The 72,089-nt window shown below is 33.8% G+C and overlaps 2 protein-coding genes and 1 long non-coding RNA gene across 3 annotated transcripts; all 3 read right to left on the minus strand.

Moving 5' to 3' along the window:
• Window positions 1-24,209: 24,209 nt before the first annotated feature.
• Window positions 24,210-25,508, minus strand: LOC107904151 (sugar transport protein 14-like). Its single transcript, XM_041094703.1, has 2 exons — window positions 25,150-25,508; window positions 24,210-24,753 (listed from the first exon to the last, which is right to left on the minus strand). The coding sequence occupies exons 1-2, from the start codon at window positions 25,292-25,294 to the stop codon at window positions 24,446-24,448; spliced, it is 453 nt and encodes a 150-aa protein (XP_040950637.1). The 5' UTR covers window positions 25,295-25,508; the 3' UTR covers window positions 24,210-24,445.
• Window positions 25,509-25,972: 464 nt separating this feature from the next.
• LOC107904152 (uncharacterized) lies at window positions 25,973-27,663 on the minus strand. The gene is made up of 4 exons (XR_001686141.2): window positions 27,636-27,663; window positions 27,456-27,497; window positions 27,311-27,355; window positions 25,973-26,041 (listed from the first exon to the last, which is right to left on the minus strand). It is a non-coding gene; the product is annotated as an uncharacterized lncRNA (long non-coding RNA).
• Window positions 27,664-58,151: 30,488 nt separating this feature from the next.
• On the minus strand, window positions 58,152-59,963 carry LOC107904153 (cytochrome P450 CYP736A12). Its single transcript, XM_016830424.2, has 2 exons — window positions 59,208-59,963; window positions 58,152-59,105 (listed from the first exon to the last, which is right to left on the minus strand). The coding sequence occupies exons 1-2, from the start codon at window positions 59,904-59,906 to the stop codon at window positions 58,296-58,298; spliced, it is 1,509 nt and encodes a 502-aa protein (XP_016685913.1). The 5' UTR covers window positions 59,907-59,963; the 3' UTR covers window positions 58,152-58,295.
• Between the last annotated feature and the right edge of the window lie 12,126 nt (window positions 59,964-72,089).

A 72,089-nucleotide genomic window follows, 5' to 3' on the forward strand; every position in this document is an offset into this window, starting at 1 on the left:
CGATCCTTCCAATCAATTGCTACCAGAACACCAATGGCCTTCCCAACATCCAGGGCCGTTTGTCGATCCATGAGTTCTATAGGAATATTGTAAATTCTTACCCAAAAAGGGGCCAACCGAAATTCGTAAGAATCCATTTTCTTTCCTTTCTCAAAAGGCAGCATCGCGAATAAACACCTATCGAAGATCCATGGTGATAGATTTAAGATTCTGCTTCTATCCTCCAGACATCCAAACTTAACAATTATCACCCCCTCTTTCAGGGCGACAAACTCAACTTCCTCTTTTGTAAACCATAGCGACTTAAAGACCCTATACATAACCTCCTTATTTGGTGACTCTTTTGCCATGATTTTACCAACAGCCCACGATTCACAACTTTGCATTCTATCAACGTCCGTAGTGCTAACCACTTGGACAGATTCTTCTTCCGAAAAATGCAATCTTCCCAGTAACTCATTAATTTCTTCCATCGGCTGAAGGAAGACAAAGCCAAAACTTCAAACTATCAGCTGACCAATCCTGCAGATCAAAACACTCGAAAAAAGACACAAAGAAAACCACCAGGAAACCCAACCATAAAACAACCAGGAGAAAAGAAACACAGTGAAAAACGAACACACACCTAAAAAACCAAGATAAAGAAATAACAGAAAGACAAGAAAAGAAAAGAAAACACCGCACAGCTGAAATTCAAGATAAAGCGAAAAACTATAAAAGAAAACACAAAAGCAAAGCTATTAATGGTAAACAAAAAACACCACAGCAATAACGGACGGGATAAAACAAGTTTGAAATAAAGAAAATAAACCATCAAGAAACCTAAAGAGAAACATAGACCCCGCGACGGGCATCAGCCAAAAACCCAGCCTCCCAACAGGAAAAAAGAAAATAAGCACGTCCAAAAACTTGCATGCAAAACGCAAATTTCAAAAAAAAAAACCACTTTTCGTGCAGAGAAGCCACCCACACTACGTAAAAAACCCAGGAAAATCCCCCGTGGGACCTACCAGAAAATACCACAAAACTCCAGAATGCAAACGCACAAGAAAACCAAAGAAATAAAAGAAATAAAAAAAACACAAATAACCAAACTTTAAAAGAAAAGGTAATCAAGAAAAACCACAAAATCTAGAAAAGTAACAATCAGATCAAACAGAGATGTCATCTTCAGGGTAAATCAGCATCAGGATCCTGTCTTATCAATACCTAGGCACCGTACGCCCCCGCCAGAGACAAGAAACAAGAAGACAAAAACACCAATCAACGCAACACTCTTGGATTCCTCCAAACTGCCATAATATTCAAGAGAATAAGGCAGACGCACCCTTGACTGTGTAGTTGCTATAGTTGTATTGCATTCTTTGGAAAACAACAAAAACCTCAAATCTAACACCTTAACCGCACGATGTTCCGAGGTTTGCTGTTTTGCTCGACTATATACAGTTGCATACACGAGATTACACTTTAATTAATTGATCACAAATACCATCTACTATATCGAAATGCATAAGATCTAAAACTTCCCCTGGCATACTATCAAAAACCTACAGATCATACTTATTGTTGAGTAACATTTTGGCTAGGCAATCAGCAACTCGATTCTTCTCTCTAGAAATATGTTTTATTCTCCAATTCTCAACTTTCAACAAAATCTGATAAATTCGTCTAATCAAAGTAGAGTTTGAATCTACCAAAGAACTATCTTAGATGCCTTTAATCACCTGCAAACTATCAGAGTGAATCATTATCTTGTTGTAGCCCCGTTGTTGGAGAAGGACCAAACTATCCAAGCTACCCCATAATTCCGTATCAAAGGCTGAGCATTTACACGCATGTCTATTACACCCAAAAATCCACTCCCCCACCCCATTACGCATAATTCCCCTCGCACCCCCAAATCTTGAGTCTTGTATAACCGCTCTATCAAAATTTAAATGGACCCGATTTCCTAACTACGACTATTTTCTGGGTAGCTACTTCGAATATCCTCATAAACTGATATGTATTCCTTCCCTCTACAAGACTTTAACAATCTCAAAAGAACTCCAGGTTGAACCTTGGAAAATGAGTGAATTCTTATTTTTCCAAATGCGCCAAGCAATCAAGACAAAAAGACAACGCTAGCTAACCCCATTATATTTAATTCCAAAGTATTTTTGCAAATTAGAAACAAGACATTCATGAAGGTTGGTCAAAAAATATGTACCATGGTGATTTACTAAAATAACTTGTGTCCAAACTTCCTTCGCAGTTGAATAGTCCCTGAGCACAAGTAAGATATCTTCGTGGTATCACCACAAAGTGTGCAAGAGCTGTCATGACCAACGCCTCTTCTCACACGTTCAACATTAGTAAGCAAATGTTGCTTAAGCACTAACCACGGGGAAAACCTTACCATCTAGGGCCCCTGAAACTTCCACACCAATTTTCACTTCGTGTTTTTAGAACACCAAGATCCTTCTCGTAACATCCAATATGCACTTTTCATAGAAAAAACCCTCGTTGGGTTACGCGTCTAAATAATCATATCTAACCCAGCAAAAGGATGGGGAGGGGGAATGTTCACAATACTATTAATGACATCATCTGATAGCCAAACTTGAAAATTGTCTAAATTCCACGTACCTTCATCTGTTACCATGTTGCTGAGTAACAACCCAAAGAAATATTGGACTGCGAGGGAATACGGTTGATTAAAGGGCTTGTTTCCAAAATCTAAGGATCTTTCCAATAATGGATATTGTTTCCTTCTCCTATTAACCAAACCAAAGAAAAATGCATCTACTCCTCTCAATGTTTTCCAAGAGTCTTTCATTTATAGTATTCTTAGATTGAAGGACACAGATACATAAGATATTATCTTTTGAAACAAAGTTAAACCCAAGTTTTAGTAAGAAAGAGGTATTTTAGTCTCTCAATGGCCTAAGCCCAAGACCCCCACAACATCGTGGTTGACACAGAGAATCCAATCCAATGAGTGACATCTTCTTTGTACCATTAGAAGACCCCAAAATGAATTACCTGACCATACGTTCGATCTCATTACTGATTTCTTTGAGAATTATCATGAACTACATAAAATACGTAAGAATAGATAACAATAATTTTTATGCCAATGTATCTTTGTTAGAAAACGAGAGTTGTTTAGCCTCTCAACTTTGTAATTTATTTCAAACCTCTTTCACCACAAACCTCAGGGTACTGTTAGTGACTCTTTCATGGAACAAGGGAACCCCTAAATAATATACAGATCCTCCACTTTTTGAAAACCAAGCATATCATTAATTACCCTTGCTAGATTTTCCCCAACTGTACTTGAAAAGAAAATATTTGTCTTCCTAGCATTAATTTTATGATAAGAGAAAGCACAAATATTTTTTAAGATGTCCTTAATTAATCTAGTTTGTTGGACATCTGCTTTACTGAAGATAACTAAATCATCTGTAAAGAATAAGCGAGATATGAGATAAGGCCAGACCAGAGCGAGATAACCGAATAGGAGACCATATGCTTAAAGAGACAACATTATGAATACCATGTCCCAGCCATTCTATACATAACAAAAAGAGGTACGAAAACAGTGGACAACCCTGTCGAATTCTCCTAGCTGGCCTGAATTTCTGCATAAGAACTCCGTTCCATAGAACCTGCATAGTAGAGTTGCAGACTGCAAACATAATTACATTCTTGAGGAAATTTAGAATACCTGTAGCTTGGAGTGAGACTTGAATAAACTCTCATCGCATCCTATCATATGCCTTCTCCAAATCAATCTTGACTACCATCCATTGCTTGTTATTTCTCTTTCCTTTCATAGAGTAAATAACCTCCTGAGCTATAATGGTATTATCCACAATGCTTCTATCTGATTTAAACCCTTCTTTTTCTTGAGAAATTAATTTGGGGAAAATAAGTTTAAATCAATTGGCTATAACTTTCATAATTAGCTTGTATAGAACCGGACACAAACTAATTAGGCAAAATTGAATAGAGTTCTCAAGATTAAAAACATTCGGAATAAAAACTAACAGTGTATTATTTAACTCAAAATCAATATTCCATCCATCAAAAACATTCTTAACCCACTTATAAATATCACTCTGAGCAACTTCTCATTGGTTTTGAAAAATAGAGCATGGAATTTGTCACAACCTAGGACTTTCAAATGAGCCATCTTAAATAATGCCTTCTTAATTTGCTCATCAGATATCAGTCTACCCAGAAACTCAATATCATGATCATCAAGATTAGAAAAAGAACTTAGGGGTAAACCCCTCAATGGTTTTGGAACATCACCATATAATTTCTAGAAGAAATTTACTACTTCTATCCATAGAACATCTAGGTCATAAATCCACTCTCCATCAACATTCTACAAGGTTGTAATTCTATTAACCTTATTTCTTTGAAGCATACATTTATGAAAAAACTTGGTATTGCGATCACTGAATTCAAACCAATCACATCGATCACCGAATTCAAACCAATCACATATTTCTTTCTGTTTTCAAAGTAACTCCTCGTGATGAATGTTGGTTTCCAACTCCTCCCTTAACCTCAATTCCTTCTGAAATAAATTGTTCGACGTTGAACGTTCCATTATCTTTTAAACTTCTGACAAATTTTTTATTAAATGTCTTTGTAAGTCCTAATATGCCTATACATAGACTTATTACATTCCTTTACACTAGAGGTAAAGTGGGATAATTAATCTGACATACTCCCATTAAAATTCCACTTACTTTGAACAAATGATGGGAAACTTGGGTGCTCAGTCCACCCTACTAAACAATGAAATAGTTGTAACACCCATATCCCGTCTCTATTGTCGGATTAAGGTCATAGAGTGTTACCGATCAAAACAAAACATTTCACTTTAATTCAGAACAATTAAATAATTAATTTATAATAAAATAACAAATAATATCTATTCATGGTATGAATATAATTATGGGCCTTGAATCGAGCTTATGGGACCCTAAAAATGGTTTAAGAACAATTCAAGATTAAATCGAAACAAAATAAAAAATTTTAAGAAATTTGGAAAATTTGAAAAGTAGGGGTCGCACAGCTATGTGACATAGCTCAGACCATGTAAGCATTCGAAATAAGGACACACGGTCGTGTCCTAGCCCATGTGTCTAACTGTGTAAGTCACTAACTTGACACACACAACCGTGTTACAGGCCGTGTGCTAGCCCGTGTAACCCACTAACTTGAGGCACACGGTTTGACATGCACTTAAAATAATAAAGTACACACGGTTGTGTAGGGTGACCATATGTGACACACGGCCATGGGGCAGCCCGTGTCCCAGGCAGTGTACTTATCATTTAACCCCTAATTCAAGTCAATTCAATACCAAATCTTGCCCAACAAGGTACACCAATATCACATACATTTCTACGATCAAAACACTGTTAATACATTCTTCAATGTAACGCTCCAAAATTTTAAGGTTCGATTGTTAAATTCCGTCGTAATTAAATTTTTGTATCTATGGTTCTTTGTCCTGCTTATGTGTTTGAGGTCAAGAGTTTCACTTGCATCTTTTAGAATTTTTTGTTTTAATTTAAGGTAACTGCAATCTTGGAATGACACATTTAACTTTAATTTAAGGTAAATCTGTGTCAAAAATAAGCCTACTGGTTCATTAGTTAAGTGTTTGTATGTCGTTAGGTTTCGTGTTCGAGGCTCGGAGAGGATGATAGGGAATATTTTTGGCAAGTGCTAGAAATTTGGCTAGAAGTTAATATTCAATTAACATTAATTCATTTCCCTTTCCCTTTTTTTATTTTTCCTCTTTTTCTTTTTACTCCATTGAAGTTTTCTTTTTTGATTAAGTTGGATGAGTGTGTATCGAAATAGTTACGAATCCTAAGTTATTCAGATTACAGTTAGAAGGTTTCTGTGTAAGTTCTGTCAGAAAACCTTATATCTCTGTGAAGTTTTGTTAGTTTTCGTTGCATTGTTAAATTGAGAATTCTCTAAATATTTTGCGTAAATCCTCTGATAATTAGTCATTAATATGTTCCTTAGGCGTGAAAAAGGAGGGAAGTGGTCTTTCGCATGTTGTTACGAATTAGTGCTGTCGAATTGTCAATAAGCGTTATTGTCCAAAGTTTAACTTTGAGGTTTCAACACTTTTGCTTGAGCGTTCATGTATGCGTCGATTCATTGTTATATTTGTTTGATTGGTTATTGAATGGTTAAATTAGGTTCTAGGATTTCTCCGTGTTTTCTACTTCAAAATCTCTTCATATGCGTGCCGAAAACTTTATTTTTTTGTAAATTTTGATTGCCAAAAAACATGGTTGTTGTTGCCACATGGCTATGTGGGTGGTCGTGTAACTCACTGTTTATCAATTTGGAGCCACATGGGCAGAAGAAACGGGCATGTGTCTAGGCTGTGTGTGGGAATGTTAGTGCAGGGTTTACACGGACAAAGGACACGGGCGTGTATCTAGGCCGTGTAACTCACTATTTGTGACTTAAAACCATACAGACAAGGCACACGGACATATGTCCAGGCCGTGTAACTCTCTATTTACAACATAGAACCGCACGGATAGAGGACATGAGTGCATGCCCAAGCCGTGTGTGTCACACGGGTAAAGACATGGGCATATGTCTAGGCTGTGTGAGTCACACGGGAAAGGACATGGGCCTGTGCTCAGGCCGTGTGGCATGGAAAAAGGGCCCGAAACCCATTTTTGATGCCCTAAATGTTGTCTAAGACTGATATTGGTTTCCCCATTATATGAATAATTTGAATTTGATTGAACGACCGTTCCTTAGTACGAATAACATAACTGTATGTGTAATGCGATAGTTATTTTGATACTGAACTATACTATCTAATCGTGAGATAACTTAGAGTGACTGAGCATATTTGTTTTTGCATTTTCATGGGTTAGATATTGTGAAAAAGGAAGTAATCTGTTCTGAACTGGTGGCTAAGCCACAATATTTATAAATGTGAATCTCTAAATCTGGCGCTTTGTTGCATTTCGATCTAGCAACTAAGCTGCGTCTCTGTAAACGTGTCAGACAGACACTCTGTGCTGTGTAAGGTTGGATGGGCATTCAACGCCCTTAACAGTGTGTTAGGATGGCCGAAGATGGTGTGTAGTGGATAGGGGTAAGGATATTTGCATCTGCATCTACATCTGATTTGTTCTGTATTGATACTAAAATTACTTTAGCAAATGTACTAATCTGTCTTGGATCTAAACTGAACTTGCTTTTGTTATTAAACCGAATCTTGGAAATTGGAAACTATTTTCTAAATGTGTTCAAATTAAACCAACTTCTTTTACACGCTGAGTTCACAACTCACTCTCTTATTAATTGCATTTCAGGTGGCTCTCAGACTTGAATAGGTCAGCATTGTGGGAGCTTGGTCAAGCTTTTATCTTTCTTTTAAGTATTACTACTAGGAATTTTTGTATTCTATGATGTTATGGTATTGTGAAGATTGCCTGATTAGTAATTGTTTTGATGGATATTATGTGGTGAATGGTTTATTTGAACTACGTTATAATTGTGGTATTTTTAGTATTGATGATGTAACTCTTTGAACTTGGTTTGGACGTCTAAGCGGGGTTTAGGGTGTTATATTTAGTAGTATTAGAGCCAGGTTTGTCAACATTTAGACTGTTTTTGGGATCATAATGTGTGATAAAAAGGTGATAATTTAGTATCTGAATTAATCTAGAAACTAAAACTTTAGCAAATGACCGAGCCTCTAACGCTAACCCTATAAGTATTTATGTTCTATTATAAAGATCGTGTTACCTAAACTGTTATCTGGTTAAATGCTTTGATATGAACTAGTGAAATCATCCTGTTAGTGTTTGAATTGTTCTGTGCACTTTGACATTGTAGCTAGATTACCAAATGAGTTCGTGCAGGGTAGTCGTGGACATGGTACTCGTAGGCGTCGAGGACGCTAAGGAGGAGCTCGAGCAGAGTCATCCTCTATGGGTAGTATGCCCAATCTTGAGACCAGGGAGACAGTTGGTACTCCCATTGCTGAGAAGGAGTCCCAGACTCCTATGACTGGGGAGGATGCATTGTCCCAGGCCAAGACTCAAGCACTGGAGAGGGTCGTAGAGACCTATTAAAGGTTGGGAGGCTGAGGGTCAGTTACTGAACGACTCTGATCAACTGGGGCTGAATTGTTCAGGGGCGTCATAGGAGTTTCTCCTACTGTTGCTGAGTATTGGCTCAGGGCTACCGAGCGTATTATGACTAACCTTAATTACACTCTCACTAAAAAATTGAGGGGTGCAGTGTCACTACTCTGAGATGAGGCTTATCACTGGTGGCTGACGGTTGAGTAGGGTGCTCAGCCCAAACAAATTAACTGGAATTATTTCAAGAACGCCTTCCAGAGTAAGTATATGGGGGCGAGTTATGTCAAAGCTCATCGACACAAGTTTATGAGCCTAGTTCAAGGCGATCGATTTGTGGCTGAATATGAAGCCGGTTTCGTGTGACTGGGTAGGTATGCACGGGTATTGGTAGCGTCTGACTATGATAAGTGCATGAGGTTTGAGGAAGAATTGAGATATGATCTACAGGTTCTGATAACTCCTCAAAGGGAGTGGGTTTTTACGATTCTAGTCGATAAAGAAAAAATAGTGGAAGAGGTAAAGTGCAATAAGCGTAAGCGGCATGACCGCAAGAGAAATCAGAGTAAGATTAAGAGGTATTTAGCTCCCTCCGGATCTGAACAGTGCTCTAAGAAACGGGCGAGATTTGTTAAGCCCCGAGGCTTGAGGCATCAGCTGTAGTGACTGAGATCAGCTGTATAGTGATTGTGGGAAACACCATCTGGGTGAATGCTAGAGGAAGTTAGGAGCGTGCTTTCGTTGTGGGTCGATGGAACATATATCAGGTTAAGGATTGCCCCCATCGACCAAATCAGGTGCCAACTGCGGCATAGACTCCAACTCTGAGTTTTGTTTAGCCTCGGAGTCAAAGAGTGGTTTAGCAACCACCTAGAGGCCGTAGTATTGGTAGAGGTCGTGATGGATTTGGGAGAGGACAAATAGCACTTGGTATATGCAGGTCAGACTGAGGCTCGTTAGTCGGATCTAGTATATGCAGCAAGACGCTGCGAGGATAGCAATGATGCTGATGTCATTGTAGGTACTTTCTTTATTCATTCTGTACCGTACTATGCTCTCATTGATATTGGTTCTACTCACTCGTATATAGCTAGTGTTGTTTCTACAAATCTGGGTTTAACTATTGAAAATACTTCTAGAGAGTTTTCTGTGATTAGTCTTTTAGGTCAGTCGGTGCGGGTTGATAAAGTATACATGTGGGTACCCTTAGAGCTCCAAGGTATGTTATTTCCAGCTAATCTGATGGAGTTACCCTTTAATGAGTTTGATTTGATTCTGGGAATGGATTGACTCGTAGAATATCGGGTCAGTCTAGATTGTGCAACTAAGAGAGTTACTCTGAGAACGGATGAGAATGACAAGGTTGTCATGGTTGGTGAACGTCGAGATTACCTCTCTAATGTAATCTCAGCTCTTGTAATAGATAAGTTAGTCCGGAAGAGGTGTGAGGCATACTTTGCTTACATATTTGATTCTGTTTCCGCAAAGTTTTTTGTGGGAGATATCTGTACTGTGAGGGAATTCTCGGATGTTTTTCTTGAGGAATTGCCTAGCGTACCTCCAGATCAGGAGGTGGAATTTGGTATTGATCTGTTACCAGGTACGGCTCCAGTGTCCATTGCACCCTATCGCATGGCACCGAATGAGCTAACAGAGTTAAAAGCACAGCTTCAAGAACTTTTCGATAGAGGGTTTATTAGACCGAGCGTATCTTTATGGGGGCTCCGATACTGTTTGTTAAGAAGAAAGATGGGTCGATGAGAATGTACATAGATTATACATAGTTGAACAAGTTGACAATCAAGAATAAGTACTTATTATTAAGGATTGATGACTTCTTCGACCAGTTTTAAGGTGCATCCTTTTTCTCCAAAATCGATCTACGCTCTGGTTACCATCAGCTCAAGGTTAAAGAGACTGATGTGTACAAAACTGCCTTCAAGACTCGTTACGAACATTACGAGTTCATGGTAATGCCTTTCGATTTGACGAATGCCCTGGTGGAATTTATAGATTTAATGAATCGGGAGTTTCAACTATATTAGGACCAATTTGTAGTGGTTTTAATTGATGATATCCTGATTTACTCGAAAACTGAAACTGACACAAGCTCTTTTTTAAGTTCAACCGAAATCGGGTCAGGAGTTTGTGGTATACAGTGATGCATCACACGTCGAGTTAGGATGTGTTTTGATGCAAGATGAAAAAGTGGTTGCTTACGCATCGCGACAGCTTAAGGCACACGAAAGTAACTACCTGAGACATGATCTTGAGCTGGCTGCGGTCCTGTTTGCTCTGAAGATCTGGAGGTACTATCTATATGGTGAAAGGTGTATCATATACACTGATCACAAGAGCCTTAAATATCTGTTAACTCAAAAATAATTAAACCTTCAATAGCGCAGATGGGTTGAGTTACTAAAAGATTATGACAGCACGATAGAGTATTATCCGGGTAAGGCTAATATGGTAGTTGATGCCCTTAGTCATAGAACGATGACTAATCTAAAAACAATGTTAGCTCGTCTGAGTTTGGTGGAGGATGGTGGGCTGTTAGCTGAATTACAAGTTAAACCGACTTGGGTTGAGTAGATTCGAGCTAAACAGTTGAGTGATGAGCTCTTAATTCAGTGACTGTAACAGGTTAATTCAAACAAAACTTTCAATTTTAGCTTGAATAGTGATAAGCTTTTGTGTTTCAGAGGTCAGATTTGTGTACCTAATAATAAGGAGTTAAGGCAGTCGATCCTATAAAAGGCGTATAGTAGTCCTTATGCTATGCATCCTAGTGGGATCAAAATGTATCGGGACCTCCAAGAACTCTATTAGTGGCTTCGATTGAAATGGGAAGTAGTCGCTTTTGTGGCCTGGCTGAACATCAGTTTCCCTCTGGTTTACTTTAGCTAGTTAATATTCCTCAATAGAAGTGGAAGCGGGTAATGATGGATTTCGTTAACGGGCTGTCTTTAACCCCCACTAAGAAAGATTCAGTTTGGGTAATCGTTGATCGATTGACCAAATCTGCTCACTTCATCCCTATTAGAACTGATTATTCCCTGAGGAAGTTAGCTAAACTGTACATTGCAAAAATTGTGAGATTACACGGGATTCCAATCTCAATCATCTTTGATAAAGACCCGCAATTCATGTCTCGATTCTAGAAGAAACTTCATGAGGTTTTAGGCACCCGACTTAATTTGAGAGGACATACTTCGGGGTTGTGTAATAAATTTTTGGGGTAGTTCGGAGGATTATCTGTCGTTGACTTAGTTCGCATACAATAACAGTTACCAATCTAGTATACAAATGGCACCATACGAGGCCTTGTATAGTTGAAGTGCCGTACTCCTCTATGTTGGACAGAATTAAGTGAACGCCCAGTTTTGGGTCCCAAGCTAGTTTCTAAAATTGAGAACACTATGAGTTTGATTTGAGATCGTCTGAATGCCACCTTTGATCAACAGAAATCTTATGCTAATTTAAAAAGAAAAGATATCGAGTTTTCTGTGGGTGATCAGGTGTTTATGAAGGTATTACCTTGGAAAAAGGTTCTCCGATTTGGCCACAAGGGCAAGCTAAGCATGAGATTTATTGGATCTCACCACATTTTGAAACGTGTCGGACCTATTGCGTATCAGTTAGAACTACCGCCGGAGTTAGAGCAAATTCATGATGTGTTTCATATTTTGATGTTGAGACGGTATCGATCTGATCCGTCGCACATTGTCCCTGACGACGAAATCGAGTTGCAACCGGATTTAACATTCAAGGAGGAACCTATCCAGATCATAGATCACGATGTTAAGGTATTGAGGAAGAAAAATGTTCCTTTGGTTAAAGTTTTGTAGCGAAATCACAAGACTGAAGAAGCCACTTAAGAACCTGAAGATTCAATTCGGCAAGAATATCTGTATCTATTTAAGTCAGGTAAATTTCGAGGCCAAAATTTTTTTAAGGGGGAGAGAGTTGTAACGCCCCAAAATTTTAAGGTTTGCTTGCTAAATTATGTTGTAATTAAATTTTTGTAATTGTGGTTCTATGTCCTGCTTATTTGTTTGAGGTTAGGAGTTTGAGTTACATCTTTTAGAATTTTGTTGTTTTAATTTAAGGTAATTGCAATCCTGGAATGACACATTTAAGTTTAATTTACGGTAAATTTGTGTCAAGAATGAGCCTGTTGGTTCACTGGCTAAGTGTTTGTATTCCGCTAGTTCCAAAGAGGACGATAGGGAATAATTTTGGCAAACGCTAGAAATCTGCCTAGAAGTTAATTTTCAATTAATGTTAACTCCTTTTCCCTTTCCCTTCTTTTATGTTTGTTTTATGTTTTCCTCTTTTTCTTTTTACTCCGTTTAAGTTTTCTTTTTCGATTAAGTTTGACGAGTGAGTATCAGAATACTTGCAACTCCTAAGTTTTTCGGAGTATGGTTAGAAGGTTTTTGTGTAAGTTCTGTCAGAAAACCTTATATCTCTGCGAAGTTTTGTTAGTTTTCGTTGCATTGTTAAATTGAGAATTCTTTAAATGTGTAACACCCCAAACTCGACCTAGACGTTATGGCTGAATCTAGGAGTGTTAAGAAATAGGGTTTTGAAATCAATCTTATTATGTTAAATTTCTCGTGTTTAATTGTTATTGAAAAGAATCCACATTTTTATCATTTTCGTTCAGGAAAACATTATTAATTTGCTCTTTTAGAAAACTTATTTTACAGCAGAAGTTTGATATTGTTAAAGTTGAAAACCATGTTTGTGTTTTAAAAAAAACATTTGTTTGCTTAAAACCTTAGTTTTGTCAAACACCGCAGTATAAAAGTAAAAAACACATCCAAAACCAAAATTGAAACAAATAGTCCAGAGAGTCCCAAAATTACAAAACTCTAAAAAATTATCCAAATTTTAAATAAAACCGTTAATCAAAACAATCCATGAACTAGTAGTCACCATTGAGACTCCATCGCATCGACCCACTTATATATGAGGATTACCTGAACAGAACAGACAACAAATGTGAGTTTTCATACGGAAACATACATGCATCAAATTCAAAATTTCAATATATTAGAACAGAAGTGGACATAAGTCCTTATCAGAATCAGATTATCAGAAACATACCATTTCCTACCAATCCAACACACCACGTGGGGTATAAAACACCCACCTAGTCCTACACACCACATAGTGTCTATACAACACTTAGCAGAATAATTTATAGTTGAGCAACCAGAAACGGCGAATTATTGCCTCACAGAACACTTCCTCCAACAAACAAAACCCACCCCATATACAGATATAGAATACAAATATACAGAATTAACAGGATTAACATAACCTGCATACTCGTATACAGATACCATACATGCTTATACTACATAATAAGACATACATATCAGTTTTCCTGAACTCAGATCATTCTATCAGAATAATAGATCTCATGCATTAAGGTTTGTTTTTCCCTTACTGACCCTACAAAAAGCCCACAGTTGACCGAAACAACATGTTCGACCATAGGGAAAATTTTAGAATTTTTGGGCCCATATGCCCATGTGGCCCACACCCCTAAATTGGCCTTGACCGTGTGGCCCGTGTGGCACACCCATATGAACCACACGGCCACATGGTAGGGCACGCTCGTGGGACATCGATAGGCCACTTTTTCAGCTTTCATCAAACCTCATTTTCTCGTGTTTTCGTTGCACACCTGATTCAAAATTGACGCTATAGTAATCTCGAGACCTCTAAACCCTAAAAATAATATACCAAATGTCGATTTAGAAATTTAATTTAAAAATTCATCAATAACAATAATCCGAAAATGCTCCCCAACTTACCGCCGACAAAACTTTCGCTAACATCGTTTAGGCAGTTGGAGCGAAACTCACTATTCACAGCCTTCTCCTACACAACAATGGTCACAAAAAATTAGATTCTCCGAATACACCACCCAAATACGAAAAGAATCAAATAGCCTTACAGAAGTCAAAAACTACAAACAAGTGAAACCCTACTTACCTGAACCGCACGAAGAGCATCGAAATTTCGAAAGCAACGGTAAGAATCAACAGTTTATGAACAAAATTGAAGGGAAAAACGAAAAAAAAACAAATGTTGCAGAGGGGAAAAAATAATGGGGAACGTCAGAAAAGTTGAGAAGAGAGAGAAAACTACTAACAATTAAAAAGAAATAACTAAAGTATATCCTAACCTCTCACTAACAACTAAATCTCCACTAACCACCACCTTAATCCTTATCCAACAACCACAGAGTTTTAGTTCCACTGAACCTTTATCAGAAAATCATAGCAAAAATATCATCCACGTTCACACGGGTAATCGAACACGAGACCTTAGGGTAAGATAACACCTTACCACTTGAACCAGCGAGCACGTTCTAATATGAGTTTACCAAAAATATAATATAAGCCCACCTAAGAGGGATAAGGGTAGAACCAAAAATAACATATTTTCCAAAAGTGGGACTTGAACCCAAGACCTCAAACACACACCCAGAATACTTAGCTACTAAAGTAGATTCTCATTTATGACAGATTTTACAAAAACAAAGTTAAATAATTCAGGGTGTTACAAAATGTTTTGAGTAAATCCTCTGATAATTGGTCAATACGGAGGGAAGTGGTCCTTCGCGTGCTGTTTTGAATTAGTGTTGTCGAATTGTCAGTAAGCGTTTGTCGTTAAAATTTTAACATTATGGTTTCAACACTTTTGCTTGAGTGTTCATGTATGCATTGATTCATTGTTATAGTTGTTTGATTGGTTGTTGAATGGTTAAATTAGGTTCCGAGATTTCTCAATACTGTTTCTACTTTAAAATCTCCTCAGGTGCGTGCCAAAAACCTTTTTTTTTTTTACAAATTTTGATCGCTAGAAAACATAGCTGTCGATGCCACACTTCCATGTGCTAGGCCATGTGGGTGGCCGTGTAACTCACTGTTTATTGATTTGGAGCCACATGGGCAGAGGACACGGGAGTGTGTCCAGGCCATGTGTAGCTATGTTAGTGTAAGGTTCATACGACCAAAGGACATGGACGTGTGTCTAGGCTGTGTAACTCACTGTTTGTGACTTAGAACCACACGGGCAAGGCACATGGGCATTTGTCCAGGCCGTGTAAGTCACGAGTAGGACACGGGCATGTGTTCAGGCCATGTAACTCTCTATTTATGACTCAGAACCACATGGGCAGAGGACATGAACGTGTGCCCAAGCCATGTGAGTCACACAGGTAAGGACATGGGCATGTGTCCAGGCCGTGTGAGCCACATAAGCGTCTGCTCAGGCCGTGTGGTATGTAAAAAGGGTCCGAAACCCGATTTTAAGGCCATAAATGTTGTCTAAAACTGATATTGGTTTCCCCATTATATGAATGATCTGAATTTGACTGAACGACCACTCTCTGATGCTTTGTGATAGATGTACGAATAACATAACTATATGTATAATGTGATAGTTATTCTGATACTGAACTATATTATCTAATCGTGAGATAACTTAGAGTGACTGAGCATATATAATGGACAGTTGTTTTTGCATTTGCATAGGTTGGGATATTGTGAAAAAGGAAGTAATCTATTCTGAATTGGTGGCTAAGCCACAATGCTTATAAATCTGAATCTCTAAATCTGGCGCTTTGTCGTATTTCGATCTAGTAGCTAAGCTATGTCTCTGTAAACATGTCAGATAGACACTCTGTGGTGTGTAGGGTTGGATGGGAATTGAACACCCTTAACGGTGTGTTAGGATGTATTGCTTCAGCAGATGTACTATTCTATCCTGGATCTGAAATGAAATTGCTTCTATTATTAAACGGAATCTTGGAAATTGGAAACTATCTTATAAATGTGTTCAAATTAAACCAACTTCCATTACACACTAAGTTCACAACTCACTCTGTAATTGGATTTCAGGTGGTTCTCAGACTTGAACGGGTCGGCACTACGGGAGCTCGGTCAAGCTTTTATCTTTCTTTTAAGTATTACTACTAGGAATTTCGGTATTCTATGATGTTATGGTATTTGTGAAGATTGTGTGCTTAGTAATTGTTGTGATGGATATTATGTGATGAATGGTTTATTTCAAATGCGTTATAATTTTGGTATTTTTAGTGTTGGTGATGTAACTCTCCAAACTTGGTCTTAACATCTAGGTCGGGTTTAGGGTGTTACATTAAACATGTCAAAAAAATCCACCTAAAGCTTCTAACCAATGTACTATTCATAGGCACCTTAACTGATAACTAAACATTCAAATAACCTAACAAGACTTTATCTAATACCAATTTCCAATTTAAGCTCCCAAAAATGATAATATTATTATTACCTTTTGAGCATGCTACAAAGTTTACCAAATAAACATTAGGATTTCCATTTATACATAAGATTACGTATTCTAACATTACAAAACATACTCAAAAGAAGCTAACAAATCTTCTTAATCATCCGTTACCATTAACATTAATAACTTACAAATAAAATCTACATACAGTTGCCACAACCCATATTTAAATGGTTTTTAACCTTTTACTTCTCAAAATTTTATCATAGTGAAATCACACATACTCAAAGTGACATTACATTTACCTGTATAAATCATACATTGTTATATTTTCTCTTATCAAGCCCATTACATATAAATAAACCAAAACATACAAGCATATAACTAGTTTGTAAATCTCTCTATCATTTAGTTCATCGAATCAAATAACTTAACTCAAAATTTTTTTAGTAACAAAAATCACACCAGGGTCATTATAGATACATAACAGGGGCACCAGAGTGCAATCAGGAGCACGAATGTGTGATTAGAGGTACCGAAGTCCAAACAGGGGCACAGATGTGCAATCAAGGGCACCAAAGTGCAAAAAAGGGGCACAAATGTGCATTCAGGGGTACCGATGTACAAATAGGGACATATATGTGCATTTTGGGGTACCAAACTACAAACAGGGGCACGTATGTGCATTTAAGTGTACCAAAGTACAAACAGGAGCACGTATGTGCATTTAAGGGTACCGAAATACAAACAAAGGCACGTGTGTGCATTTAGTAGCATTTTCTTCGTTACAGAATACATACTTAAATTTATTTCATTCTTATATAACTCTAACACCATTCCAAGAGAAACAGTCAAAACTTTACTTAATTTATTGTGGAAAATCTTTCCGGAGTTTCATGTTGAAAATCGAAATCCATTACTGATGAATTTAACAAACATTAAGACGAGCTTAGAAACAGATTACAAACTCAAAAGACCAAAAACATTTTTACATTATTGCAAAACAATCTGAGCTCCCACACGCCGCATGATCCTAAGCCAAAGATTTACCTGAACAAACAAAGATAAAACCAAGAGGTGAGCTATAAAGCCAAGTGTATAACCAACACCAATCACAATTAACAAAACTCAATATGTAAACTAGTGTAACACAGAGAACTTAATAGCGAGTATAAGATCAGAACGAAATAGATCAGAGTATCAAAGAGGTTTCCATCATACTAATACAACAGATTAGCAAAAAACAAAAGAACAGGACAGAGCAGAACATAACAGAACAGAATAGAGCAGAACAAAACTAAACAGAATAGAATAGAGCGGAGCTACGTAGAGGATGTATGTTTATGCAGATGCAGTATTTTTCAAAACAAATCAGAATGCAGATTTATCAAAAAACATTCTACCCAACTCCGTTGCACACCAAAATAGAGTACCCTAGAACTCGTCCAACCAAACCACACCAACAAGGATAAATTTCGGATGAATTCCTAAAATGACATTACAACCACAGATCAGACGACTTATTCGAAACAAATCGTTAAGGTTAGCATCCAATCCCAAAATTATGTCGAAAAATTTCAACATCAAATATCAAAACGAAAACCAATGCTTACCAGTACACGAAATCAACAGTACAAACTTACAACATTGGAAGAAAATTACTCTTAAGAACTTCGTCTGAAGAAGACTTACACAAATAAAAAATCCATGCCAAATGAAAAGAACGTAACTTCAATCATCATCAACTCAAGCAAATAAGATTGAATCAGGATCACTTACAATTCTCTTGAAGACTGAAAGCACAGAGGGACTTGACGTAACGAAGACGGAAAGACTCAATGACAAAACGTCGTAGCAAAATAAAAGAAAAGTATAGTTGGTCGAAACAGAAACAAAAACAAAAAGAGAAACTAAAGGAAAAAGAACATACTAGGAAAAAGAATGAAGAAAAGGAGGTTATTTAACTTACCTTATTTTAAATCAACAAAACAAACTAAATTACGGAATAGCACAAAATATTTCCCCATTGCTTTTGCAGAGACTCAAACACAAGGCTAGAGGGTATACTGAAGCTTAACCATTGAACCAGTAGGATCATTCTTGTCATCAGTTGATCGAAAATAGAACTTATGCCAGATGGTCAAGAATAAAGGTTTGATCAAATAGTAATATTTCATGAAATGAGATTCAAACCCAGAACCTTACACACATAACCAGAACACTTAACCAGATCATCTCCTTGTTCAAAATTTCTAAAATCCAAACTCAAAACCAAGGGATTCATTTAAATCAACAACCATGACTAAAAATACACCATTTAACATAAAGAATAACTGAGATTCATTAATGGTAAAATCTAAAATCTTTAACAGTTTCAAAAATAAAGGTACGGGTTTATTGGACCTAGTTGCAACGATTTCAAAAACATAAAAATTACAAAAAAAATGTGAAAAATGGCTCGCCATGCATGTACCTATGCTTGGCCGAATCTCAAGCTCCTCCAATGGAGTTTTTTGTTTTCTATTTTAAGTAGAATTGAAGGAAAGGTGAATATGATGTTTATTATATTTTTTTATTTTACTTAAGTTTTATTTATTAAATTACAAATTTACCATTTAATTATCATGCATTTTAACTAATTCAAAGTCTAAATCCATCCACCAAATTCTACTATGGTTTAACTACCATATAAGTCCTCCCTCATTTAAAAAATCTAGCCATCCAATCATTATTGTAACACCCCTAACCCGTATTCATCGCCAGAACAGGGTTACAGAGCATTACCATAAAAACGTAACTTAAATCATTCATTTCAAAACATTTCATAAATCATATCATAGTCCATTCAAACACATGCATATCATCATTTATTCGAGCCCTCGAGGCTTTAGAAACACTTTAAAAAATGATTCGGGACTAAATCAAAAATATATGAAACCTTAAGGAAAAACTTAGAAAATTTCAAACTGTAGCGGTCACACGGTCGTGTGACTCACACGAATGAGACACACGCCCGTATCTCAAGCCGTGTAACTCTCGAAATAGGGACACACAGTCGTGTCCTAGCCCGTGTCCGTGCCTGTGTAACTTTCTGACTTGGGTCACATGGCCAAGCCACGTGCCCGTGTGTCAAGCCGTGTAACTCTCGAAAAACAAGTCTTAAAATCTACAGAGGACACATGACCGTGTCATAAGGCCATGTGTCACACACGGCTAAGACACTCACCCGTGTCTTAGGCCGTGTGGACAAGAAAATGGCCAATTTCAAGCCATTTCTTTCACCCAATTCAAGTACACACCTAAGTCATTTACACATACAATCAAACCTTTAAAATAATCCTAAAACATGCATAATCAATTCAATAGGTCATTTAACCATACAACTAATATCCCCTAAAATACACCTCAATCACAACAACCAAACATACTTAAACATATGCATAATTTAGTCATTCCTCACTCATACATTTTTATCCTATTTCCATACTAAACTTGCCACAATGACCACATGTCAAATTAAATTCAAACATACCAAATTGGTAATTCAAAACATACCTTCATTTGACCATTTCAACACCAACCATTAAAGCATCACTTTGCTAATAGTTCATCAACCATAATACCACATTTATAAGCCAAACATAACATCTCATCAAACACAAGTCACCTATACATGTCATTATAACCTTGATCAAGATATCAAATCTATCGATATAATCGCTAGATAGTGTGATAGATCTCCGACAAACTTCCAACCTGGTCGAGCTTCCGATAATCTGTATAGTAGAGGAAAATAACTACATAAGCAGTGTATGCTTAGTAAGCTCGTATAAACTTAAACATAACATTTCATTTCAATAATGAACTTTATTGGTAAGCCCATCAACACCACGTATATTTATTATTCCTAGCATAGTAGAATTTTATAAGACATATTACACAGTCATTAACCCTTTTCATAAGACTTTGAAACCTTTCATTTACTTACTTATCATTCCATTTACTTACTTTAGCTTAAATAATATTATCAACTCACAAGTTAGTGTATTTATTCACGACCTAGATAAATTCATCCATAGCTCAAGTAAATTTCTCACATATAAGTAAGCTCTTTAACTCATCAATCCATTTACATTGTCATATTATATCCCAATTATGAACTTACGTTTCATTACATTTCCTTCCTCATATCATTTGTATAATGCATGATGTAAGCATAAACATCAATCATAACCACAAGCTTGACACAAGTCTATATATATCATCATCAATATACAAGTTAGTGCATCAACCAATAAATCCCTTGAAATAACATAAGGTAAGTCATATACATGAATAACATCATTTGACATCATCAATTTCATGAACATAAATATACTTTCATTGAACATTACCTTTTTATTCCCTTTCTTAATTATCTCATTTGCATAGTATAAAGTATAAACATAAAATTGACCATATGTGTTCCTGTCATCCACAATCTCATCTGCTAAATTGTAACATTCAATTCAAACTCAAATATATGACAATTTTATCAAAATCACTAAGCAAGTTACCTTACCAAGATTTACAATCCCATGAATGACTTACGGATACAAGTACATTGATAATCCAACCATAACATGCCAGATGCTCATACGAGCCAATCCCTCCAAAACACACCAAGTACTCACAAGAGTTAGTCCAACCGAAACATGTAAATGCTCAAAAGAGCTAATCCGACTGAAACACGCTAAACAGAAGTATAACACGAAAAGTTCACAACAAATATTGAACCTCGATTTACTCGAGAAAAATATATATATCAGTCCCCAATAATATCCACTCCAAACCTCTCGCAACACACCAAATCTCGATTGTACTCTATCTCGCTTTAAATTCGAACTAAACATCAACATTCAATCACATTTCCCAAATATTCTTTCATCAAAAAAAATTAAATATATCATTTGTATCATATAAATTATTCAAAAATTCATATAAATGTTAAATTTTAAACCGTACGAACTTACCTGACTAAATCGCAGAAACGTCAAAGTACATAGTTTTTTTGGTAATTTTCCATTCTCCTCGATTTTCCATTTGATCTTGATATAAATTAATAATTGCATTCAATTTATTAATTTAGATATTAAAATAATTTATTTTATACAATTTATTCATTTTTAACATTTTTACTAAGTCGCCCCTAATATTTTACTTTTATTTAATTTAGTCCCTGAGCCTAAAACATGCAAATTAACCATTTTTACTCAAATTTAAGTTAACTGAATGTTCATAGCTTCCAATAAAGTCCATATTTATAAAAATTTCACATCAAATCCTTCTACTTTTATTATTTCAACAATTTAGTCCCTAATTGGGAAATTTATCAAAAATCATTTAACTACATACTTTTAAATACTAGTCAACACTTCAAATTCATCATTTAACATCTAAATTCACAAGATTCATCAATGGAAAAATTCAAAATCTTTAATAGTTTCAAAAACGAAATTACAGGCTAGTTGGACCTAGTTGCAACGATCTTAAAAATATAAAAATTACAAGAAACAAAATCAAAATGTGCTTACATGTAAGAATTAAAAATGTTCGAACCTCCAAAGTTGAATTCTTTTAATTTTGTTTTAATTTCTTAAAATTTACCATTTTGCCATTAAAACATATAATATTTTATAATTTTAATACATAGTGCCGTCCAATGTCAATAATAAGGACTAGTTACTAAATTGGTCCTTTCTAATTTAATAATAAAGTATATTTACTGCATTTTGCATCTTTTACAATTTAGTCCTTTTTGTTTAATTAACTACCTAAACGTTAAAATTTCTTAACCAAATTTTAATAAAACCTTAATAATACTCTGTAAATATTTATTAAAATATTTACGACTCAATTTATAGAAACGAGATCCTAATATCTCATTTTCTAAAACCACTTGACTTTAGGGTCATACCACTTGGACCTAATTATTCGTTCAAATATCATAAATTGGCAATTAAAAATTTATTTTAATACCATATTTGACTCGCAAATATTAAATAATAATATTTACGAACTTATTCGTCGGATTTGTGGCCTCAAAACCACTATTTCTAACACCACTGAAAAATGGACTATTACAATTATAATTCAATACTGACTAGATTTTACATCTTTTACAATTTAGTCTTTTTTAATTAATTAATCAATCAAACATTAAAATTTCTAAATATAACTTTCACATAACAAAATAATATCTCCGTAACTATTTAATAAAAAATATTTATGGGCTCGATTTACCGAAACAAGATTCCGATACCTCATTTTCTGAAACCACTTGACTTTCAAGACAACAATTTTATTGAACTATTTGTTCAATAAACTAAAATTTACCAAATCAAAATTTAATATGAAAATGTAATCGACTCATATGAATTAATTAATAATTAATACGAACATACTCGTCAGATTAGTGGTCCCCAAAACCACTATTTTTGACACCACAGAAAAATGGGTTGTTACAACGGCTTTCCTCTAGGTAAAACAATCTTCGAAGAAACAGATAGAAAAAGAGGTCTATGATCTGATTTGATCTGCGAAAGATGAGTAACCAAGCTATTAGGGAAAGCTCTCAACCAAACATCATCACCAAGAGCACGATCTAATCTTTCAAAAACACCACCTATATGCTAAGTGAACGAAGGACCCCTAAATCTCAAGTCATGAAGTTCTACCATTTCCACAAATTCACCAAAAAAAGAACAACCCTTCCCTCTAGATCGACCACCTTTCTTTTCACTCGAAAAAAAGAATAGCATTAAAGTCTCCCAAGACTACCTATGGATACGAATTCAGAGGGATAATCGATTTTAAATCTTCCCAAAGAAATTTCCTTTTCTGTCTATTGTGACTTCCATAAATAAGGGAGACAAAAATATCCTATAAGGGAAAACTGCTAGAGACTTCTAGCAAAATAAACTGAGTGTGGTTCCGAATCACCTTAACCCGAATTGAGTCCTTCCAACCAGTCTAAATTCCCCATTTCAAAGATACTTTTTAAAGCAACCCAAGTAACAAAAGCCTTTAAATAACATATTCACTACAGCAAAATAGACTTTTAGCGGAGCTTTTTTAGGCTTTTAGCAGCGTTTTTAAGCGCCGCTAAAAGTGTTAGCGGCGCTTGTTAAAGCGCCGCAAAAAGTGCCGCTGTAAATAACGCCGCTAACTTTAGAGGCGTTTATGTGAAAAAACGCCGCTAAAGATCATGAACTTTAGTGGCGCTTCTACCACAAACGCCGCTAAAGATCATGTCCTTTAGCGGCGCTTCTACCACAAACGCCGCTAAAGATCATTACCTTTAGCAACACTTCTACCACAAACACCACTATAAGAATGACTTTTAGCGGCGCTTTTTGACAAACGCCGCTAAAAACATGACTTTTAAAAAAATATTTTAATTAAATAATATTTATTTCTATAATAAATATTATATTATGTTTTGTTTTTGAAATTTAAACTTTAAACTATATACTTTTAAGGATAAAAAATTTAATTAAATTAAAATTTCTATTAAAATTTTAACTTTAAAGCTAAATATAAAAATTAATGAATTTAAATTTAGAATTAAAGTATTATGTTTAAATAAATGAGCACCTAAAATTTCAATCAATCCTAACGAATAATAAATTCACATATCTACCATTTTTTTTTAAATTTACGTCAATATTATAAAATTAAAGAAATCAAATTATACTAAATTAAAATCAAATGATAACAGAGGGACTAAAACCATAATCAGACTGTAATAAAAATCAATCATTCTTGCCTGAAATGATGAAAATATCCAGAGTCAAACACATTTCTATCCAGTAGGAAATGAGAAAAGTAACTAATTAGAAGGATGATTCAAACAAATCCTAAATCCAAAGATTCAAAAATTCAAAATTAACATTGCAAACAGGTGCACCATTGTAAGAGGATCATTCAAATCTCTAAGTGCATCAATAAATGTTGGATACCTAAAATACCAAACACATTTAGATGCCAGCACCAAGAAGAATGCGTCCTATGATCAACATTGTGATATTCACCGCACCTGCATTGATAGCTCCTCCTAGGAAGAAGCTGACTGCACCAACAAGGATGCTGGCTCGACACCCTTTGTTTCTAGTAACATAGGAGGCTCCAAATGTAGAAACAAGACCTGCGAAGAGCGAAGACGTAAAAAGTGTGAGGAGCTGGTTGTCATATTTGCAGTAGTCAGTTTCATGAAGATGTGCTTGTTTCCTTCTATATATCTTTGGGAAGAATTCCTTCAAGAAATCATCCACGGAAGTCACTCCACCTGCAATCAATATTAAAAGATAAACAGTGTCATCATCTTGAAATAAGCATCTTATTGAGCTCTTTTGAATCAAATAACATAAATCTTCTAACAAACAGAAACAAATACATTATCTATAATGCAAGTAGCTTAGGAATCATTGATAATCCCTAAATACCAAATAATATATGAAGATTATATTTTGATGATTAAAAAAATTGTGTAGAGAGGGTTCTTCTCAAGACATCATTTTGATTGAAAAGAAAATCAGTAAATCTGGAAGATAGGATACAAATCTAAAAAGATTTCAGCAATTGCTAATACTTAGTATAAATGAACAGAATTCATAAACAGGCTGAAGAAAAAAACCAATGAAAAAACCGAAAACAAAAGTGAATCATAGAAAAGAAATCTGACTAGAAACACCAAGATCATATCCAAAAAGAGATCCCCCTGTAGCAGCAACAAGGCAAGCAAATATAAAATAATTGGTAATCTTGTATTCATAGAGATGAGCTCTCTTCAAATTCCCTCCTTCATTACCAAACCCTCCAGCAGCCATGGTGGACAATCTCAGAAAACAAATGAAAAAAAAAAACTCTGGGTTTTGCAGAAGACAAACAGATCAGTCCAGAAAGTGAAGAAAACGCCAGTTCTCAAATCAATTTTATAGTGAATCGATATTTTTCACCACGTTTATCCTTTTCTGAAGCATGTGATATATTTATCATCCCATATAAAAACATAGATAAATAGTTGTTTGGCCTCTCACCTTACCGGTACGAGCTAAAGATCCATGAACCTTACTTGAAATAAATAAACGCGATTCAAAATAATCAGTATCACAACACACAGTAAAAAGAAAAAACCTTAAGTAATAACAAAGAGAAAGCTAAGTGAGAAACCTTAAGTAAAAACACTACCATGAAAAGAACGAAGATACTGATAATACAAAGAAATAGAACACTATGAGAAAAAAGGAGCAACAAAGCTAACGTCGAATGTTAAATTTTAGATTTTCTTCCTTCCTTTTCCCCTTTTTATCGGCACATTACAGGGTAATGAAATGGACTGTTAGCAGAACATGAAACCAAAACATGCAAACATTCAAATAGTAGGCAACTGGCAAATTTCTTGCAGAGTTAGTTGACAAGATTTATTAGTAAAGCAATTATTTCACTTGCAATTTAGCAACAGTAGCAACCAACAGAACCATTAATCCATTGCAAGAACATAAAGATACCTGTACACATCTCTTGTCCGCTCCATATCCCCAGCATCAAGCTCCTCATATAAAGTATAATTAATCCTAAATTACAAGTAAACCATAAGTATACTGCCCAAATTCACATGAAATATAAACAACTTCCAGAAAATGGCTTTCCTGATTCTTTTAAATTAGTAAATACTTCAAGAAAGCAGCAACCATATACAGGGGACAGAGACTTACAAAAAGCCAAAGCTTGTTTGTATTGTATAGACAATACAATATGAAGTGCTCCCTTTCTTGATTCCTCTCTAACTTGCTTATATTAAACTTTGACAGTATTGTATAGACAAATCTTGCATGGTTATAAGATATTTAAGCAAAGCCAAGATCACCATACTGAAAATTAATTGTTCAAACTCGCATTGGACAATAGAGGCTTGTTTATATTTCAGCAAAAACGTCGTTGCTGCTTTCTTGAAGTATTTACTAATTTATTAAAGAAAAAAAAGTAAAAGAGAAACGAGCTAAAAGGAAAATTATATTTATTTATACCGATTTAAACTTATAAACTACACTATTTTGATAAAGGTGAAGATCATTGGGTCCATGGTGAAGAACAAGTGGAGGCTGTTGGTTTTGGTAAAGGCGAAGGGCATATAAATTAGAGGCTTTCATCACACATTTGACAACCTATTTTTGTAACTCAGTCAAATTTAGATGACGTGGACCAATTAAGTTTAGACACGTGACACACATGCCACATCATTAGCTGATGTACCTGTTACATGTAACTTGATGTTTGGTCCACTTCATCCAATTTTAATGAAGTTACAAAAACAAATTAAAAGGTGTGACGAAAGTCAAATTTAGGTACAAATATGAGCAAAAATAAACATAAGTATCAATTAGAACATTGAATCCAAATTCAACTACCAAAAATTATATTTACCCTTAACTAATAATATCAATAATTAGCTTTCATCAATTCAACTCTATAACCCAAAATAACACAAGCATCATACTTATATTTAACAAATTAAACACAAAATCAAACAAATTCACAAGTAAAATTAAATATATTTTATTAACAAAATCATGAAAATTCAACACTACTAATACTAATAATTAACTTTTATTGAATTAACCTTAAAACCAGAATTAAACACTAAAAAATTTACATTGCTACTTTTTAGAACCAAAATATATAACTTTACTAAATAAGTGTACCAAATTGAAAAAAAAAAAACAAATTTCTATATTAAAAAAGTGCGAAACCTGCTTTACCCTACATTTCATTCAACTATTGGATGATCATAACATTAAGAAAATTACAAATTACTATGAAATTCAATTCCCAAAGATTCTTACCAACTCCATGACAAGATTTGCATGTCTTTCCTCCAAATTCCTTACCTGTAACAAGAAAAGGTATAAAATTTCTCCAAATTTTGAATCAAATAAAACCCTTTTTTTAAGAAAAAAGTTGATAATTTGAGTTGTTCAATTTACTTACCTTTTTCTTGTGATTGTCTGTTCGAGTTTTGATGACATGGTACTGTGAAACAATCAATTCATATTAATTAGTTTCGTAATTTGATTTATAACATCAGTTGCATTGATTTTGTAGATAAATTAAATTAGATTTTAGGGTTTATTATGTCTAAGCTTTATGTAATTACATATAATTACTTACCCCAAAAACATTGTTAGGAGTCTTTTCAATGAAGGCTGAAATGGAGTTTGTAGAAGTCCAAATTTGCTGGCCTAGTAAAAATAATAACCCAATCACAAATGGGCCCAAAAATTAAAAACCTAGCCCAAACAACATTAACATTTTCAGCAGAAATGAGTAAAAGAAACCCTAGGAGCCGCATGCCTCGGGTGGCCTCCTCGTCTGCCACCCTCAGCCACCAGGCACCTTCAGCGCACGCCTCTGACACTGCCGCCGTTGGCCCTCCACGCATGTCAGACCACCTGCAGAGAGAAATGAAGGCAAAGAAATAAAGAGCAATCAATAATAATAAAAAACAGTTTGTAATGGCCTATAAAAAACAACAAGAGCCATTTTTAGAGTCTTCGATTTTCTTTGAAAAAGCATAACAGAGATTAGAAATAAAAAAGAGAACAAAAGGTTACTGTTTTATTCTTCTTTTTTCTTCGATTCATTCATTTATTTTATTTATTACCATTATTATTTTTTATTTTTTTTACAAATATGTTCTAAAAAACTTTTAATAAAAGAAATCAAAAGCAAAATAAGGAGAAGAGAAATTCACCGGAGTTGGCCGTGACCACGCCGCCGGTGGGGTTTCTCCTTCATCGTCGGCCACCAGTCTTTGTGGCTGTGGCGGTGGCGCTCCAAGTGCTAAGAAAACCAAGGGTTGGGTGCTTGAAAGAAAAGGGGAAAGGGTTTTTGAAACTAAGAAAGGGACAGAGGCTAGAAGGAAAAGTTTGCTCAAATGCATCAAGTGAAACGACGCCGGTTTGATGGGGGAGATCTGTGCATGCTTTGCCCTAATGGGTAATTTATGCATTTAGTCCCTCCATCTTGCGTTGAAGTGCAATCCAACCTTTTATTCCTTTTAGACTTGGGCTGCGAATTTTGTTTCTGCTTCAATCAGGTCCTTTGACCATGTGTGCCCCTTTGCACTGAAACGCTGCGCACAAGGGGCTTGGGATATTTCTTCCTTCGCTCCCTGATATTTTAGCACGTTGCAAATCAGTCCCTCGTTCCATCTTTTAATTTTTTAATTATCCCCTTTATTTTATTTCTGGTTTCAATCATGCCCATTACCTTTTAACCCCAATTTTTGTACATTTTTAAACTGTTTCTTTTATTATTTAAGATTTTCTTTTATATGTTATTTTATTTTAGACTGTTTTAGATTAACTAGTATTTATCTCAAGCTTTTTATATGTTATTTATCTTAAATACATGTGTTTGCATTATCTATTTTGAATTTATATGTACTATGTAATTTAGATTGTTTCCTATACTATTTATTTTGAAATTCTTTATATTATTTATATCAAAACTGTTTTATTTTTGTTTAGAGTTTCTATACATTGAGTATTTTATACATTATTTATCTTACATTGGAACGCATTATATATACTAATTATTTTAAAATCATTTGGTACTTTTTCAGCTATGATATACGTCTTATGTTTATTTATTATCCATTTTAAAATTTTTCCTATCTTACATTTCTATATGTACATACATATTACTTTTAAAATTTTTATACATAGTATTTTAAAATCGTTTTGTATAAACTTTTTTATTTTTTATTTTATTTGTTCAAAATTCATTTATTATCTCTTAAAAATTATCCTACATTTATTTGTTCTAATTTATTTTATACTACTCATTTCGAAGTTATTACGTATGTTATTTAATTTATTTGTCTTTGTTTATTAATACTAATTTTTAAATAATGTATGTCGAGTGGTTATTTTCATTGTGTGTACCATAATTAGTTTACTCGTACCTTCATATTATTGTCATATATTTGTATAATTTTATCCATGTATCATTATTCCATGTTTATTATTATATTGTTATTTCATGTCATCATTTTGTAAATTAAACCCCAACATAGTTGTCCAATGTGGATTAATTTATTTTATTCTAAGTAAGATAAATGTTTACCTTCAAATAAATTACCCGCTATTATTCGAAAGGGAATTTTGTTAAATAAGGCAATATTTTGCATTTTGGAAATTCGATAAATTGTACCCTAACTTACTGGGTCTCGATTTTCTCGTTAAACCTAAATAGCAAAATATCCTTTAAAATTTCAAACACATAAAATTCTGAAAATAAAGACAATATTCTGATTTAGAAAATTCGAGAAATCATGCCCTAACTTACTGAGCTTCGATTTTTCTCGCGTTGATTCTAAATAACTGAATATCCTTTTAAAAATTAAAACGAATGAGGTTTTAATAAAAAAACAAAAGGCAAGCTTACTCTCAAAAAATACGAGGTGCTGTTTCCTAACTTACTGGATGTGACATCTTGTTAATTCAAGATAAGAAGGCATTTTTCATTTTGATTTATCCAAGTAATTTTTTTAAATAACGCAATATAAGGAAAGATCGTATTTTTAAATTCTTTTCGAGTTTTCAATTTTCGACACAAAGACACTAATTAATCAACTAGGTACCAATTTGGGCGTATCGAGGGTGCTAATCCTTCCTCGTGCGTAACCGACTCCCGAACCCATTTTTCTGAATTTCGTAGACCAAAATCGTTGTTTTAATAAAAATTAAATCGTTTATTAAAAACAACCACTTTTCGGTGACCCGATCACACCTTATCAAAAAAAGATTGGTGGCGACTCCCGTTTTCATTTTTTCTTTCAAAAAAACAAGTCGACCCCGTTTTCATCAAAAAACGGTATCAGCAGCTTGGCGACTCCACTGGGGACATTTAAAAAGAGAGTCAAGCCACGTATTGATTATTTTTGTCTTCTTGTCGAAAATCGAGAATTTAATTTAAATATACGATCCTTTCGTTGCATTTCATTCATCTTTATTTCGGTTTTTATCATTGTGATTTTGGTTGCTGTGGTAGTTTAAGCTTGGTATACTGCTGCATTGCATTGCATGACCATGGGTCATACCTTTTAAGTGGGAGTGAGAAACTACGCCTTCGTGAGGTTTTCACCTTCGCATGGGATAGTGAATCGCTTCCGGGATACATCCGTACCTATGTCTTCGTGAGATTTTCATCTCCGTGCAGCCATAGGGAAATGTATTCCCCTGAACCGAACTCGGTCCGTATGAGCCTATAATGGGTGAGGATCGAGGAATCTGCTGGTTCGGGTACCCTCGCTTTAAAACTAAACAACATATAGTGAGCCCTAAGAGCCTACCCTAGGTAGAACCACTTCGAACCCTTAGTATTCACTCGAATAGGTGTTCCATTTATTCTTGCTTGCTTTTGCTTTGTACTAACTTGTTTTCTTTTTTTTTTATGATTGCATTGCATTTTCATCATAAAATGAGGTGTTGATTCACGTTCGGTTGTTAAAATAGAGAGCTTGTCATAAGGAAATGGGTTTCTTGATAAAGTGGATAATAATACGGTTGTCCGAATATGGTCCAAGAAAACATGATAAGAGAAGGATGGTAATTTAATAGAGGACTACACAACCATTGCTCCGTTGCCTGAGAATTCAAGATGACAAAGATTATTTGAGAGCTGTTGAACTTTCTTAAAAGAGAAGCCAACGAGGATCACGAGATTGAGTGAGCAACGAGTCACGGCCCGGATCAAGTAAAAAGGAGATAGAAGCGACGTCCCTTTTGAAGAGTTCGTGAGACTTACCTTAACGCTCGATTGAAGAAGAGGATCGAAGGACTCCGCCTATGAGGGCAAAACTGTATATATCCATTTTATGTAAAGAGATTTGTTTTCTAGTAAAGTTGTTCTAATAGAATTGAATCAAGAATCAGCGTCTCTTTTTGCATTCATGCATCTGCATTACATTTCATTGCATGCATCTTTTCATTCATTAACATTACATTTCATTGCATACAATAAATTTCCTGAAATCCAAAAGTGCATTGAGTTCAGAAATCTAGTACAGAGCCAGATAGGCGATAAAGAATTGGAATTCTTTGAATATATCGATAGTTTAGAAGGTAAAAATGTTTGTACCTTTGAAGAAGAAACTGAAAAACAAACAAAAACAAAAAAAAAATCAAGAATTTGTTTCTATATCCCTAGAGGTGTTCTAAACAATAGGACTGTGAAGGAGATTCTTGTAATTTTTAGGACCATTTCAGAGTAATATTTGGACCACTCTTATTGCTCTAAGCCTGAGAGCAATAAAAAAATCCTTTTATGAAAAAGGCACGTGTCCATTATTCTTTATTTCAACGAAATGCATCTTTGTGTCTTGTTTTGGCAAACATTCTTTTGTTCCTTCCATTTCATTCATGCTCATACCACACAAATAATTCCCTTTTGATTCATTAGTTCTTTGAGTCTTCTTTCGTTCCCTAGAACATGTCTTCAGATATCAATGATATGAGTGACATTGCTATTGACTTAGAACTTTCTTTTGAGCAAGATATGTGTTTAGAGGAACCTCAAAACTTCGAAGATGATCGATACTGTAGCTTATCTCCTAATTTATTAAGGATGATGAGCAAGTCGAAAAATAGATCCTACCTTACAAAAATCAGTTGAAAATTGTAAGCTTAGGAGAATAGAAAAAGGTGAAAATCAGAGCCTGTATCACCGCAGAGACAAAACGAGATGTCATTGGGTTACTCTAAGAATTCAAAGATGTTTTCGTATGATTATACCAAGATATGCCTAAGCTACTAAGAAGTGTGGACGCTCTTGAGGCTAAGAAGATCTTGGACGAGGTCTATACGGGTGTCTGAGGAACACGTGCTAATGGTTTTGCAATGGCCAAGCAAATTATGAGATTTGGGTACTGCTGGTCCACCATGGAAGGGGATTGCATCAGTTATACCAAGAAACACCACAAGGGCCAAATTTACGGGGACAAGATGTATGTGCCTCCTCCATCTATTCATGTTATGACTTTTCCATGACCTTTCTCTATGTGGGGGCATGGAGGTCATTGGGCTAATCTCGCCAAAAGCTTCTAGCGGTCATCGAGTCATCTTTGTAGTCATCGATTACTTCATTAGATGGGTGGAAGCTGCTTCATATGCTAATATCACAAAGCTGACAATCAACAAATTTCTTGAAGAATCATATGTCAATATGGAATGCCAAAAAAGATCATATTAGACTATGCATTGAATTTGAACAACCGCACGACATCAGAAGTTTGCAGTCTATTCAAGATTGACATCATGCCGCCTCAAAATGAACAGTTCAGTGGAGGCAAAAAAAAGAGAGCAAAAAGCAAAAAGCAAAAAAAAACTAGAAAATAAAAAGCAAAAAAAACCAAAAATAAAAGAAAAGACCTCTACCGGGGCAACTCAGTTCTCATTGGTATATGGAATAGAGACAGTCTTACCCATCGAATGTGATATTTCTTCCCTTCGAGTCTTGTCAGAATTGAAGTTAGATGAAGCAGAATGGATCCAGGTCTGATATAATTGAAGAGAAATGGTTAAAAGCTATCCGTCATGGTCAAATGTACCAAAAACAAATGATACGAGCTCACCAAAAAAGGTTCACCCTAGAGAATTCCATGAGGGGACCTAATATCGAGGAAGATCCTTTCCATGCAAAAGGACTTCATAGGAAAGTGTATGTCAAACTGGAAAGGACCTTATGTGGAAGGCCTTATCTGAAAAAGCGTCGATATTGACCAAGATGGATGGCAAAAATCTGCCTAATCTTGAGAATTCTGATTCAAGCAATAAATACTTCACTAAAAAAAACAAAAAAAAAGAAAAAAAAGAACAAAAAGAAAAAGGAGAGGCCAAGGTGAAAACCCGCAAAGGGCGCCTTGAGACCAAAGGGGTTTTGAATTGAAAACCCAGGAATGGGCAGTTCAAATTTTGATCGAAGGTGGGGCATGCAGTAGTCTTGCCCTCTCTGAGTTAATAAGAAGGAGAGATGTTACATCTTGGGGCATCCACAAAGTCTTCTAGGACCTCTAGACACATATCAAGTTCAAAAGGGTCCTCAAGAGTTGGTACAGAGAAGTTCAAGCTACGATATCTGGGGCATCTTGTCCTCATACTATTTTTTTTCTTGGAATACTTCATTCTTTTTCAAGATACGTGTTCCCAATTAATTCCCCTTTTATTCTTGCTATCCTTGATAGTTTATTCATTTTGAGCTATGCTCTCAAATCAATTCTATTTTATCTATCGTTATGATCTTTTGCAAGCATGTTGCATTGGAATAATGATTAATGGACTAATAAAACTTTCACGAAGGAAGTTTTGCATATTACTCTGAAAAGTTTCTAAATAATATAGGAGCCTGAAGCAGGACAATTATTTAGAACACTCCAAATTTAAAGGTTGGAAATTTGGGAAGGAATAGTCTAAATTTAGACTTTCTCTTTAGATTTTTGTTGTCAAATACGTTGATTGACAAGACGCCATGTTGGTGACAAAACTTGAATAAACAAGAAAGTGATGATCTTCAGGCAATAGGAAGAGGTTACCTCGGGGAGGAGAGTTCTCATTTGTGCATGAGTCTTTGGTACGACACCCAGGGAATAGTGTAAGGGACCAGAAGGATTTAAATCTTATATCCTTGAATTGCGACAGGAGAAGATTGAAAAAAGCCATATCTTTCTACCCTTGGGTTACAGTAGGAGATTGATGGTACAAATTCTATGTCCCAGTAGATTGAACTTCGACGTTCACAGTGGGGGGCAATCAGATTAAGTTTTTTTTTAAATGCCAGCCGGTCAAGAAGGCATTGCAGCACGTTAGTGATAAAGCCTTAATAAGCTTTTGAGCGATGATAACCTAAGCATTAATGAATCATTTTCATGACATTCTACATTCATTCAAATGTCATTCACACATCTAGTTAGGAACATTTGATCCATTCTGATCATGCCATCCTAATCACTAGGCATAATTAGATTTATTATACAGGTCATGTTCCCTAGAGAACAGATCGGTAAAAATCGAAGAAAGCCTTGCATCCCTCGTTTGCAGTGGAGCTGGTCAAAGATAACAGATCTTGCCTTCTTGCATTGACAGCGAAGCAGATCGAAGATAAACCTTGCCTCTCTCGTTTGTAGCAGAGCTAGTTGAAGATAGAAGATCTTATCTCCCTAAGCAATAGTGGAGCAGGTCGAAGACGGCGGATTTTACCTCCCTGATTACAGTGGAGTACATTGAAGCTGGTAGTTCTATCTCCCTGGGCAACAGTGGAATAGATCGAAGATTACAGATCTTATCTCCCTAAGCAATAGTGGAGCAGGTCGAAGACGGTGAATTTTACCTCCCTGATTATAGTGGAGTACATTGAAGCTGGTAGTTCTATCTCCCTGGGCAACAGTGGAATAGATCGAAGATTACAGATCTTATCTCCCTAAGCAGTAGTGGAGTAGATCGAAGATGGCAGATTTTACCTCCCTGTGACTACAGTGGAGTACATTGAAGCCGATAACTCTATCTCCCTGTATTTGGCAGTGGAATAGATTGAAGATTGCAGATCTTGCCTTCCTGTATTTGGCAGAGAAGCAGATCGAAGATGGCAGATTTTACCTCCCTGTGACTACAGTGGAGTACATTGAAGCCGATAACTCTATCTCCCTGTATTTGGCAGTGGAATAGACTGAAGATTACAGATCTTGCCTTCCTGTATTTGGCAGCGAAACAGATCGAAGATGGCAGATTTTATCTCCCTGACTACAATGGAGCACATTGAAGCCGATAACTCTATCTCCCTGTATTTGGCAGTGGAATAGATTGAAGACTGCAGATCTTGCCTTCCTGTATTTGGCAGCGAAGCAGATTGAAGATGGCAGATTTTACCTCCCTGTGACTACAGTGGAGTACATTGAAACCGATAACTCTATCTCCCTGTATTTGGTAGTGGAATAGATTGAAGATTGCAGATCTTGCCTTCCTGTATTTGGCAGCGAAGCAGATCGAAGATGGCAGATTTTACCTCCCTGTGACTACAGTGGAGTACATTGAAGCCGATAACTCTATCTCCCTGTATTTGGCAGTAGAATAGAGCAAAAAAACAGATCTTATCTCCCTAAGCAATAGTGGAGCGGATCGCATCAAGTCTTATCTCCCTAAGCAGTAGCGGAGCGGACAAAACCACAGATCTTATCTCCCTAAGCAATAGTGGAGCGGATCGCATCAAGTCTTATCTCCCTAAGCAGTAGCGGAGCGGACAAAACCACAGATCTTATCTCCCTAAGCAATAGTGGAGCGGATCGCATCAAGTCTTATCTCCCTAAGCAGTAGTGGAGCAGACAGAACCACAGATCTTATCTCCCTAAGCAGTAGTGGAGCAGATCGCATCAAGTCTTATCTCCCTAAACAATAGTGGAGCAGACAGAACCATAGATCTTATCTCCCTAAGCAATAGTGGAGCAGATCGCATCAAGTCTTATCTCCCTAAGCAATAGTGGAGCAGATAAAACCACAGATCTTATCTCCCTAAGCAATAGTGGAGCTGACAGAACCACAGATCTTATTCCCCTAAGCAGTAGTGGAGTAGATCACATCCAGTCTTATCTCCCTAAGCAGTAGTGGAGCAGACTAAAAACACAAATCTCATCCCCATGGAGTCGTAGCAGAGTAGATTGAAGCTACAAGGCGTATCTGAACTTGAAGTAGAGTGGATCGAAGCAACAAGACGTAGCAGGCTGGAATAAGGCTACTTGAAGAAGAGAAGCAACCAAAGAAGTCAAGCCTCGGCGAGACCAGGCAAATTTGGTCTTTCTTAGTCTTTGCTCTGTTCTCGTTACACGAAAACGAGCAAAGAGGGGCAGCTGTAGAAGCCCAAATTTGCTGGGCCTATTGTCCAAATAAAATAAAATACAACAAACCCAAAATTCAATCCTAACTACCCAAACCTTAAGCCCAAAGTAATCAGCCCACAAACTTAAAATTTCAGCAGCAAACCCTAGCTACCCGCCGCATGCCTTACGTGGCCTCCTCGTCTGCCACGCCTCCAGCCCATGCCTCCACTCGCACGCCTCTGCCACCACTGTCGGCCACGGGCACCTGCAAAGCCAACAAAAGGCACGCAACAACAGAAGAAACAAATAGCAAAAAGACAAAGAAATAGAAATTAAAAGTTGTGTAGATCGGCTATAAAGGCCAAAAATCTCTTCCTTGTAATCTTCTTCTTCTTTTTTACGAACATCTAAATAAAAAAGCAAGAAAAACAGAGAAAATTTCAAAAGGAAAAACCTTTTTTCGGTTCTTGTACTTATTTTATTTTTATTTCTTTTATTTTCGTTTTTTATACTAAATATTGAAATAAAAAGAGAGGGGAGAAGAAGCGTACCTCGTCGCCTTGCAAGACCGGCGTCGGTGCTCTCTTCGCCGTCGTCGGAGCCGAAAGTTGGGGAACTAAAGACCTTTTTCGGTCCCGCGGGTTGAGAGAGGCCAACCTTCGAGCACGCTGCAAAGGGAAGGTTAAAAAACCCATTTTTTTCACCGTCGGCCGTTGGCCACGGCGGCGGCGGCGCGACGGTGGCTTAGAGAAGCCCTAGGCCGAATGTAAGGGAGGGTGTTGAGAAAAAAATTGAGGCTCCTTCAGTTTTTTAGAAAATCTGAAAAAGTGAAGTGAAAAAAAATACTTTGGTTTATATTAGCAGTTAAACGGCGCCGTTTGAAGGAGGGGAGACCTGCGCATGCTTGCCCTGATGGGTAATTTGCGCCTTTGGTCCCTCCAATCCTGCGGCATATTCAATGTTGCCTTTTGTGCATTTTAATTTTGGCCACATAATTTTTCGCTTGTTCCAATCCAGTCCTGCGGAAAATGATGCGCATAAAGACGGGGGAATATTTCGCAGTCAGTCCCTTGTATCCTCAGAGCTTTTCATTTCAATCCCTTGCTCCATTTCTTTTAAACTTTTAATTATGCCCCTTTATTTTATTATGATTTCAATCGCGCCCTTAACCTTTTAACACCATTTTTGTATTTTTTTTAAACTGTTTCTTTTATTATTTAAGATTTTCTTTTATATATTATTTTATTTTAAACTATTTTAGGTTGACTAGTATTTATCTCAAGTTTTTTTATATATTTTATTTATTTCAAATATATGTGTGTGCACTATCCATTTCAAATTTATATGTATTATGTAATTTAAATTGTTTCTCTTGCCATTTATTTTAAAATTCTTTATACTGATCGTTTCCAAACTTCTTTATTTTTACTTATTTCATGTTTTTATAGATTTAATACTTTATACATTATTTTGTCTCATTTTAAAATATATTATATATGCTAGTTATTTTAAATCAGTTTGTATCTTTTTCAACTATTATCTGGTTTTTTTGTTTTATTTATTATCTATTTTAAGATTTGTCTTATTTTGAGCTTTTATGTGTATAGATATTATTTATTTTAAAATTTTTCATACATAATATTTTTTTAAAATTTATTTTGTATATAATTGATTTTTAAATTTCTTTTCCATACTATTTATTCAAAGCTCACTTATATCTTTTTAAAATTATTCTACATTTTATTTATTCTAATTTGTTTTATGCTACTTATTTTGAAATTGTTATATGTTACTTAATTCATTCATCTTTAATTATTAATACTAGTATTCAAATAATGTATGTTGAGTATGTATTGTCATTGTGTGTACCATAATTAGTTTACTCGTATTTTCATATTATTGTCATACATTTGTGTAATTATCCACAGATCATTATTCCGTGTTTATTATTATATTGTTATTTCACGTCATCATTTTGTAAATTAAGCCCCAACATAGTTGCCCAATGTGGATTGCTTTATTTTATTCCAAACAAAATAAATGTTTACCTTCAAATAGATTACCCGCTATTATTCGAAATGGAATTTTGCTAAATAAGGCAATATTTTGCATTTTGGAAATTTGAGAAATTGTACCCTAACTTACTAGGTCTCGATTTTCTCATTAAACCCAAATAACAAAATATCCTTTTAAATTTCAAACATATAAAATTTTGAAAATAAATGCAATATTCCGTATTTAGAAAATTCGAGAAATCGTGCCCTAACTTACTGGGGTTCGATTTTTCTCTTGATTATAAATAATCGAATATCCTTTTAAAATTGAAATAAATGAGGTTTAAACAAAAAAAAATATGCAAGCTTACTCTCGAAAATACGAGGTGTTGTGTCTTAACTTACTGAATGTGACATCTTGTTACTTCGAGATAAGAAGGCATTTTTCCATTTTGATTTATCCAAGTAATTTTTTTTTAAAATAATGCAATATAAAGAAGGATCGTATTTTAAATTCTTTTCGAGTTTTTAATTTTCGACACCAAGACATTAAGTAATCAACTAGGTACCAATTTTGGGTGTATCGAGGGTGCTAACCCTTCCTCGTGCGTAACCGACTCCCGAACCCATTTTTCTAAATTTCGCAGACCAAAATCGTTGTTTTAATAAAAATTAAATCGTTTATTAAAAACAACCACTTTTCGAGGTGACCCGATTACACCTCATCAAAAAAAGGATTGGTGGCGACTCCCACATTTGATTTCATTTTTCAAAACCCAAGTTGACCCCGTTTTATCAAAAAAATGGTGTCAACAGCTTGGCGACTCCGCTGGGGATGAATAAGAGAGTCAAGCCACGTGTTGATTGTTTCTTGTCTTTTTTTGTCGAAGGTTGAAAATTCGATTTAAATTTACGATTCTCTCATTGCATCTCTTTTGTTTTGAGTTATATCTTTCATCATGCTCTGTATTTTATTTTTATATCTCTGCACATTGCATTGCATGACCACTGGTCACACCCTTTTAAGTGGGAGTGAAAAACTAGTCCTTCGTGAGGTTTTCACCTCCGTGCAGGATAGTGGATCGCTTTCGGGATACATCCGTACCTATGTCTTCGTGAGATTTTCATCTCCGTGCAGCCATAGGGAAATGTATTCCCCTGAACTGAACTCTGTCCGTATGAGCTTATAATGGGTAAGGATAGAGGAATCTGCTGGTTCGGGTACCTTTGCTTTAAAACCGAACCGCATATAGAAGACCTTAGGAGCCCACCCTAGGTAGAACCACTTCAAACCCCTAGTGGTCGCCCGAATAGGTGTTTTATTTATTCTTGCTTGCTTTTGCTTTGTACGAACCTATTTCCTTTTGTTATGATTGCATTGCATTTTCATCATAAAAAGAGGTGTTGATTCACGTTCGGTTGTTAAATAGAGAGCTTTTCATAAGAAAATGAGTTTCTTGATAAAGTGGATGACAATACGGTTATTCGAATATGGTCTAAGAAAGCGCGATGCGAGAAGGATGATGGTCTGATGAATGAGTACATGACTTTACCTCGTTACCCGAAGACTCAAGCTAACAACGACTATTCAAGAGCCGTTAGTGCCAACTTTCTTAAAGAGGCCAATGAGCATCACGAGAATAAGTGAACAATGAGTCGCGGCTCGGATCAAGCAAAAAGGAAATAGAAAAGACATCCTTTTGAAGAGTTCGTAAAATTTATCTTAGCGCTCGAATGAAGAAGAGGATCAAATTTCTCTGCCTATGAGGGCAAAGCCGTATATATATCTGCTTTATGTAAAGAGATCTATTTTCTAGTAAATTTGGTCTATTGGAATTGAACCAAAATCAACGTCTCTCTTTTGCATTCGTATATTGCATGGCATTTCATTGCATGCATCTTCTCCATTCATTAACATTACATTTCATTGCATACAATAAATTTCCTAAAATCCAAAAGTGCATTGAGTTTAGAACTCTAGTACAGAGCCAGATGGATGATAGAGAATTAGAATTTTTGAAGATATCGATGGTTCAGGAGGTAAATATGTTTGTGCCTTTGAAGAAGGTACTAAAAAACCTATCAGAAATTTGTTTCTACATCCCTTGAGGCGATCTAAACAATGGGATCGTGGAAGAGATTCTTGTAATTTTTAGGACCATTTCAGAGTAATATTCAGAACACTCTTATTGCTCTAAGCCTGGGAGCAATAGAAAATCCTTTTGTGAAAAAGACACGTGTCCATTATTCTTTATTTCAACGAAATGCATCTTTGTGTCTTGTTTTGGCAAACATTCTTTTGTTCCTTCCATTTCATTCATGCTCATACTACACAGATAATTATCCTTGGATTCATTTGTTTGTTGAGTCTTCTTTCGTTCCTATAACAGGTCTCTAGATATCAATGATATGAGCGACACTGCTATTGACTCAGAATCTCATTTTGAGCAAGATATGTGTCCAGAGGTACCTCAAAACTTTGAAGACGATCGAGACTGTAGCTTATCTCCCGATTGTTAAATATGGTAGAACAAGTCGAGAAACAGATCTTGCTTTACAAAGAATCAGTGAAAATTGTGAGCTTAAGAGAAGAGAAAAAGGTGATTATCAGAGCCTGTATCACCGCGAAGACAAAGCGAGACATCATTGAGTTACTTTAAAAATTCAATGATGTTTTCACATGATCATAACAAGATATGCCTGAGCTACTAAGACGTGCGGACACTGTTGAGGCTAAAAAAATGTGTTTGAGGAACACATGCCTTGATCTTGTAATGGCCAAGTAAATCATGAAATATGGGTACTGCTGGTCCACCATGGAAGGGGATTACATCAGTTATACCAAGAAATGCCACAAGGGCCAAATTTACGGAGACAAGATTTATGTGTTTCCTTTATCTCTTCATGTTATGACTTTTCCATTAACTTTTTCTATGAGGGGCATGGATGTCATTGGGCCGACTTCGCCAAAAGCTTCTGGCGGTCATCAATTCATCTTTGTAGTCGTCGATTATTTCATAAAGTGGGTAGAGGTTGTTTCATATGCCAACATCACAAAGCTGACAATCAGCAAATTTCTTGAAGAATCATATGTCAATATGGAATGCCAAAAATGCTCATATCAGACAATGCATTGAATTTGAACAACGGCACGACATCAGAAGCTTGCAGTCTGTTCAAGATTAACACTATGCCGCCCAAAATGAACAGTTCAGTGGAGGCAAAAAAAAAGAGGCAAAAAAAACCAAAAACCAAAAACACAAAAAAAGAACAAAACAAAAAAACAAAAAAACTCTACTGGGGCACCTCATTTCTCATTAGTATATGGAATATAGGCAGTCTTACCCATCGAAGGTGATATTTCTTCCCTTCGAGTCTTGTTAGAGTTGAAGTTGGATGAAGCAGAATGGATCCAAACTCGATATGATCGGTTAAAGTTTATTGAAGAGAAAAGGTTGAAAGCTATCCGTCATGAATCCAACAGTGAATGATGCGAGCTCTACAAAAAGGTTCGCCCAGAGAATTCTATGAGGGGGACCTGATATCGAAGAAAATCCTTCCCATACAAAGAGGACTTCAGAAGAAAATGGATGCTGAACTGGAAAGGACCTTATGTGGCAGGCCTTATTTAAAAAAGTATCGATATTGACCAGGATGGATGGCAAGAACCTGCCTAATCTCGAGAATTTTGATTCAAGCAATAAATACTCCACTTGAAAAAAAAAATGAAAAGAAAAAAGAAAAAAAATGAAAAAAGAAGAAAAGGAAAAAAAGAACAAAAAGAAAAAGGAGAGGCCAAGGTGAAAACCCGCAAAGGGCGCCTTGAGACCAAAGGGGTTTTGAATTGAAAACCCAAGAATGGGCAGTTCAAATTTTGATCAAAGGTGGGCCATGCAGTAGTCTTGCCCTCTCTGAATTAATAAGAAGGAGAGATGCTATATCTTGGGGCATCAACAAAGTCTTCTAGGACTTCTAAACACATATCAAGTTCAAAAAGGGTCCTAAAGAAGTTTGTGCGGAGAAGCTCATACTGCGATATCTGGGGCACCTATTTTTATCTTATTCATTTTTATATCTTAGCAAAATTTACTATTTGTTCATTTAGAGTTTTGCTCTCAATAAATTTCCATCTTATCCATTGTGATAATCTTCTCATCTTATTCATCTCGTATCTCAGCAAATTTTGCTATTTTGAATGATTCATTCATTTCGAGCTTTGCTCTCAACAAAATTTCATCTTGTCCATTTTGATAATCTTTTTCAAGCATTTTTCATTGAAATAACGATTAATGGACTGACAATACTCATGCAGAAGGAGTCCTGCATATTACTCTGAAAGTTTCTAAATAATACGAGGACCTGAAACAGGACTATTGTTTAGAACTGACCAAACCTGAGGGTTGAAAACATTTGAGAAAGGATAGTCTAAATTGAGACTATTTCTTTGAATCTTCTGTCAAAGATACTTGCTGAACGAGAAAACATCAGTGATAGAACCTAGATGAACAATGACGAATGACAACCTAAGCATTAAAAATGGATCATTCTTATGACATTCTAAAAATATCATACATACACATCTAGTTAGAAGTATTTGATTCATTCTGATCATGTCATCCTAAACACTAGGCATAAATAGGTCCATTAAGCAGATTTTACAGGTCATGTTCCCCAGAGGGCAGATCAAAGAAACAGATCCTATACCCCTGAGGTTGCAGTGGGATGGATTGAAGTCACCAAGGCAGATCTTGTCTTCATGTATTGGCCTGAAGTAGATCGAATATAGCCGGTCTTGTCTTCTTACATTGGTAGGAAGTGGATCGAAGACGCAAATCTTGTCTTCCCATACTGGTGGTGAAGTAGATCGAAGAAAGCAGATCTTGTCTTCATGTATTGGCGTGAAGTAGATCAAAGATAGCAGGTCCTGTCTTCCTATATTGGTAGGAAGTGGATCGAAGATGCAGATATTGTCTTCCCATACTGGTGAAGTAGATCGAAGAAAATAGATCAATGAAGTTACCTTCCCTGACAGTGCAGTGGAGCAGATTAAAGCTACGACGGTGAATCTTGTTCCCCGACATTGCAATTAAAGAGATTGAAGCCACAACGGTGAATCTCACTTCTCTGGCAGTAGTGGAGCAGATTAAAGCTACGACGGCGAATCTTGCTTCCTCGACATTGCAATTAAAGAGATTGAAGCCACAACAGCGAATCTCACTTCTCTGGCAGTACAGTAGAGTAGATTAAAGCTACGACGGCGATTCTTGCTTCCCTGACATTGCAATTTAAAAGATTGAAGATGGCGGATTTTACCTCCCTGTGGTTACAGTGGAGTACATTGAAGCTAGGAATTCTACTTCCCTGGGCAACAGTGGAATAGATTGAAGATTACAGATCTTATCTCCCTAAGTAATAGTGAAGCAAATCAAATATGGCAGATTTTACCTCCCTGAGATTACAGTGGAGTACATTGAAGCCGGTAGTTCTACTTCCCTAGGCAACAGTGGAATAGATTGAAGATTTCAGATCTTATCTCCCTAAGTAGTAGTGGAGCAGATCGAAGATGGCAGATTTTACCTCCCTGAGATTACAGTGGAGTACATTGAAGCCGGTAGTTCTACTTCCCTGGGCAACAGTGGAATAGATTGAAGATTGCAGATCTTGCCTTCCTGTATTTGGCAGCGAAGCAGATCAAAGATGGCAGATTTTACCTCCCTGACTACAGTGGAGTACATTGAAGCCGATAACTCTATCTCCCTGTATTTGGCAGTAAAATAGAGTGAAGAAAACCAGATCTTATCTCCCTAAGCAGTAGTGGAGCAGATCACATCAAGTCTTATCTCCTTAAGCAGTAGTGGAGCAGACGAAAGAAACCAGATCTTATCTCCCTAAGCAATAGTGGAGCAGATCAAAGATGGCAGATTTTACCTCCCTGACTACAGTGGAGTACATTGAAGCCGATAACTCTATCTCCCTGTATTTGGCAGTAGAATAGAGTGAAGAAAACCAGATCTTATCTCCCTAAGCAATAGTGGAGCAGATCACATCAAGTCTTATCTCCCTAAGCAGTAGTGGAGCAGACGAAAGAAACCAGATCTTATCTCCCTAAGCAATAGTGGAGCAGATCAAAGATGGCAGATTTTACCTCCCTGACTACAGTGGAGTACATTGAAGCCGATAACTCTATCTCCCTGTATTTGGCAGTAGAATAAAGTGAAGAAAACTAGATCTTATCTCCCTAAGCAGTAGTGGAGCAGATCACATCAAGTCTTATCTCCCTAAGCAGTAGTGGAGCAGACGAAAGAAACCAGATCTTATCTCCCTAAGCAATAGTGGAGCAGGTCGAAGATGGCGGATTTTACCTCCCTGACTACAGTAGAGTACATTGAAGCCGATAACTCTATCTCCCTGTATTTGGCAGTAGAATAGAGTGAAGAAAACCAGATCTTATCTCCCTAAGCAGTAGTGGAGCAGATCACATCAAGTCTTATCTCCTTAAGCAGTAGTGGAGCAGACGAAAGAAACCAGATCTTATCTCCCTAAGCAATAGTGGAGTAGATCAAAGATGGCAGATTTTACCTCCCTGACTACAGTGGAGTACATTGAAGCCGATAACTCTACCTCCCTTTATTTGGCAGTAGAATAGAGTGAAGAAAACCAGATCTTATCTCCCTAAGCAGTAGTGGAGCAGATCACATCAAGTCTTATCTCCCTAAGCAGTAGTAGAGCAGACGAAAGAAACCAGATCTTATCTCCCTAAACAATAGTGGAGCAGGTCGAAGATGGCGGATTTTACCTCCCCGATTAAGGTGGAGTACATTAAAGCCAGTAGTTCTATCTCCCTGGGCAACAGTGGAATAGAGTGAAGAGCACAGATCTTATCTCCCTAAGCAGTAGTGGAGCAGATCACATCCAGTCTTATCTCCCTAAGTAGTAGTGGAGCAGACTAAAAACACAAATCTCATCCCCATGGAGTCGTAGCAGAGTAGATTGAAGTCATATCTCTCTAAAGATGCCGTAAAGAGGATCGAAGTAATAAGACACAGTGGATTGGAGCAGTACCCAAAGAAGCCAAGCCTCGGCGAGACCAGACAAATTTGGTCCTTCTTAGTCTTTGCTCTATTCTCGTTACACGAAAACGAGCAAAGAGGGGCAGCTGTAGAAACCCAAATTTGCTGGCCTAGTAAAAATAATAACCCAATCACAAATGGGCCCAAAAATTAAAAACCTAGCCCAAACAACATTAACATTTTCAGCAGAAATGAGTAAAAGAAACCCTAGGAGCCGCATGCCTCGGGTGGCCTCCTCGTCTGCCACCCCCAGCCACCAGGCACCTTCAGCGCACGCCTCTGACACTGCCGCCGTTGGCCCTCCACGCGTGTCAGACCACCTGCAAAGAGAAATGAAGGCAAAGAAATAAAGAGCAATCAATAATAATAAAAAAACAGTTTGTAATGGCCTATAAAAAACAACAAGATCCATTTTTAGAGTCTTCGATTTTCTTTGAAAAAGCATAACAGAGATTAGAAATAAAAAAGAGAACAAAAGGTTACTGTTTTATTCTTCTTTTTTCTTCGATTCATTCATTTATTTTATTTATTACCATTATTATTTTTTATTTTTTTACAAATATGTTCTAAAAAACTTTTAATAAAAGAAATCAAAAGCAAAATAAGGAGAAGAGAAATTCACCGGAGTTGGCCGTGACCACGCTGCCGGTGGGGTTTCTCCTTCATCGTCGGCCACCAGTCTTTGTGGCTGTGGCGGTGGCGCTCCAAGTGCTAAGAAAACCAAGGGTTGGGTGCTTGAAAGAAAAGGGGAAAGGGTTTTTGAAACTAAGAAAGGGACAGAGGCTAGAAGGAAAAGTTTGCTCAAATGGATCAAGTGAAACGACGCCTGTTTGATGGGGGAGATCTGTGCATGCTTTGCCCTAATAGGTAATTTATGCATTTAGTCCCTCCATCTTGCGTTGAAGTGCAATCCAACCTTTTATTCCTTTTAGACTTGGGCTGCGAATTTTGTTTCTGCTTCAATCAGGTCCTTTGACCATGTGTGCCCCTTTGCACTGAAACGCTGCGCACAAGGGGCTTGGGATATTTCTTCCTTCGCTCCCTGATATTTTAGCACGTTGCAAATCAGTCCCTCGTTCCATCTTTTAATTTTTTAATTATCCCCTTTATTTTATTTCTGGTTTCAATCATGCCCATTACCTTTTAACCCCAATTTTTGTACATTTTTAAACTATTTCTTTTATTATTTAAGATTTTCTTTTATATGTTATTTTATTTTAGACTGTTTTAGATTAACTAGTATTTATCTCAAGCTTTTTATATGTTATTTATCTTAAATACATGTGTTTGCATTATCTATTTTGAATTTATATGTACTATGTAATTTAGATTGTTTCCTATACTATTTATTTTGAAATTCTTTATATTATTTATATCAAAATTGTTTTATTTTTGTTTAGAGTTTCTATACATTGAGTATTTTATTATTATTTATCTTACATTGGAACGCATTATATATACTAATTATTTTAAAATCATTTGGTACTTTTTCAGCTATGATATACGTCTTATGTTTATTTATTATCCATTTTAAAATTTTTCCTATCTTACATTTCTATATGTACATACATATTACTTTTAAAATTTTTATACATAGTATTTTAAAATCGTTTTGTATAAACTTTTTTATTTTTTATTTTATTTGTTCAAAATTCATTTATTATCTCTTCAAAATTATCCTACATTTATTTGTTCTAATTTATTTTATACTACTCATTTCGAAGTTATTACGTATGTTATTTAATTTATTTGTCTTTGTTTATTAATACTAATTTTTAAATAATGTATGTCGAGTGGTTATTTTCATTGTGTGTACCATAATTAGTTTACTCGTACCTTCATATTATTGTCATATATTTGTATAATTTTATCCATGTATCATTATTCCATGTTTATTATTATATTGTTATTTCATGTCATCATTTTGTAAATTAAACCCCAACATAGTTGTCCAATGTGGATTAATTTATTTTATTCTAAGTAAGATAAATGTTTACCTTCAAATAAATTACCCGCTATTATTCGAAAGGGAATTTTGTTAAATAAGGCAATATTTTGCATTTTGGAAATTCGATAAATTGTACCCTAACTTACTGGGTCTCGATTTTCTCGTTAAACCTAAATAGCAAAATATCCTTTAAAATTTCAAACACATAAAATTCTGAAAATAAAGGCAATATTCTGATTTAGAAAATTCGAGAAATCGTGCCCTAACTTACTGAGCTTCGATTTTTCTCGCGTTGATTCTAAATAACTGAATATCCTTTTAAAAATTAAAACGAATGAGGTTTTAATAAAAAAACAAAAGGCAAGCTTACTCTCAAAAAATACGAGGTGCTGTTTCCTAACTTACTGGATGTGACATCTTGTTAATTCGAGATAAGAAGGCATTTTTCATTTTGATTTATCCAAGTAATTTTTTTAAATAACGCAATATAAGGAAGGATCGTATTTTTAAATTCTTTTCGAGTTTTCAATTTTCGACACAAAGACACTAATTAATCAACTAGGTACCAATTTTGGGCGTATCGAGGGTGCTAATCCTTCCTCGTGCGTAACCGACTCCCGAACCCGTTTTTCTGAATTTCGTAGACCAAAATCGTTGTTTTAATAAAAATTAAATCGTTTATTAAAAACAACCACTTTTCGGTGACCCGATCACACCTTATCAAAAAAAGATTGGTGGCGACTCCCGTTTTCGTTTTTGCTTTCAAAAAAACAAGTCGACCCCGTTTTCATCAAAAAACGGTGTCAACAGAGTTAAAATTAGCAGAAAGATAATATATATATCAACTATGAAAGAAACAAAAACCCAATATATATAATAATGCACACATACACACAACACATATATATATACACACCCTTTTGGTACAAAGAAAGAGTTCCAATAATTTCAAACCTTTCTCTCACGTATAGCTAGCAAAGAAGAATCCATTTTAGCTTCAAGAGCTTGTAGTTCATTAATGTTAAGTTCATTAAAGTCTCCACCCATTCTCTGCTAGCAAATAAATAAAAAAAACCTCCTTCCCTTAATCAACAACAACAAAAAAAGCATGAACCCGTCTTTTCATTGACAAATAAACCCTAGCTTTGGTTTATATATATATACACCATGGGAAAGGGATATAATTTTCATTATACCTAACCTCCCTTCTCAGCTTCTTGTTTATCTCCTTCAACCTCTTGTAATTTTCTTCCATTCTCTGCAAAAACACACACAAAAATGGAATAAAGAACAACAACAAAAAGAATCCCACAAAGCTTAAAAACTAAATTGTAAACCTCATAATGGGAATTCCATAGATCAATCCCTGTGGTCTTTTGGTATAGATCAGAAAACCCTTTTGTCTTGATTTAGAAAGAAACAAAACCCCAAATCAATGAATCATTTGTTATATGCATATATATATAAATTCACGGAGAGAAAAAGAAAAGGTTTAGGGATTTGAACGGTATTACGAGATGTTAGGGCAAAGGAACTCATGGAATTTTGAGATTAAAAGGGAAAAAGAATTAAGTACAAACTTTTATTTGGGGTATTTAGGGCTCGCGATGGAGATGAGAAGAAGAGGGAGTAACGAATGGGTAACCAAAAATCATTTTTTCGGGAGTGAGCGGGATTTTGATTATCTTTTTCGGCGTTTTTTATAAAAAAGCCGCTATTGCTTACCTTTTGTGGCATTTTTTATAAAAACGCCACAAAAAACCATTTCATTTTGTACAAAACGACGCCGTTTTGCTATGCTAAAAATCTTTTATTTTGTCTGCTAAAAATTATTAGTTAAGTAAAATTATTTTTAAAGTAAAATTATTTTTTGTGGTGTTTTTCATAAAAATGCCACAAAAATAGCGGCGTAAATGCCGCAAAAAATTATTTCATTTTGAACAAAACGACGCTGTTTTGCTCTGCTAAAAATCCTTTATTTTGTCTGTTAAAAATTATTAGTTAAGTGATTTTATAAAACATTTAATTTTTTTTATAAATTGAATTTTAAAAAAAAATCAAGTACTCTCAAAATAAATATCATATATTTTAATAAGAAAAAAATGATTAAATGGTTGTAATTAATTATTAAGTTAGAATTATCCAATGTAAGTAATTAATCTCTCACATATCAAATTTCTATTAAAGATTGAGACGTTAATCATGATTTTTTATTATTCATTTCCGATCTAATCTCCATTTTATTAGAGATATTTCTTTCTAACTAAAATATAGCTATTTTGCTAGATGATCGATGTGGAATGATTTTAGTTTTATATGGATAAAATTTTTATATGGATAAGCCCGTATAACAAAGTCGGCCCAAAATTTTTATATGGATATGCCCGTATAACAAAGTCGGCCCAAAATCGTAGAACTTACGGTGTAATGAATGCAGTACCTATATATACGCTTTTGAAATTTAAAAGGAAATCTCTACATTTTAATTTTGAGATATTAAATTTTTATTTTTTTAATTAAACATCTAATTTTGCGGTTAAAATTATCAATGTAGCAATTAAAAATGATAAAACCTTAAACTCTAAACCATATACCCTTTACCAACAACCCTAAACTATAGTGATAATTAATTCAATATTTTAAAATTAATACTATCTCTTTTACGATTATATAAGAAATTATTTAATATATAAATTAAAAAAATCAGTAATGTATCCAAAAAACTTTAAAATTATTTTAAATAATTGTATTTTAATTTTTCCATTTTTAACAAATATTTTAAATTATTTTAAATCCCTGAGCATTAGCGGCGCTTTCTCAAAAACGCCTTGAGCATTAGCGGCGCTTTCTTAAAAACGCCGTTAAAGCCCTGAGCATTAGCGGCCCTTTCTTAAAAACATCACTAAAGCCCCGAAAGCTTAGAAAACGGTGTAGTTGGGCTTAGGTTTTTTTGCGGCGCTTTCTGGAAAACGCAGCTAATGCTTATTTTTAGCGGCGTTTTCTAAAAAGCGCCGCTAATGCTCGACATTTACCGGCGTTTGGATAAAAACCGCCGCTAAAAGCCTATTTTGGTGTAGTGATTATAATTTAATGACTTATTTAATAGCTCTAACCCTTATTTATTTCTAAAAATAATTAATGTAATGAGATACATTAAGAAATATTACGAGAAAAATGCACAATAATTAAAAACATGAAAACTATACAAATACAAATATGTTTTAAAGTTTATATATATAAATTATTAACAAGAAAAAAATTACAAACAGGATATGAATATATGGTTTTTCTTTGAATTCAATCAACATTAAATATTATACAAATATAAAATAAATTTAGACACAATATAAATGATCACAAATTATTTTGTGATTAGAGTATCTATAATAATGTATGCAAAACACAATATAAAACAAAAATAACATAAACATAGCATGCATATATAAAATATATATATAATAATTATAATAATAATAATAATAATATCAAGCCAAAACAGTCTGCCGCCTCTCTAAAATAGCAAACTAAAAATAGTATAAAAAACAAAAGCAATACTTTCAAAAAAAAAAAAGTAAGCAAGAATTAAAGAATAAGGCATTATATAAATAAAAAGAAACTATAAGAAATTCTTTTTTTAGGAATCATAACGACTTATATAAATAAATTATTGTAGCTCATATACCTTTATATATATATATATATATATAAACTATTAAATAATTCATGTTCTCTTCATATATTTTCTTTTTCTTTTTTTCCTATGACAATAACATGACTTAATTACCCCTATCACACTAAAAATTTCCATAATTTAGTTGTCATAAAATTGAAGTTTTTGAACCGATTGAGTCTTAACTTGATTGGTATTGACATTGTTGTCAGTGTAAGAGGACGTGAGTTCGAGTGCGCTGAAACGCATTATCACCCAATTTAAGGGTTGAGAAGAGACTATAGATAATTCTAAGCATTGTATCAAAAAGAGTAAACATTATAAAAATCTATAATGAAAATAATATTAAAAAATTTCAAGCCTTTGAAAGTCAATAAAGTACTGAATTAGTAACATTCATAGTCAAAATTAATTAGAATAAATTACTAAATGTTATCAAATAAAGAAAGATGAAGAGAATAAAGAACAAAGAAAATACGAAAGCAATAGAGAATGTACTTTATTGATCAAAAAGGGTGATTACAATGCTTTATCAGAGTCTCTATTTATAGGCATAAGAAGTATAAATGAAGTAGAGATCTAATTCAAATAACTATTAGAATTTAAAGTACATCAAAACTTTATCTTGATCATGATGGGCATTCACTTAATAAGATATTCATAACACTCTCCATTGGATGTCTATTGGTAGATAATGTGCCTCGTTAAAACCTTATTAGGAAAAACCCTGTGGAATAAAAACCTAATGAAGGAAAAAGAGCACACAATCTATAATACGCATAATATGCTGCCTCATTAAAAACCTTACCAGGAAAACCCAATGGGACAAAACCTCGGTTAAGGGGAAAAGAGTACAACGCGTATTTACTCCGCCTCATGAAAACATCAGATAATTTATCATATTCTACGTATTCAATCTTGAATACTAGTTTTTCAAATGACTATTTGAATGTATTTGCTAAGCATTTATATTACCATTCTTTTAAAAGTCATGAGTGAGGGAAATTTGGGGAAATATATTTTGATCTCTTCAGGAGATTCAACAATAATCATGACAAACTTTAATCATGATTCTTCTATAAAAATACAAATATGTATTTTGGATCATTTTATAATCCTCTTTCAACTACTATTTACTAAGTCAAATTTACCATATATGTTTAAATTATTTCAATTCATATAAATGAACAATTTCTTGAGAATTTCAATATGCTTCTAGCATCCTAAATTCTTCAAGGATTTTAATATAAACTTTACTATATAGTGATTCATAAAAAGTTGTAACAAAAACTATTAGACGCAAGTTAAATCTTTTATGAATTGTCAATTTAATAATATATCTAAAGGTTATTGCATCCACCACAAAAGAATATTATATCTTTTCATAATCAATATCAAGACTTAGTGAAAAACTTCATATTTTTATTCCACTTTTGCAAAACTACTTCAATTGCACCCTCACTGGCTTTATACATTTAGATATTTAGACTACTAGTCCAAAAAACTCCACGAATTTAATTGTACTTGAGTTGCGTCTTTCAATTTTGATCAATTTATTTCATATCTATATTTCTCAATATATTTATTCAAGATCCTCTTTTTATTTAATTATTTCAAGAATAATATTGCATGCAAAATCATTGTCGACCATTTTTATTATTCGATTCCACATTTTCTCAAATTGACATAACTTATCGAGATCTCTTATTTTCACTATTTTAATCTTTAGTTTCAGGTATCTGAATCTCTTCTGGAGTTTTACTTATTAGTTATGTCTTGGGTCTCTTCTGGAGCATCCGCCTCTACTATATGACCATCTAGAAGAATTTTCATCTTTGGAATCAATCAATCTATTATTTATTCTAACTGATTATCCTATTGAGACTTTAATTCAAATTAAAATATTAGATGGTATATAACAATTGGTTATTCTCATTAAGTTTTTAAATACATCTAACAATTAACTTGTAATGAGTTATCCTTGTTAAACTTCTGGTTCAAATTACTCTCTCCCTAACTCATTATAAGTTATTATTTTTCTCCCCCTAATGTCAGGAAAACTATCGAAACAAAATTGTACTCACAAATCATGTCATAATTGAATCTCTAATACATTCAAAATATCTAATAATATAAAAAAACTTGTAATTAATATATATTTCCAACTTTCTTTGAGGATTCACTCATCTTTTTGCGTTGTGGTGGAGCAATTAAAACATATACAAACATACAAAAATTCAAAAATGAGAAATATTTAGCTCTTGATCAAAAACCAACTGTAATGGGGAGTATTTATAACTTATTGGTTTGATACGTACAATAAATAAATCAACATAATCTCATGTTGAAATAGAAAGTTTTGTTCTCAAAAGTAATGATTTAGCTATTAGTTGGAGGCATTTCATAAACAATTCAGCTAAATCATTTTGTGTGTGAACATTAGCTACAGGATGTTCAAATTTTATCCCAATTGACATGTAATAATAATTGAAAACTTGGGATGTAAACTCACCAACATTAGCAAGATGAATTGTTTTAATTGCATAATTTGAAATTAATCATTTAAACAAGTAACCTCGCAAACAACAGGTTGCGAGTTTATAACGCATGTGGTTATTTTGTAGATGCATCTACCAAAATCATATAATATCAAAACCATCCACATGGTGGATGAATGGGCCCATATTCATTTCAGAAATGCAACACATTAAATCTCAAATTTAACTAGTGAGTTTCTAAGAATCGATTTTCATTGAGAACAAGCAACAAATGAGAATTCTTTAAATTAAAGAACCTTCTGGTTCTTTAATGAATGTCCATATGAATTATCAATTCATTTTCGCATCATATATGATCTAGGATGGCCTAACTGGTCGTGCCAAGTAGTACATGTATTTGTATTAGTAAACTTCTAGTTTACTTTAACATGTGTTTCAATTGTACTAAATTGTAACAAATTGATAATTTTATTATCATTTCTTTTAATTTGTATCCACATATAAGTGCTATTGTGACATTTACTATTGGATTCAACAAAATAAATATAATTTCCAAACAATTATATGCAATATTCGCTTTAAGGAATATGCCAAAATCTTCAAATATCTAAAGAAAAAAACAATTGCAACTTCAAGTGCATCCAACCATAACGAGCTTTAGATAGAATTATCATATTTTATTTCTCATAAATAGATCTTTCATAGTCAAATATTTTTCTTCCAACCCCTTAGTGAAGATGATGACAAAAGAACACAAAGATGATCACAATCAATTCAATTTAATAACAAGAGTAATCAATAACTCAATCCTCCATTTTTCATCCTTTCAAAATAGATATTTATAGAAATAATGATTCATATGAAATATAATATTTTCCTCATTCAAAATCTTAATATAAGATCCATTATAAATATATTTTAAAACTAATGGATTAACCATCACAAGATATTAATATACTAGCTCTTCTAGAGCTTTCGACTAATTTTGACTATCAAATATTGAAATAATATTTGTTTGTTTTAGTACCAAATAAGATAAATACTTTCTATCTATAATGATAGATTTTATTACTAGATTCTCATATCATTCCTCAAAGAATATTAACAAAAATAAAATATCATATGTGGCCAATAATATTTCACATCACATTGATAACATAAGCTATCTTTACCCTTTGAAGAGTTATCTTAAGAACTCTTATTGTTCTCGCATTTATTACTATGTTTCCACTTTTAGTGGTCCATGAGTATATTTTTCATTTTCTTTATGTTTACATTCACTTCGGGGAATGCAACAAATTTGGTAGGACTGACTTATAAACGTCTCTATTGATTTTTTATTTCATAATCAACATCGTAAACATACGTGGATTTTAAATCAAAATCTATCCATTCATGTTGTCATGATTATTCTCCAATTATAATAAATATGTTATAATAAATAAAACATAGTAAAATATACCTCAAGATCTTTAACAGCATCGTCATCACCTTGACTATTATCACGAGCATTCATTCTGAGATTGAATCTTTCAACATCTTGAAGATTGATTTGTGGGACGACTTCGAAAGATTTTGAAAAAATAGAGAATCATCGTTGTAAGGGCCCATTTTTGCCCGGGCCCGAAATAGAACCAAAAATAAACAGTCAAAAAAATGTTTCAAAGTCCAAATGCTACAGGCCAATTTACAAGTTATAAAATTTGAGCCCAAATACAAGAAGGGCCCAGTGGCCCAAAGACTTAAGTGTTTTCAGAAAACCCTAGGGTTCCCTTCCCTCTCTCGCGCCGCAGCCTGCCCATGTGTGCCCTCGGCGCACACACCGCCTGAAGTCTGCCACCGCCAGCCAGCCTTGCTCCAAAACTGCAAATCTTTGCTTCCGTTGACCGCAGCATCTGCAAAAGAAAGCTGAAAAGAGTACCTACAAAAGAAGAAATAACAGCAAGGCAAGAAGAAAAGAGAAAAAAGAAAAAATGTAAAACATTTGGCTATATAAGCCAGCAACCAAAAATGTAACGGAGGGAGAAAAAAACATTAATAAAAAAATAGATTATCAAAAGGTTGATTTCGACTTTGGCTTTAACTTTTGGTCTTAGTTTTTATTCGTTTTTTTCATTTCTGATACATATTAAATAAAAAAGGAAGAAAAGAGAAAAGGGAACTCACCGAGTTGATCCGTATTCTCATCGTCAGAGGCTTTTTCTCCGGTGACAAAATCGGCTGTGGGGGAGCATTGAGGGCCCTTTTCCTCCATTTTCAGTTGTTTTGAGGCCAGATCCGGATCTAGGAGGTTGGGATCTACAAAGAGGCACCTTTCTACCCTTGCTGACCACCGTGCACGGCAGCGCCGACGCCGGCGACCGACGGCCGGCACGGTGGACCGGTAGCCGAAGCTGGCTGGATGCAAGGGCTGGGGGGAGAGCTTTTGGGAAAGGGCTTTTTATTTTTTTGAGAAATGAGAGAAAAATGAGCCTTTTCAAAAAACTTTTAAGTTTTATACTGCTAGAGAAACGACGTCGTTTCACCTAGGGAGCTTCAGCGCCAAAACGGCGCCGTTTTGAAGTGACCCGCGGGTGACCCGACCCGTCCGACCAAGATCCGCGTGTTTTTTACTCTTGGACTATTTGCGATCCTGGTCCTTCCGCGTTTGTTTTCTTTTAAATTTACTCCCCTTCGTTCAATTTTATTTTCTTTTAATTTACCCTTGAACTTTTGTTTGTTTTTCGCTTTCGTCCCTGACCCTCCAGCGCACTGGAAAACAGACACGTGTCCATATCTGGGTTTTATTACTCAGTTGGTCCCTGACTTTTGCGCGCATTTTGATTTTAGTCGTTTGTTTTATTGCGTTTTTTACCCTGTAATTTTATTTGTGCTCCCAATTTTGTCCCTATGTTTTGTTTGTTTGTTAATTTAATCCTCTTCCACTGTGACTTTTAGAACTAATTAGATTAGTACTATTATTATTATTAATTATTATTATTGTTATCATTTACTTATTTCTACTTTTTAATCTTAATTTTGTCATATACATTAAATATATATACGTTTCTACCATATATATATACATATGTTTTGTTAATATATATAAATGTATATTTTCAAAGTCATAAATATATTTTTATATTTCGTTTTTGGCACATACATACACCTATATCCATACACATATATGCATATTCTTTTATATTTTAAAATCCATATTTTCCTTTATATATATAATTCATATATACCCATATTTTCAATATATTTCACAATGTATATACACACCTATATATATATCTATATCTATATACGTTTTTTTTTATAAATACATATATACATACATACTTTTAATATATATTTTTAATACCTTTATAAATTATCATTATTTACTTGTTTATATATTTCTTATTGTTTTCAAACTTTGATGTGTACTAACATGTATATCTTCTTACATTCTTTATAATTTTATTCATTTTTTATTTATTTATGTTTTCATCATTATTTTAAAAAATGTGTTTTAGTCTCACTTGCTTATATACTTGTTATTTTGCATGTTATCAATTTGTCCTTTTATTTTACTTTGTTGCTATTGTTTGTATTATCTATGCTCGCATTATTGCATTCATTAACATTTTGTTATGCATATTTTACACCGTACATCAAAAGGAAAGTTTTTTCTAAATAAGGCAATATTTTGCTTTTGGAAAATCGAGAAAACGTGCCCTAACGTGCTGGGTTTCGATTTCTCGTTCGACCAAATAGCCAAATATCCTTTTTAAACTTTCAAAGCGAGGCAATGTTTTGCGTTTGGGAAATTCGAGAGAACGTGCCCTAACGTGCTGGGTTTCGATTTCTCGTTCGACCAAATAACTAAATATCTTTTTAACTTTCAATCAATATTATTCGAGTTTTCTTTAAGGATCATATTTCTAAAATTCTTCAAAGTTTTCAATCTTCGACACTAAGACATTAATTAATCAATTAGGTACCAATTTTGGGCGCATCGAGGGTGCTAATCCTTCCTCGTGCGTAACCGACTCCCGAACCCGTTTTCTAGATTTTTGTAGACCGAAAAACAATGTTTTAATAAATCAAACTATTTATTAAAACGTTCACATTGCAAGGTGATCCGATCACACCTTATCAAAAAGATTGGTGGCGACTCCCGTATTCGTTTTCGTTTTTAAAATCCAAGTCGACCCCGTTTTATACAAAAAATGGTGTCAACAATCGTGTTAATAATGTGTTATAAAATAAAGAGAGATAAAGATAATAAAGAACAAAAAAAATACGAAAGCAATAGAGAATGTACTTTATTGATCGAAAAGGGTGATTACAATGCTTCATTAGAGTCTCTATTTATAGGCATAAGAAGTATAAAAGAAGTAGAGATCTAATTCTAATAACTATTAGAATTTAAAGTATATCAAAACTTTATCTTGATCATGATGGACATCCACTTAATAGTCATAACACTAAAAACATATTCATTGAATTTTTTTTCATTAAGTATTTTCCCCTTTCTTTCCATGTCATTGCCAATCATTATATTTAATGACTTGTTGCATTTTCAAACAAATCTATATTTAATGTATTTTTGTTGTATAAATTTATATATGGAAATAAATTAAGCAATGCAATGTGTTAAATTTTAAATTAACAACTAAGAAAGTTTAATTAAATTACCATAAAAGAGTTCGATTATGTTTATTTGATTTTGAGGGATTTTATTAAGTGTGATACATTGTTAATATGAATATTTATATTGTGACAACATATCAAATACATAACATAAACATTATCTTAAACATTATATTCATACATGCGATAAATAGGCTTCACACAAAGACTAGTCTTCCTGGGCAACGAGACACCAAAGTTCTCAGTCATGTCCAATTCATTTGACGACATTCCACCAGGTAGCTCCCAATCAAAACAATGGACCAATTGAGCTAGAATAAGTTTAACTGTGATTAACCCTAATTTCTTCCCTGGGCATAATCTACGTCCTGCACCAAATGGAATGAGTGCAAAATCATGTCCATGAAGGTCTATATTGCTATCAATGAACCTTTCTGGAGAGAACTTTTCAACATTATTGGACCAAATATTAGGATCTCTCCCAATTGCCCAAATGTTTACTAAGACCCTAGACTTTTTTGGTATGTAATAACCATCAATAACTATGTCATCCATTGACTCACGAGGAATTAGCAAAGGTGCAATAGGATGCAACCTTAAAGTTTCTCTCACAACCATGTCTAAGTACTCCAATTTTGGTAAATCATTTTCCTCCACGATTCTCTTATTCCCAAAAATGCTTTTTAACTCTTGTTGGAGTTTCAGCATTACCCTCGGATGCCTTATGAGCTCTGATAATGCCCATTCTAATGTGGCAGCTGAAGTGTCGAAGCCACCCACAATCATATCTAATGTTATGGCTTTGATGCTATTCCAATCCATTATATCACCATTGGGATTTATTGTTTGATTTAACTCTGTAAGCAACGTACCAACGAAATCATCTTGCTTTTTCTGTAGATGATCTTTAATGATCGTCTCAAGGGCTTTGTCAAGCTTTTCACCAAGTGTCTGTGTGGAGGCTTTAATTCCCTACATAGTTGAAAATAATCAACACCATTCACTCAGTGGTTGTTCGTAATGTATATTGCTATTTTTTTATATGGTATATTAAAATACATAGCAACACCATACCTGTAGGTCGAAAGCACCAAGAAAAGGCACAAAATCTGCAAGATTGAAAACTCCTGCAATTTTAGTAAGCTCTTCAATAAGCTCGTTGAGGTTAAATTCCTTATACTTCTTCACAGGCCCCAAAACCATTTTCAAAGTCATCTCTCCATTAATTTCTGCTAGCTTCTTGCTGATGTTAACCACTTCCTTTGCTTTTGCAGCTTCCTTCAAAGATTCAGTGAAATGCATTAGCACTTCCTTCCTCGTAGGTGCAAACGATTCAATTTTTGATGTAGTAAAAAGTTGCATATTACAAATCTTCCTCACACTGCGCCAATATGGTCCATATTCTGTGAATGCTATGCCCCTTTGGCTATTAGAAATTGATTGTAGGACTTGAACTTTTGGCCTACTTGCGAAAATAGCGTCATGTGTCTTAAGAAACATCTCGGCGACTTGAGGGGATGAAACAACAACAGTTGACACAGAACCTAGCCATATGGACATCATAGGACCATGTTTTTTGGCCAAGTGATAAAGGGATTGGTGTGGAAGCATGCCCAACATGTGGAGATTTCCAATGATTGGCAAGGGTCGGGGACCAGGGAGGGCTTTCCCTTTTTCTTTGCCATGTTTCCTTGATGAAATGTAAAATAGAATGTAGAAGAAAGAGCAGAGAACTGCAAGGACTGTGAGAAGAGATGTTGCTAAAAGTGCCATTCTTGTTAATAATTCACATAAGAGATATGCTTCTATTGCCTATTGCTTCCCCTTTTTACTTATACATTTATATATCAACTATCAATTTTTTATAGATATTTTCTATATGTTTAAATAGAAATGGAGAAAAAGAGTGGGACAACTCTTCAGCCATCATATTTGACTTCAATCTTTATTACTAACCATCACAAATTATTTTATTGATGATTTATAGAATAAAATAATTTAGGGCTAATTTAGCATTACCTTTTAATTAGAAGCGTTTTTGAGATAAAAGCATTGTTAAATAAGATACTTTTGTGCTTTTTAAAAGTGCTTCTGCATAAAATTTTAGCTTTTGTTCTGAAGTATTTTTTAACCTAAAAGTGCTTCTAAAAAGCAATATTGAACTTAATGGCGGATGCAGAAAATTCTTTTTAGGGGAGCAAGAATTAAATTGTATATTTTTATGATAGTAAAAAATGCAATTTCACCTTTTTAATAGTCTATAGCTTTATAATTTTTAAATGAGTAAATCAAATTTTTATTATTTTTGGGAACCAAAGTACAATTTTATCATTACTAATTTAAATTTTATAAATTAAAAAAAATTTAAATAGAAAATTTTTCATTTTAGGGGGACCGGAACCCTACCAGTCCCCTTAGCTCCACCATTGACTAAACTAATGTATTTTATTTTGAGACGAGATTATTAAAATATTGAGACGAAATTATTAAAATATTTTTATTGTTTGATTATTTATTTAAAAAGTTTTACAATAATAAATAATGGATTATAAAAAAATTCAAAAATTAATTAAACCTCCCAACTTAACTCGCACTCATGATAGACACAATATTCATATGTGACATCATAATAATCTAAAAGAACTAGACCATGAAACAATATAAAAATACCACTATGTAACTATTATTAGCATGTCACAGTATACATAATATATGATTTTTAAATACAATTATGATAAAAAAAAAGAAAATGATGAGAAATATGAAACAGATTTGAAAGCTATTTTAACGTTGTCATCTCTTGTACGTAACCATATAAATGAAGTAATTTGAATACAATATAATATACCCGCGTTTCTCTCATTTTTCATTTTCAATTTTTTATCTTTCTTTCCCCACAATTCCCCTAAATTATGTTTAGGATTACTTCTCCACCAAAGCTCCCTTGACATTTGAAATCGTTAAACCTCGCTGCCTAAAATAATTTCTAGGAATAATAACCTAATTATTAGTATTTCTTCTCTTCACTCAATTGTTGGGATAACAATGGAGTGGGACGAGAGTGGATGTTACTAAATTCCTCATTGTTTCACAATTAACGCGCTTTCTTCTAAGACCCGTCCCGCTCCACTATAGATGTAAAATTTTAGAATTAACTACCACCTCCATGAATGATGGATGCATTCATCTCGGCTCTAGTTATCTCTATTTTAATTTTATTTTTACTACTTATCTTTAATATCAATATTTTTAAAGTTAAGTAAATAATTAAACATAATTTTTCAAGAAAATATTTGAAAATAAAATAAATGAAATTTTCTATAATATATTATCACATTTTTACCTTTTAACAGTTATATATTATCACATTTTTACCACTCCATACCCACTGTCACCTCTCCCCACATCCACTTTTTAAAAAAAAAAATTCACTCCATATGGAGTGAATTGGTTCAAAACCCATTGGATGGTTTGAGTTTTGTTATCCCTACTCAACTATGAAAAATTATCAAATAATTGCCCAACTATTCATTTTTGTCTTTTTCGATCACTGATGGGCTAACAGTGGCAGCTTATAAAATTGGAATAAACTTTAACCCTCAACTTTTATAAATTATATCAATTTAATTTAGAATCTAAAAACAATTTACCCCTCAACATTTATACATTGTGTAATTTGGTCTCTCTTTTTTTTTGCAATTTTGTTTTTCTTTGCGAAATCGATGGTTAATTTCCATTTTTTTGTATATTTTCAATCAAATTTAGCTGATATTTTTTTAGTTTTTTAGGTGAAATGACCACAAAGAAAAGCAAAACAACAAAAAGACTAAACTACATAATGTGTAAATGTTTAGAATAAGATTTTTTTTAGAATCAATACTAAATTAACACAATGTATAAATACTGAAGGTTAAAGTTGCTATTATATCAATTTTAAAAGCTTGCCACTATTAGCCAAGTGGTCACTAAAATCGAATAGTTGGGTAACTATTATGTAACTTTTCATAGTTGGGTGACCAAATAAAATTTACTAATAGTTAAGTGACTATTAATGTAATTTTCCCCAACTTTTATTGCTAGTTATTGATAGACAACTCTAAGCTATTTTACCCAAATAACTCAAAAAAAAGTTAATTACGTAAATGACCCTGATTCAAAAACAATCACTTAAATAACTTGAAATAAACAGTAAAATTGGGTTATGGGGGCTAGATGACCGACACCACTATTTTTTTTGTTAAAAAAATAATTTTTGAGGTTTTGGACAGTGTATGGTTGGCACCCATGTATTTTTTTCAAATTGTATCATACTGGTATATATTTATACCAATATTTAAAAAAAGTTAGGGTGCTAGTACACTGATGACCGGTACTCATTTATCTGATTAAAAAAATTTTGGGGGTGTCAAGTGTCGGCCAACAAAGGTCCAAACTCACCCAACAAAAGGGGATGGAAATATTGCGACATTAACCCCTCGTTTTCTCATCTTTTTTATTTCCCAAGTTTGATTACATATTTTATATTTTAAAATAATATTGGACTACTTATCATGTTGTTAATTATTAATATTGCATCACTCACATTATTATTAAATTTAAAAATTAATTTAAATTTAATATACACAATTAAACTAGATATTTTTTGATAAAATTAGAACCTGCTTTATTGATTTTCCATCTTTTATAATAATTCAATAAAACATTGCTAAATTATTATTTCTTTTATTTTAAAAAATAACATGTAATATATTTATAAATTTAGAAAAAAATTTAATAGTATTTAAAAATTTTAATTTTAAATAGATTTAAAATTTTAAATTTAGAAACAATGTGTAATATATTTATAAAAGAAACTTACCTTATAGATTAAATTAATTTATAAAATTAAATTTTAAAATATAAAAATAACGTGTAATATTACATTAATTTTATCCATGTGGGTCACACAAGCCAACCACCCAGGTTGTGTGAATCTATGTAATACCCCAAACCCGGTTTAGATGTTATGGCCAGATCATGAAGTGTCAGATCATGAGGTCTTACATAATTTGATTGAAAATTTCAATTTTTGTAATTGTTGAAAATAGTCATAAACTCTTAAAAATTCAGATTATTCGAAAACATATCTTATCCAAATTTTATTATTGAAAACATTGTTTGATTACATATTCTAAAAACTTATAATTTTGCTGCGGGGATTCCTTAAAAAGTGATATTTTGGAAAACACTGTTCGTTGTTTGAAAACCATTAATTTTGCAGAAAAATTAATATTGTCGATTAAACATTTAAACGATATTAAGAAAAATAATAAAGTAAAGTTCCAAACTCAAAATAGTCCAAAATATCCAGAGAGTCCAAAATTTACATAACTCTAAAACCCAAATTTAAATAAGTCAAATTTAAGAAAATAATGATTTAACCGAGTTCCCGAATGCACTGATCCGCCTAAGTCTAAGGGTTACTTGGAAATAGCAGTCAAACAGAAAGTGAGTTTTTGAAACTCAGTGTGCAACATATAGCTCAAATAGATAATTAATATCAGACAGATTTAACAGAATAGAGTCTTAACAAAGCAGTACAGATACAGATATTTTTTCTATCCCATCCGCTACACATCATCTCTGATGGTCCCAACACACCATATGGTGTATGAAACACACATCCAACCCTACACACCACTTAGTGTCGTTAAGGCACTTATAGAATATTTGCAGCTTTGTTGCCAGTATAATAGGCGAGTATCGCCACTCACAGAAACACTTTCTCCACATCATATAGCCCATCCCAGAAACAGACATAATCAAAGCAGAATCCTTACATGCTACAGTTTTACATGCATGACATATCATATACAAATCACATACATAACATTTTTTAGGTTTAGTTATCACATGGCATCTCAAAAATACTTACAGATAACATAATTTACACTAGCAGATGACCATATTTCATATTTTACAGTACATTTAATCACATACCAACCTTAAAGAAGGCCCATTGTCGATCAAGACGACGTGTACAGCCCTCAAGAAAAATCTTGAATTTTGGGCCCACACACGCCTGTTTGTTCTACACGGCCCAAATATCTCAAACTGTGTGTCACACATGGTCCAACACACGATCTGTCACACGGCCTACCACATGACTATGTGGCGTCAACTAGGAAATTTTTTGACTTTCAACGTTTTCTGTTTTTCATGTTTTTCGTTACACACCTAATTTGATTTTGATACAAATTCACCCACGACACTCCCGAAACCTAAAAACAGAATTCAATTCATCAACTTAGCAACGATTCACAAAATTAAATCAAGTAAACATATAACACGCAACACCCTTAATCAATTCCCCAAACATAATCAAACCCTTATCCAAGAATGAACAGCAACCAAGTGATTTGAGTTGCTGGAGGGACGCCAACTGTCTCACCATCTTCTCCTAAAATGATTCAATTAATTTAGAAAGATACAAAAAAACCCGAAATTGCAGTCTTCCCAAAAACTACCCACAACAATTCCAATTAAAAGAACAAAGAAAAACAAACGAACATTACCTTTACAAACCGAAAACCCAACAAAACAAATAGGATCAAGAACAACCGAAATAGTAACAAATGAGCAATGAGGCCACAAGAACAAAAGGAGAAATAATGGCATAATGGGGAACCAAGATAAAGATTAAAAGCAAAATAAAATAAAGAAAATAAAAGAAAGAATGAGCAAAAGGGCAGTAGCAAAAAAAAAAAAATTGAAGTGGGGCGTGCATGTGGGTGGAGAAAAACGTGGGTTTGTTTTTTTTTAAATAAAAAAAAACCACCATATCAGGGTTAATTACTAAACATAAGCAGCAAATTTAATCCTACTACCTAACAATTATCTGAAAAATAGTTTAAATTTAATTTAAACTCATTAACCAACTTGATAAAAATAATAAAAACATTCCTTATGCATACAGATATTCAAACACAGAACCTTAAGCAGATACACTAAACATTTAACCATTCAACTAGACCAAATCACATAACAAAACCCAACAAAACTAAACTTTAAAATTTTGGAGCGTTACAATCCACACGAATGTGTAGGTTAAAAATCAATATTCTTCCTAGGACCGTAATCGTTGTTCGAATCGAACGTAGGCCTACCATAGGGTCTGTATAATCTGAATTAGACATTGAAATTGTTATGTGACAATCTATTACTGAATAATCTGTTATTCTGACATATATATACATTTGTCATGAGATCTGAAAAGTAAGTGTGATAACATTACATGAGCACGATCTGAAATTGTATTACTGTGTACTCATATTTGGTATCTGTTAAATTTGCATATGCATCGAGATTGGGACTGTATAAAGAAGGAAGTGTGAGCAGATCTGCCAACTTTGGTGGCTAAGCCACAATTATTTCTAATTTTGGCAATTTATCGCATTCTGATTTGGCAGCTAGGCTGCAATTATTTTGAAACATGACATACATTCACTACGCGGTGTGTAGGGATGGATGGGTACTTGATGCCTTATTTGGTGTGTCGAAAATTTTTTTTTTTGAAAAAAATGGGGATCGACTTTTTAAAATGGAGTCGCCACTGATCTTTTATTGAGGTGTGACCGGTTCACCTTAAAAGTAATTTTGGTCTGCGAAATTTTAGAAAACAAGTTCGGGAGTCGGTTACGCACGAGGAAGGGTTAACACCCTCGTAACACCCAAAATTGGTACCGAATTGATTGTTTAATGTCTTAGTGTCAAAATTTTTAAAAAAGATTCTAAAATACGACCCTTTTTAGTTTAAATTTGAATAAACCAAATTGAATGATAAGATGCACTCATTTCGAAGAAATAAATTGTCACACTCAGTGAGTTAGAGTGCTACATTTTAAATCCTCAAAATTAGGTTTATCTTTTGACTTTTAAAACTTATGCATTTTGAGAAGGATATTTGGTTATTTGGGTCGAATGAAAAATCAAAACCCAGTAAGTTAGGGTTCAATTTCCAAAATTCCTAAATATCAAATATTACCTTCATTTTTATTTAGAAAAATCCTCGTCTCAAGGAAACAACATGTCATATCCAATGCGTTAAGACACAACATATTGAATTTCCCGAGAATGAGCTTTTTATTTATGTAGAAATTCCGGGTTCCTTGAATTCAATGAGAAAAATTGAAGTCCAGTAAGTTAGGGCACAATATTCTCAAGAATCTTAGATGCCGAATATATTAAAATTTTATGGATAAAAACGGTTTCAATGTTTTAATAAAATGTAACCTCTTAAACGAACAGATTGCGATTGAATGATAACGTACAACGCAAAAGGATAAATCGAAAATAAGATATACATTTATGAAATACAAACAAGCATATCAACAATAATCTCAACCACATGCTACAAAAATGCCAGCATTGACTACTAATAGGGAACTAACTGGAATTATTATTAGTAAAGCGCATGTAAAAATCTAGAATGAATAATGTATGAAAATTGAAACTAATATATATTATACATGAAATAATAATGTACTATTGATCCTTTAAAATAGACATAACAAAAAAATAGAATTAATCTATACAATATCTATATTAATGTGAAAAAATAATACAAGAAAAGTGAAATTTTATATAATATATAATATATGTAGGGGTTGAAATACGCCAAGGATGCTAAAATATTTGAAAGAAATAAAATATTTGTATGATAATATGAAATCAATAATATATCATATATGTATGTATGTATAATATAGATTATGTATGTAAATATATAAAATAGTATTATATCAGGATGTTATCATATAAACCTTTTAAAGCATAGAAATATATATAAGTGAACTTAAAAATAAAAATTGAAAATATATTATATTGGTTTAATAAAATAATATATAATAAAATTAAATAATAATAATAATAAAGTAACTAATTTAATAACAAAAATAACAAAACAGATTACTAATTTGAACTTATAACAGAAATTTAGGGGCAAGGTATGCAATAAAATGAAATGAAAGAGACCGAATTGAAATTAATTTAAAATCAGAGGGATCAGAACAGACATTAAACGCACAAATCCCACCTAGCAACCAAGTCAGATCATCGGAAACGGCGTCGTTTCGAACGTTCGTCTCCTCAACTGACAGAAAGATGTAATTGAAAACAAGATCGAAATCCGTGGCAAAATTAAAAAACAAAAAGGATTGAATTGAAGTAAATAGAAAAAATAGAAGGACCAAACACGCGAATAAGCCATTTAACAAATAACGCCCGGATCCCCCATGGCACGGGTCGGGTCGCGCGCGAGCTGCTGGGCAATGGTCAATACGGCACCATTTTGGAGCCACTGGTTTAGCTCTAAACGGTGTCGTTTCGAATGATATATAAATGCCACAAAAAAAACCCTAAGTCATTAGCCTCCTAACCACTTTAAACAGATCTAAAAGACTAAATCTTTCCCCTCTGCCGCCTCCGATTGTGGAACCCCCTTCGGGTCCGATTTGAACGGAGTAAACAGGGTTCCGTCGGGGTGCCTTTGCGAAGGTAAGATTCTCCTCTTTTTCTTTTTATTTTAAGTATATAAAAGGAGCAAGAACAGAACAATAGAAAAAGAAAAAAACTTTGAAAAGAAATCACCTTCTAAAACTCAGTTTTTTTTTCTTTCCTTAACCTTTTTTTGTATTGATATTCTCCGTGTCAGACAAAAAAAAAGGATCCTCAGTATATCAAGAAATAAGGCTTTTATAGCCAAAAAATGAAAAAAAGACTCTATTCTATTTTTCTTTTTCTTTTTCCCGTTTCCTTTTTCTTTTGTCCTCATTCTTCTCTGCATTTTTGTTGATTGTCTGTTTGCTGCACAGGTACGGGTACGAGTGACATGGCTCGACACGTACGGAGGCAGAGGCTGGCGTGGAGAGGCTCGGAGGCGTGGCTCGTGGGGCTGAGGGAAAGCCCTGGTGGCTGCGGCGCTGGAGGCATTTTGGAAACCCTAGGGGTTTCTGAAAATTATTCAAATCGGGCCATAATGTATTGGGCCTAGGGTTTTGGGTATTTTAGGCTGAATTAGGTTTGGGTTAATCTGTATTGGGCCTAGAGTCTGTAAATGGACATTTAAAATGGACTATTTTTTTATTTTTTTATATTTTTGTTTATTTATTTTCGATTTGGGCCGGGCAAATTTGGGTTATTACATGGTGTGTTGGGATGGACGGAGATGGTGTGTAGCGAATGAGGATAAGAATCTGCATCTGTATCTGATATGTTCTGCATCTATATCTGATATTCTCTGTTTCTAATTCTGTAATTGAGTCTGAGAAATGATTGAATTATGAACGACTGAAATCATATATGTTGTACTACCATTATTGTTGAATGTAAGTTACACACCGAGTTAAACTCATTTAGTATGTTTCTTTGGATTTCAAGTGACCCACAAACTTAGGCGGGACTAGAGCTGCTCATGGGTCGGGCCAGGCCCAAAAAAATTTGTCTAGGCCCAGCTCGAGAAAAAATTCCTAAGCCCGAGCCCGGCCCATTTTTTTAGTAAACACCAAAAATTTATTTTAAAAATAAAACAATAAAAAAAATTATTTTAAAAATATTTTAAATTTAAAAAAATAAAATATATATTTATTATATTCGGGCGGCCCGGGCCAAAAAAGTGGTGCCCAAGGCCTGGCTCGTTTTCTAAATGGGCCTCATTTTTTGCCCAAACCTATATTTCGGGCCTATATTTTTACCCGAACCCTCCCATATTTCGGACAAGCTGTCGGGCCGGGCCAGGTCGCACGGCCCATGAGCACCTCTAGGCGGGATAGCGTGGCAAGAGCTCGGTCAATACTCCCTAACTATTTTAGTGTTTTTAATTATTTATGCTATTGTGTGTTTATTTTGGATTACGTTTCGAAATTCGGAACTACTATGTTTGGTTTGATCAATTATGTGATTTCTGAAAGTTAAATTTCAAGTAGTTGAAGATTAGTTTGTTTTAATATCAATTGATGTAGCCTCCAGACTTGGTCGTAACTTCTAGGTCGGATATGAGGTGTTACAATTAGTGACATTATCTATATACACAAATTTGGTGAGAAAAAATATTTTATGTTAGAAGTTAATTTTTTTAAAAGTTGTACTTAAAAATTATTATTAGTGTGGTGGTAAAGAATTTGTTTATAAATCCATTAAACATGGATTTAATCCGACATGTTAATTTTGGTTTTTTTATTTAAAAACTATATAAAAGTATGAAAAGATAAAAAGGCAATCAAAATAATAATAGTAATCATTGAATAAAATGATATATTAATCATTTCCTAACCTAGTTGATACTCGATTAACCATGACATCAACTCAACTAGAGATTTTGTTAATAGTATAAATATATATGGAAAGTGTTTTGCTTCAACACTTTGAATAAGAATAGAAGAATAATTTTATTTATTTTTAATATAAGAGTCAATTAACCAAAAAACATTAGTTGTAGGATAAACAAGTATCTATACTATTATTTAAATTTATGATTGAGTTAGTGTTACGAGTCAATCGGGTATAAACTCGGTTAGAAAAATTATGAAAATGTCTTTCTATAATTAAATTGAGTCATATTATTATTTTAGAGTATTTTAATTTTTCATTATAACAAAAACAAATAAAAAATTTTCCATATGGTAGGATTTGAATCATTGTTATTTAAATTAATAAAACATTAATATTATCACAAAACCAAAGTTTAATTTTAATATAATATTTATATTTTAATTGTATTATGAATACTTTATTATCTCCATCAATTGTATATATTGATAATGTTGTTGATTAATGTATTTATTTAGTATTCTTAATATGATGTATTTGTATGTTTAAATTTCATTTTATTCACAATTTTTTTCATTTTAATATTGTAAACATTTCATTGTTATTATTAATTAGTTTCAAACTATACGTTTTATTATTTATTGTATGTAATTGTTAAATACACATCTGTATTTTAAATATATTATTTCTACACATATACACTTGCGTATAATAAAATTTTTAATATTAATAATTATTGTATTTTACGATTATATATAAAAACAAAACTCTAATAAAAAAATTAAATATGATCATTTTTACGACAATGATAAGACTTTGTCATCGCCCTTCATCCTCTAACTAAGAATTAAAGCTCACCACCAATATCTTGAAAACAATTTGAAACCGAAAAGATTCATCTCCATATAGCAATTTGACGATAACTTGTAAATTAAAGTTTTTTTTTTATGAAATTATAATTCAATTTTAACATTAATTAAAATTATAAATTTCTATTTCAAACACTCGCAACTAAGATGGGCAACCATCTAGTTGGTTCTTAGATTTGTATTCTGTCAATTGAGTTGGTTTTTCCATATTAACATCGTTAATTTATGTTAATATGATATTTTTTATTTAATTTAATGGTGCCACATTATAGCCTTTTAGAACACTATGTGACAAACATAATTTATATATATAGTGTTAACTCCAAAAAAAATATTATTTTATTTCAATCTTCTTAACATAAAATTATTGATTTCACTCCTACTCCTATTTTATTTGTATATTTTATTATATTATACTTTTAATTAAAATATTTATATAAATTAAGATATGTTAATAATTCCTAGTATATAAATTTTGAATTATTTGTTTATAATATTCATGTTATTTTTGTATTATGACATTATCATTTTTTAGTTTTGTGTTGAATATTTAGATCCCATTTGAAGAAATTTTATTTTTTGAAGAATTTTATTTATTTATTTTGAAATAGAAAATTTTTAATTTTTTATTTGAATGATTTTTTACGTAAAATACTTTTATTGTTTGGTTATTTATTTAAAAAGTTTTACAATAGTAAATAACGGATTAAGAAAAGTTTTCAAAAAATTAAAAATTTAATTAAACGTCTTAACAATATTAATACGTGACGTCATAGTAATATATATATATATATAAAAAACAACTAAAACATGACATAAAAACTATATAAAAATACCGCTATGTAACTATTATTAGCATGTCACAATGTACATAATATAAGATTTTTAAATACAATTATGATAAAAAGAAAATGATGAGAGATATGAAACAGATTTGAAAGCTATTTTAACATTATTTTAACATATCTCTTGTACGTAACCATAGAAATGACACAAATTTTTTTTAAAAAAATGTAACTTGAATACACACGTTTCTCTCATTTTTCATTTTCATTCTTTTTCATCTTTCTTTCCCCACAATTACCCTTTCCATACTAAATTATGTTTAGGATTACTTGTCCACGAAAGCCCCCTTGCCATTTGAAATTGTTCAACCTCGTTGCCTGCCATCATTTTTAGGGGAAATTAATTAATAATAACCTAATTATTAGTATTTCTTCTCTTCACTCAATTGTTGGGATTTCTTCCAAGACTTGTCTCGCTTCACTATAGATGTATAATTTTGAAATTCACTATCACCTCCATCGATATTGGATGTATCCATCTCAGCTCCACCTAATTCCGCTTTAATTTAATTTTTACTATTTATCTTTAATATTTTCAATGATTTTAAAGTCAAATAAATAATTAAACATAATTCTTCAAAAAAATATTTAAACTTAAAATATATGAAATTTTGTATAATACATTATCACATTTTTACCCTTTTAATAGTTTTATATAAAGGTAAAATGGTAATTTAATATAGTGGAGTGGGACAACACAAACAATTACCATAATCGCTCCATACCCACTATCTAAAAAAAATCGACCCCACTCCACCTCACCCCGTCCTATATCCACTTTTCAAGAAAGAAAATTCACTCCATATGGAGCGGATTGGTTCGAAATCCATTGGACGGTTTAGGTTATGTCATCCTCACTCAATTATGAAAAGTTACAAAATGATCACCCAATTATTAGTAAATTTCTTTTATGGTTACTCAACTATGAAAAGTTACAA

This window comes from Gossypium hirsutum, chromosome D05 (assembly GCF_007990345.1).
Source record: "Gossypium hirsutum isolate 1008001.06 chromosome D05, Gossypium_hirsutum_v2.1, whole genome shotgun sequence".
Lineage (NCBI taxonomy): Eukaryota > Viridiplantae > Streptophyta > Magnoliopsida > Malvales > Malvaceae > Gossypium > Gossypium hirsutum.

Excerpts from the sequence above, each read along its gene's own strand:
- LOC107904151 (XM_041094703.1), bottom strand. The coding sequence starts at position 25,294 with ATGGCTGCTGGAGGGTTTGGTAATGAAGGAGGGAATTTGAAGAGAGCT. Across the intron at positions 24,754-25,149 it reads ATATGATCTTGGTGTTTCTA|GTGGAGTGACTTCCGTGGAT; the intron begins GTCAGATTTCTT and ends TATTGATTGCAG.
- LOC107904153 (XM_016830424.2), bottom strand. The coding sequence starts at position 59,906 with ATGGCACTTTTAGCAACATCTCTTCTCACAGTCCTTGCAGTTCTCTGC. Across the intron at positions 59,106-59,207 it reads TTGGTGCTTTCGACCTACAG|GGAATTAAAGCCTCCACACA; the intron begins GTATGGTGTTGC and ends TCAACTATGTAG.